The following is a 72,089-nucleotide window of genomic DNA, read 5'->3' on the forward strand; positions in this document are numbered from 1 at the left end:
TCACCTCTGTGACGTCATAGCTAAACAACGAGTTTAAATTACGCGGCACTCCTCGACTAAGTACATTTAACTCACGGTTATCCAGATCAGCCGAGGTCTGCGGAATGAGGAAAAGATAACTCAATTTAGCGCCATATGACGTCAGCCGGCAACAGTCTTGTTTAACAGTCAATTTTAACAGTTCCATGGACCGGTAGGCGGGGAAAATAGTCGAATTGTTGGACTTTTTAAAGTAAGGAATTATACAGAATCTGTTTAGTAGGGGTATAACAAATTTGTATATTGAGATATTTCTATCATAGGTCATCATTCTCTATCCAGAGTTGTCGTTCCCGCTTCTCTCCCACATACACCTCTGTCAACGCTTGTTATATAAGATTTTTGGAAAAATTGTTTTTGATTAAAAGTTGTATTAATAATAGTGTTTAATTATATTTCTTATCGGAAAATATATTTATTTTAATTTGTAACACCTTAAAAGGATCTTTTGATTAAGATTTTAATTTTTACTCTGCAAAATATTCCCTAAAATCTTTGAAAATAAGTCGTTCTGAGTGATTATAGATTTAAGATAAATGATGAATTATCATCTTTATCAATATTTACAATAATTAATTATCATTTAAATTTCTAATCTTCGCTGTTTGAAATTTGTACACGAATCTTGTACAACGAGCGTTGACAGAGGTGTAGTGAGCGTAGCGGAAGACAACTGTGGTTAGAGAATGCATAGGCCATATGGCCACAGAAAACAACAACAACAAAAAAAAAACAATTTAAATTTTCTGATAAACTTTTATTTTCTAGAGAGAAAAAATTGCATTCGTATTCCCAACGCCAGAAAAAATTTCAAGGCTAAAAACAAAATAAATGTTAAGATCACTAAGGCACGGACTTTTTTAACATTGCATAACAGATTAAAGCAGTAAAAGTCAAGCCATAAACAATTCGATCTTCAAGTAAAGGCATTTTTCTCAAATTGCAGAATCGATAACTAGACACCCATCAAATTTAAAATCTTTCAATGATTGTTCTATTACAAACTAAGGTAAAATTTGGTAAATTTTACAAACCCGGAAATTCTGCGCTTGCTTCTGGAAGGTTCTTTTGTGGTATTGATTGTTTGACGTCGATGTGACCGTCGAACTTGGCCTCACATACTCCAATCCATTTATTTCCAATTTTCTCTCCAATACGTCTTTGCCTCGGCTTGATATGTCTGATTTCTATTTTTTCTAATAAGCTTTCGATTTTGTCTCTCCATTTTTCAGCGTGTCGTGTCAAATAAATCAAATCCAACTCAACTTCAGGAACTTCAATACCAACGGGATCTTTAAAATCTAACATGTATTGATATTCATATTCAGTGTATTATTAGTTCCACTAGCAAAGGAAGAAAAAAGACATAATATAGAATATATTCTCTTATTTATTAGTCAAATGTAAATAATCATGATAATATGATAATTATCCTAAATTATATTGAAAAATAAACACAGAATCATCATTTTTATCTATACTCACTCAACTTTGAGAATTTATCTCCCATTTTCAGTCAGCTTCTTCTTTTAAACCACTTCCTTCAAAATCAAATAAGATTAAAATTAAATTTACATAAACAAAAAGGATTGTTCTGTTAAATTTCATCTAGGAATCAATTTCTGTTTCCCACGAAGAAATAGCATTTTTATAGTTAAACGGGTGAAAATGTAAAATTTTTAAAATAAGCAATAAAAAGTAAGATGTCCCTTCCTATATTAAATCAAAGTATTGAAAGAACTGAAAGCCGGGCTTTAATTGCTCGAGTTTATTGTCTGACCCGAAATTTGTACACATTTAATATTTAATTTTTTTTTCCTGTTGGCCATTAAATTTCAACAGGTAGAGTTTGTATGATTATGATTTAAAACAATATCCCATGTTTGTACCAGTAATTAAAATTAACAGTCCAGACCCCAAGATATGTTATGATTTTAAACTTAAGAAGTAATATTTCCAAGAAATTCTCGCATGTTTTCTATTCAATAAGCATTGTTTTTCTCAGTCTTGGAATATTTAAAATAATGCACATGTTTATTATATAGACATTCTTTTAGTTTCAAACAAACAGTACTTTTATCGCCAACTATGTGTAGAAACACTGATACATGTACAATCTCAAGCGACTTCACGCGTATTAATTCTTAAAATTTCAATTCACTATACTATTAATTTGCTAAAAATCAAAACAGAATATAACCACTATCATAACATCGACGAAAACGATATAAAACTTGAAAAACTCTTCCACAATTTCAGCATTTCGAAAAGCCCGCGCTATTGAAAATAGTTCGCTAACAATATGCATTCAGCAGCGTATCTGTACAAATTGTTATAATACGATTATCCCAATAAAGCAAATATCTAATTTCTCTTTCAGTTTAATTCTCAAGCAAAAAATATTGATCATTATTTGTTTGAATATAGTCTCGCAATGGAACTATATATTTAGTTTATCGGAAGCGTCTGCTTTGACGCTGTTTGGTTTTTTGTTTACTGTGCTATTTATATTAAGACAGTCGATCATGATGCCTAGAGCTAGGACTTTGCTTTCAGCAAAGCCCGGCATTAAAAAATTGTATGCAAAAATGTCTTGATGCTTCCATTCTTTGTTATGTTATAGATCCATGACATTTTATCTAATCTGTCTACAATTTTCACAAAACTTTTATATTATAAACCCTTGTAAAACTAGTTTTACTGATTTTTAGAATTCAAGGAGTCCTTTCAAAAAAATTAAAAGGGGATTATCCTCAATGTCTCGTGAAGTAATCTATCGCCAATATGCATTACAGATTTTACGAAAAGCCATAGAATCAAATCCAAAAAATAAAATTTATTCAGGAAGATTATTCTCTAGGTTGAAGAACAGGTTGCAAAGTGTTATATTCAGATAAACAAAAATTGATTGATTTCTTTGAAAATATTCTATTCCCAAATATTGACATAAAAGGCTTGCGCGGTAACCTTGTAACACTGCATGTTGTCAGAAAATGCACAATGGCTGCACAGATTTGATCTTAGTTTTGTTTACAAAGAATACATGTTTCCATGGAGGTCTACGATTAAAGCATTTAATAAACACCTGTATTGTAAGGACTAAACCTTTACATGAATCATATCCAATATTTCGAAAAAAAGCTTATTTTAAATTCTGTGCACACATCGATTTTACTGCAAAAGTCTCAATTATTCATTTGAATGCATTCAGGTCCTTTCAAAATATTCCATAATTTACAAGGAAACAATTACATAACAATGCATAATTTTCGGAATAGCAAAATCAAGACTGAATCATTCACTATTCAGTCATTGAAAAGTTGCCTAAGAACGGTGATTCATGATGACAAAAGCGGACATTCAAACAATTTCAATTCTGAACACAACAAACATCGACATCTAAAAACAATAGTGGTACCAGGAGCAAAAGAAGAATTGGCATCACCTGCCTACGGGTTACAGCCGCCGTTTACTCCTTGTCATGATGGGTGCGTAGAAAAATCCATAGATATTTCTTTGGGAAAATTATGGCCGAACATTTAGTATATTAACTCATGTCCAACTTATAGCTTTAATTCCCTTTTCTAGAAATAATTTCATGATCATATAGCAGTTTTAATCAATTTTAAATTCATGCAAAAAAATGAATTTGATTTGTGATTCCTCTCAAAGAAATTTAGAAAATTTGAGACAAGTTTTCTTTTACGAAATTCAGTAGTATTATATCTATTTTTCAACACATTTAACATTCGTAATAAATTAATAACTATGCTTTTCACGATAACACAGAAACTAGTAACAACGTCATTTGCGTTCTAATCTATTCACAGACGAGTCACAATTTTTTGTTGACTTCTATAATGGCAGCAGACTTGTTTTAAAAGTAAAATGGGAAAGATATGTCGATTGTTGAGCAGGCATAAGTTCTACAAAACTAATTTGCCATTTTTGAAGGTTCCAAGACAGGCCAAAAATACCGTGAAGATAAAACTGATCTGCACGTTATTAACGAGGCCGAGTCTAATTCGAGTGCGCATCACTTTGCTTTTTAATTTCATGTAGTCATTTGTGTGTCAGTACACCTTTGAAAAATATCTTGATTTTAATATAAAATTACCATTATCTGTAACTCCTACTGATCTGATAATGTTATTTTACGACAATAATTGAAAAAAAGAACGTTGAAATGGCTCTAACAACGTCATCATTTTCGGATTTTGTAAGCAATGCATGACGCTGAAGAATGACGCATGACTCGCTTGTATGTTCAAGACGTTCATGGATATTATACTAAAAACTGATGACAGAACTTCCCAAGAAACATACCAGCAATCTAAAAATTGCTTTTTTTTTAACGAAAAAAAATTGCAGGCACCGATAATTCATTTGCAAAGATATGTATTTATACCGTAATTTGGCAATTTTAGAGGTATTGGGCTTCGAAAAAATAAACTTAGTAATTAATACCTAGACTTTTTACATTAACTTTCATCTATTTGAATGAAAAAGAAATCCCTAGGGCAGAAATACAAAAAATATAAATTATGGGAAAAATGTGATAATTTGGCTATTTTCCGACAAATTCTTATAGGGTCCAATAGTAAAATTTGACAACTTTTGAGATGCCCCCTAAGAAATCGGGGTGCTAAACATTCGATTATTTAATCCTAAAACAATAAATATAACAGTAAAAATTAATTATCAAAAAATTATCAAAATCCCTTGGGTAGAAATAATTAGACTCGGCCTCGTTAAACAATCCCAGACAGGTTAAAAATACCGAGATGATAATCTTCATCCTATTGCTACTTATTGCAGGTACTATTGGGGGAATTAATCTTTATGGACAAAAATGCGTGACCTTATAGAGCCCGAATTGTAAACGAGTACATGGAAAGTAAAAAAATACAGCGTATGGACTTATGTCGTTCTACAGACCTGAACCAAACTATACATGCATGATACATTCTTCAGCAACGCATTTCAGCTTGTTCAATACTTCCACAAAATTGACAGCAGCTTTTGACAGCATTATACCTCAGGCTAGCTTTTCACGGCTGATATTCGACATGGGTCGGCGCTGTGTGGCCGTTGTTATCTTTTGGGAAGGACATACAAAATACTGCGAGTCATTTTACTGACATGATTTAACTCTTCTATTCTAAAAATTTCTTATTTCTACGCTCAACACGGCAAATTTAAGAGTGACCCTAAGAATGGAATTCATGAAAATAACGAAAAGTATCCAAGATTAAAAGTCCATTAAAATTTTAAGAGAAAGAAGACACGGACCTCTAAAACATGAGAGGTGGGATCAGGTGCCATGGAGGAGTGAGCATCCATATGTCGACCGGTAACACCCGCTGTAGCAACCTCTAATGATAAAACGCCGCTTAATGATACAAATAGCATTAAGCGTTGCATTTGCAACGCCTAATGCCATAAATTATTGCATTAATAGCTGACATTCTCAACCGCTAATGCTAAATCGCCGCCTAATGATAGAATTATATCATTAAGCCTCAGAAATGCAGAGCAACACCAACGCTTAATGAAACAAACAAATATTGACATATTCGACGCTTAATGATACACACTATTGCATCATTAAGCGTTGCAGATGCAACCTTTAATGATAAAAAAAAAATCACCCCAACCATCAAATCCAGGATCTTGTCATGCATTGTTTTTGTGCGTTTATGTGATTTTTTAAAATTATTATTTTCCCTTTATTTTTCATTTCTAACAGATCTTTACTGGTGCGATAATTTATCACTTTTCCTCCCTGTTCTGATGAAACTGGATACTTTGGACTTAATACATGTCAATTGCAGTGAATTTTCTTGTAATTTTCACCGTTCTTTGGCATATCTAATGCTTTCAAAATAAATTTTACAGTTTAAATACTTCGATGATGCTTTGTATAGTTTTGTAAAGTATAATTATTATAATTTACTGCTTAGAAATGAGTTTGAATTTAAATTAAAAAAATGTACTCTCAAAAAAAGATCGTAAAATGAAAATAATTACAGTGAATCAATACTCTGCATCAAGAATATGTATGTTTAAAGCGCTACAGAAGAATGACTACTGGGATCGATCCTATTAGTGGTGACAGGTCACGGTGCAGTGCTCAGGCGAACAAAAATGTATGCAAAATACTAGTACTTTTTCCTATTTTAATGAACATAAACAATGCACATGGACATATACTTTACAATATGCCTTTTCCAATGATAATGTTTCCCAAGATAAATGAATTAATTAAAATGCTTAGAATAAGTACTATCAGCAAAAAAATAAATGAGTATGAAAACAATAATTTAATACTATGTACTTTTTTAATCTGTGTAAAAAGAGTTAATGAAATATAAAAGAAATAGTTTACAATCATATTTTATAAAGATGTCATGTTCTAAATCTTGAACGTGATACGTGAGAGTAACAACATGACAACAGCTGTCGTTTTTTATATTTTATATTTACCTGTACTCCCAAATTCCTCGGGCCTTTCCGACTAAATGTAGATAAAACAAAATGTACATGTATGTTAATGGGAACACAGCAAAGAAAATCAAAACTAGAAAATCCTAATTTACAACTTTATGCCTCAGACAAAACAATTGAAATGGTTCAAACTGAAAAAATTCTTGGTATACATATTGATGATAAGTTACAGTATGCAAATCATATTGATTCGGTTTGTAAAACCTTAAATTATAAGTTATTTACTCTTCGTAGGATTAAGAAATATCTCCCTCTTCATACCAGGAAACTGTATTACAATGCTTATATTTTACCATCTATTAACTATTGTTTGACTGTTTGGGGTAATGCCCCCAAGCAGGACATGGACAGACTATTTAAATTACAAAAAAGGGCAGCAAGGATTATTCTTGACGCAAGTCCTGATTCTTCTTCTAAGCCACTGTTTGAGAAACTTGGATGGTTAACTATTTATGAGCTAATTGATCTGTACAAATACATATTATTATACAAAATTTTCAGCGGAATGACTCCCGAATATCTTCATAATTTATTTGAATTTCACTCTTCAACTTCTTATAACCTGCGATCTGAAACTAATTATGATCTTAAATTACCTAAATTTCGTACAAAATTATTCAAGACCTCTTTTCAGTACTCAGGTGTACATCTATGGAATAAACTTCCCCAACACATTAGACTCTCTCAATCTCTAAGAGCATTTAAGTGTAATGTAGAAAATTACATCATCAGCTGTCGAACAATTATTTGAACATAATAAGATTTTGATATTGTATCTACAATGTCTGTGATCATCATATGTCTGTACATAGATACTCTATTCCAGATACGTTTGTTATTGTCATTCCCTAAGCTTATTATACTGTTATATATATGATGAATTGTATCTTGTATATTTTTGTAATTGATGAATAGAGGGCCCTGGGGAAGAATAGTGCATGCACTAACCAGGTTACCTTCTTTAAATAAAGTTTTATTATTATTATTATTACTACTACTACTAGCAGAAAAAGCAACCTATAATTAAATAGACGTCATTACAACCCTCAACCCCAATTTTCACAAACTTTTAGATAAATGTTGGAAGACTTCTTACATGTATGTGTGGAGTTTAACTTTATTGAATTAGAAATATTACCTAAAATTTACCACAGAATAAACAGGAAGATGTATAAATTGACATGGTGATGTCAATACATCCGACCTCTGACGGAAAGACCAGAGAAGATTCGAAAGAAATAGCTATAATTGAGCTTAACCCGATGAAAATTAAATGATCCCGACTGGAAATACATTCAACAATTTTAATTTCACAATAAAAAAAGACTATTTGGTTGCAATATGTTTACAAACAATTTTAACTTATTAAGCAAGTTAATTTCTCCTTGTGAACTGCATCAGAATGACAAACTTGCTGTTTCAATTTTAAGTTGATTTTATCGGGTTAATTTCATTCGACATTAGTGCAAACTTTAACATTAGAATTTTTCTCAAATTTCGCAATACAAACATTTGTTTTGTATCTGTAAAAAAAACCTTCATATAATGTTTTCTTTTATGTTATCAAAGAAGAAGGTACAGTTTGGGCTTTATTGGGCCCTAAAAATTTAATGTTCTTAAAAAAGTTATGAAGTTGGCTTTTACCAATTGAGTAGATAAACATGATAAATCATTAAAGAATATGGCATGAAGGAGGACCGTTCTGGAAATATGACGTCAATAATTTGGTGCATATTTAAGTTTAATGCAGAAAAGCCTCAGAATGACTCATTTCTGTGCTTATTTTCCTTTAGGAAATAGTTCCTGCCACCGTCGCCAACTTTAATTTTTGGATATATTATGTACATGTAAAATGCTTTGAAAAATCACATACCTATATCAAAATCTTTGTGGGTGACGGTGGCAGAGTATGTTTTCTGAAAGTAAATATCAATGAAAATTGATGTCTTCTGCAACTTTTTAAGAAAATACGGGATAATGCACAAGTTTATGACGTCAAAATAAGCATTTAGAGGGTCATATGAGAAAAACGATTTGTGTATTCTTACTGCATGGAATTTCTATAAATAAGAAAGAATGAATTTTAATTTCTTATATCACTTTCATACTGAAAAAACAGAGCTTAATTTGTATTGAAACTGAACCTTGTTCTTGGAAGGGAAATAATTTAACCCATTTAGAAAACTATCGAACAGTCATATTCTTTTCGAATGTAGCATGCTTAGATTTGCATGATATACTAGTACAGAGTATATCTTTTTTCGGATAGTAGTAAAGATCAAAACGAGCGAGTTTGTTGCTCTGTAGGAGGTGGATTAAACCAGATTGGTTAAAATAGGTGTAGAATTAGGCAGTGTAAGGTATTTGCTTGACCAATGCTGGAAAGTGGAGACATTCTCCCCAAGCGTGCGCAGAAAATCTTGTGGCGTAAATTGCGCATTATTTTCATAAGAGGATCTGTAGCGTCATGGTTAAAGATTAAATTAAAAAAGCAGAACGCTACAGTTGTGTAGATACCATAAATACTGAAATTTGAATACATGTGCTAAAATGATGCCATAATTTATTATACTCGCCTATAAGTAGGCTTTTTGGGAGTTGAATTTTGAACAAAAGGCGAGTCCTAGAAAATGATTTTTTTTTTCTTAAGGTACTCCGATCCTCAACCAGGAGTATAAGTCTTTAATTCATAATTCAATTCAAAAAGTCTCAAAAGGAAGATGCAACAATTCTCGTTTTATACGTTTCAATGTTCTTCAATGTTCTTTGAACTTCTCAAAAGGTCGTATAAAAAGTCAAATCTCAAATTACTTATTTAAAGAAACTGAGGTTCATTTTAATCTAACCATAGATACCTACGGAAGCCCATTTAGGACCTATCAAAAAATATTTTTGAATTCGTTATAACGATTTTCAGAATTCGTTATGACGAATTTAATTTGTTATAACAGATTTTTAGAATTCGTTATAACGAATTTAATTTGTTAAAACAGATTTATTGAATTCGTTATAATGAATTTAAATTTGTTATAACAGATTCATTGAATTCGTTATAACGAATTTAATTTGTTATTACAGATTTATTGAATTCGTTATAACTAATTTAATGTGTTATTACAGATTTATTGAATTCGTTATAACGAATTTAATCTGTTATTACAGATTTGTTGAATTCGTTATAACCAAATTCTTGAATTGGTTATAACGAATTCAACAAATAGTCAATTCAACAGTCCCAGAAAAAGTGTAATTTTCTTCAATATTTGCATTGTTTCGCAAAAATTTCTCATGCACAACATTATCTCATTGTATAAAAACAGGTTTCCCACGTTAAATTATAAATGATTAGCGTGATTCACAATGACGTCATAAGTAGTTCAACAATAAGCTCAACAAATTCTAAAAGAAACCAAAAATCAATAATCGTTTCATGGGCTAAAAACTATACTTTGCAAATATCTTTTGAAAATCAGTCACAAGTATTCCTATAAGTACCATTTGTACTAAGGTTGAAATCGTCTATTAGAGTTACATTTTAGTCCAAAACTCTGTATCCGACCTCAAAAGGAAAAACAATACGATTGGAGCATGATTATATTTCAACAAGAAGCTCCTCGGCCCAGGCTTTATGAGATTTGATAACATGAAAAACCCATATTCATACGCATAAATTTATATACTAAAATAATCATGCAACAGTATAATGTATTCCAGTAACACTGATCATGAATAAAGGATAAATCATCCATTTTCTCAAAACAATTTATGTTATTCAATGTATTACATTTTATTTTTTATATTATGTATCCTTAAACATAAGTTGTCAATATTGATGTCTCTCTTTCTCGAAATTTGAAGAAATGTAGCAGATTAAAAATACAACAGTGAAAATAATAAATTTATTTGTAGATTTGTTTATCTGGAACATTAACAGTAACATGTTTAAGCTGTATCAATTCTGAAATACCATTTTTCCATAAATTTTTTTTTCAAATATATTATGTATTTTTTAGGTTGACTATTCAAATCGTTGCTTCAAATTAGAAGGAATTTGCTTGTTCCTATATTTTTCAGAAAAAGTGGGTTCCTCGAAAAGGATTTGGATATCTTTTTATTTATCTCTGTCTGTATCTCTTTCTCTAAGCTATCTGACTGTCTGTCTTTTAAACATCCGGTACTTAAAGAAGTTCCCCTGGGTAGCTAGAAAACATAGTAAAACTCCAATAATTACCATTTTATATAGCATAAGGGCATATGTAAATGTTTTGGGAAGTGAAATCTCATTGTTCAGGAAATGTGGATGTGTGTTTCTCTGAGATATTGCAAGCCATTTATAAATTTTATATCATTAAAGGTTGCAACTCAACGCTTAATGATACAATAGTGTGTATCATTAAGCGTCGAATATGTCGATATTTGCTTGTTTCATTAAGCGTCAGTGTTGCTCTGCATTTGTGACGCTTAATGATATAATTATATCATTAAGCGGCGATTTAGCATTAGCGGTTGAGAATGTCAGCTATTAATGCAATAATTTATGGCATTAGGCGTTGCAATTGCAACGCTTAATGCTTTTTGTATCATTTTGCGGCGTTTTATCTTTAGAGGTCGCTACACCCGCCATATGCTCCTTGTGATTGGGAAATAAAGAAAAACCTGCTCTGTCGAAAATTTAATATGTTTTGATAATGGTCTAACAAGTGGTATAAAAATCTTCAGTCAACATTAGATTTAATGATATATTGAATTTGCTAACAAGGTCATTGCTTTGATCATAGAACTTATCAAATGATGACTTAGAACGAGACTGCTGAAAAATCTGGTTTTATCAATTTGTTCGTCAATAACTTATACTGTACTGTACTTTAGAAAATGTTCATTGTACTGAAATTAGAACTACATTTTGTTTCCTTTCATAAATTAAAGTTAATATTAAATACATTTAATCAAACTATCTTTAATATTTTTCTCCAGTATATACTAGTCTAGTTATTAAACATCGAACAAAATATGAAAATTTTATATGAAAATTAAAAAAGGGAAGATGGCCTTGTAGAAATCTAATCTCTTGAAGAAAGATGGTCAAATTCACCTTTTGAAAGGCAAAAATTCACAAAATTTAAGATTTCATGTAAAGTAGACTCCTTATGCAATTGACAACAGCAATATATAAGTATTCATTCATTAACTGTTAATATTTAAAGAGGTTATCCGTTTGGTAAAACTTAGTTAAACACCAATCCCGTCCATTTAAAAAATTAAGAAAACGCCTGCAAAACTGTTACAAAAGATTAACCATTATACTTATAAAGAAAAATTTAAAGGACTATTTGACTGAAGATATATTGATGTATTGAGGATGATACCAAATCAGTCAAAACTCACGATTTTTAATGAGTTTGAATTAAAAATCACTTCTTAATGTACATTGCACCATCCATAGTGTGCTTGAGAAAGGAAATACAGTGGAAAGATCTTTTAATGAAATGTTTATAAGAATTGCAAAAGGTGAAATTTATGATCAGTAAACTATCTCCAGAAATCTACAAACAATCTTTAAACAGGATATTAAACACTGACCCCGTGAAAATTAAAAGTTGTTATCAGGTTTTTAGGATGAATATGCATTATTCAAGTTCATATTCAAATTTGAGCAAAACAAAATCAGGCGGGTAGACGTTACTTTACAGGTCCCAAGATCCGCAAGATCCTCTCGCTCGTTGGACCATGACGTAACATTTGTGTCACTCAACTGATAAGTGCTAGTCTTGCACACTATTCGACTGATTAGGGTTACTCTTGCACCCACCTGAGAGATTAGGGTTAGTCCTTGAACTAGTATTGGGTGCATATACCTTGCACTAACCCTAACCCCAACCCAACCAAAAGGAATAGTAGAAAAGTGAGACTGACATCAATAGTGGGCTCATCTAAGTGAGCAAACTCGAATGTCAAATCATCAGAGGTTGGAACCGGGTGTCATGGTGTCATGGAGGAGTGAGCATCCATTGCCGACCAATCACATCCACCGTCTGCTCCTTGATAAATTTCAATGGAAAAAAAAAACGGAAAACATCCGGAGAAAATTCGGAGTATAAAATGTAACGTAACAATTATTTTGAAAATGTCCGTCAGCATTTGATATAATAATGATAGATTGAATGTGCGTACAATGCCATTGTTTCGACCATAGAATATACCAAATAGTGACTTTAAACGAGATTGTTGCTATTTTTGTTTTTTTTTTCGACTTGTTTGTTAGTAGCTTGCCTCGTTTCCGAAATTGTTCATACACAGAGCATGCTCTTGCGTCTCGAATAAATTGATAGCCCTAAACCCACTTTTCAGGTGATAGAGTAAATTGCTACATATGTTATTCAAATTGAAGATTGTTTTAAAAGTATCTTAAAAGTTTATCTAAGAGTTTTGCTGTTTTCTTGTTTTGCCTTCATCTCATGTTTAAAATCTTAAAATAATTTTGATTCACATAAATACAAAAATAGATCTGCTCATAACGGGCCGCAATTTATACATGTACTACTAGTTATCCTTAATTCTTTTTTTCAACTTAGAGAGCTAGGTTCACCTAATTAATAAAAGTGTCCTGTTCTTATACTTAGTTAAGTGACCAAGATCTAATATTCTCTTTCAAATATCAATTTAAGGTAAATAATTGAAGAATTTCTAACGTATTGAATTGTTATCAAAACCAAGTTTTGTGTAGTGCAATCATCTTGACTTATGCAGAAAACATGTGCTTTAGATCTAAAATAAAAGCCAACCTCTCGATCTATATAGGAAAGTGTCTGAACTTCAGAAGCAGAATTTTTCATTATATGATTGCATATTTTGTACCAGAGGTTGGGTCTCTATGCATGTTATTGAAAACTTCCTAAACCTTTGGCCATTATTGAAGAAATTTTCCGGGTTTTAGGTAATGATACACTTTATGACGTCGAAATACACAAACTAGCGTGCATTTTAATGGATTTACAAGCTTCAAGAGTCGGAGTAATCTATAATCTACTGTTAACTTAAAGTTAGAAATTTTTCTTTTTTTATATAAATATACAAACCAAAGAAAATGTTCTAATTGGATCTTATTCTTTGTTAACAAAGGAATTGATGACAATAATGTAAATAATATTCTTAAACTCATAAAGGTCCAGTCTTGCATGTTAGCATAATTGAAGTTCAATTTTTTTTTTATTCTGACTTTTCAATACAATAAAATCAATACAGTGGTATGTATCAGACATAATCTTCGTTGTGTTCATGTTGTATGCTTTTCTACAATAGTCCTGCTTGACAGTCATTACTTATAAGAAAATGAATTATGGAAATAACAAATTCTTATCATGCTCAAAAGTCCATTGAGACAATGCGGTTTGGAAACAGAGCAACTAGGGATCCATGAAAACGTCAGAGGTGGGATCAGTTAACACAGTGTACTGACACGCTAAAGAAACGCAACACCCTACTTTAGGGGGGAATAATTATGTAAAGTAAAGAATTTTGTATCGTAAAATTATGAAAATCTTCAATTTGGTAAACATCGGTGATTTAACGGTTGAACGATTTCCATACCATAACCGGAAGTCAAGTTTGAGTCTGCTTAACAGAAATCAAAAAATTGCATGTTTCCATTGTTCTAGCTGAAAATTTTCAATGTAAAGGTGATGGAGAGTTGCTGATGCGAAATTTCACTACACTGCGCCTTAACAGGGTCTTACGTATCATATGCATTAAGCACGGCTCTCGTACCTGAAGTCCAAGGGTGGCTACACTGCTCTAAGTTAGAGAAAATTCGACCTAATCATCTGAAAAACGGGCATCTTAAAATGCAAAAGAATATTTCCTTCGCTCAGATCTCGATGTTAATGAATCTATTGTATCGTAGAAATTAAGCTGCAATTGTTGTTTAGGGCAGTCTTGCTCGTTTTACTTGAATGGCTGGGAGGGGTGTTTTAACAGTCATATTTTACTTAGTAAAGTAAACAGGTAAACATTTAACATTTTTATCAAACCTGTGATGTTCTGAAAAGTGAGTTTAGCCTTACTTTATTCGCTTTTGAAAATGATAAGATAAAAATATCAAACATTTGCATATTACTGCTTGTTGCGTTTCTTTTGCGTGTCAGTATATATTAAATGGTTGTTTTTTTAAACATTATTCAGTGTGCTCTTTCTCTTTTTTTTTTGACCATTACATTCTGAATTATTGAAACTCGTTACAATCTCTATTGAAAAGTTGTGTGATAGAATCAATAACTTGACTTTCAATCAATAATTGATGAAAATGCAGTCAAAACAAGGAAGAAATAAAATTCAGCATGCAGTCTTTTCTAAGAAAAAACATCTTATCATTCAAGCGATACCATTAAAACATACATAGTGTTGTTTGTATCATTCATTTATACCTTAAAACTCTTGGAAATAGGTTAGATTTTAAATGAGAAAAAAGCAAATTATATAGAAACTTACCAATGGATAGAAGAAATGATTGTCAATTAATTTTCCAGGGATTCGAGTTTTCGAAATCTTCCACTGGCCTTCACATTGTAAATTATTGCCTTTGTAATAGTAAAGTCCCCAAATATGATAATGCGCATGCGTTTATGACTATGTCATAAGAAAGGTTTCATAGGAGTGGAAGGTGCACATCGAACATTTTGCAAGGTAAAATGAAATATTTCTATTCTAAGTCAGCATGTGAATAAAATAACTGAATAAAGAAATTGATTTATGTCATATCTAACAGATTGCACTTAGATTGCTTCCTTATTAGTAGCTTTACGTTATTAAACTTTCCTATTTATTTTTTAAAAAAATTGAAATTTAGAGTGCTTCTCAAGCTTTCGGTTTTTGTTATACTTTTTGAGAAATAGTATTTAAACATGCTTATATAAATGTTTATGGCTTTGTTTTTCGCTTTAAAGTGTTCTTCCACTTTCTGCATCAAATAATTTAAATATCAAAACATAAAAGATTGTCTAAAGATAAATATTGAAAATAAATATCTTAAGCAAGATAAGCAAGCTCATCTGGATATGTTATATTTGTTATACCTTTAAAAATTTGTTCCTATACAAATCTATACGGAAAAAGTCTAACATTTGTAATGTTTTGGTAAGCGGGCATAAAGGAGATGTTGGACCGCTTACGTCACAGAATGGGCGTAGCTTAATCTCATTTTCATTCGTTGGTGTTCAAAAGTGACGGACCTGATGTTACATCACGAAAGACAGTAAAAAAAATACGAGGGTTGTTAGAAAAGTTTGCGGACACATTATATTACGAAAAATCTATCGTGTACTGTGAAGTATGACCTATGTCTGAATAAATTCCCACATTATTATTAGCATTACTTTATTCGTATGTAAAAATCAGGTCCATTTGCTAAAATCTTGAAAATTTACAAAGATTTTTACTATGATGTCATGGGATTCACGGAGCAATCATTTGACGTAAGGCGACGTGACAACCAGATTTCAACCCATTAAGCTTTATTGCAGTTCTATAAATCTTTCGTTTATTCAGATTGTTCTTATCTTTTTTCTGCTGTAAAATTGAATATCTATATCAAGACATGTTACTTTTCTACTATAATGTATTTTGTACTGATTCAGATTGTATTGATTCGGATATTATTGAGATCTTTAAAAATGTCTATGCAGTTAATCCATCAGGTATGGAAACTATGCAAATCCATATAGGCACAACGTCCATACGATAAGGGGGTATTGAAGTATCGATGGAGTTAATCATTCAAAATGTTAATCCTTCCATTCTTATAAAGATACAACCATTTGAAAACTTTTGTCCTTTATATGTGTAGGAAATTCCCGACAGCATCTTGAACATTTTAATCTCTTTATAGACATTTTCCTGTCTGCACACATAATTTTTACGTAGTGCAGTGCTCCATGACGCTCAATGACGTTCCAATTTTTGGCTTTGTTTCTACGCGTTGATCATTTATAAATGGCTATAAAGCAGTCATATACCCTCCAATTTAACTCAAAGTTTCTCCCAGTGACGTTTCATGAATACTTTAGCGACAAGTAAAACATCATAAATCTCTTTGCGGTACAATTGTGCATTTTTTTTTATTTTAATAAAGAATCTTTGTGATGTAAACGTGCCAAAATTTAGCATGCTCCGTGAAGCAAGTTTTATCAAAATAAAAAAGCTGTATAATTATCACCCTAGAGCACCAAATTTTTGTATATTTATTGGAAAATAGGTTAAGGTAATTATCTGGACAGTTTGACCGGTTTCGTGGAAATAGCGCGCTCAAAATAGAACTTGTCTGCGAACTTTTCTAACACCCCTCGTACATTTATGTAAAAAAAATTAAATGAAAGGTACATAAAAACATTTATTGACTGTGTTTTCGGGCAAAATGCCTCCGGCAGACAGTTTGGTTCTTGGATCCGACAAAACGAACTCAGTCAATAAATGCATAATACTAACCGGAAACTTATTAGTCATAGACAATGCATTTTTTAAATATGACCCGTATTTTTTTTCTAAATAGATACAATTTAATCTTTACTGTACACCTAAGTGAATTACATTAAGAATTAATCATAATATAATGAAATGAATTTGAGCTACCATATATATGTAGGACTCCAAAATGCGATGGGACTTCAAAGTCCGATGATCACGCCAAAGTTCGATGGTCTGCGCCAAACCCCAATGGTTCGACACGCCAAAATCCGATGGTGAGGAAAACAATTAATGTTTATGACGTCATAGTACCACTGCGCAAAACCTCAATGCCCCGCCATGTCAAGGTCTTAAAAATAAGTATAAATAAATGAAAAACTATCCCTTATGTCTCAGATAGGTGCGAGATTAACCCTAAATGCTCAAAAAGTGTATATTAACAATAACCTAAATATCTTGGGTGGGTGCAAGACTAACCCTAATCACTCGACTATAGTGTGCGAGGATTAACCCTAAATCTCTCGGGTTGTGCAATAAAATGACTAAACCTAATCAATCGAGTGTTGTGCTAGGACTAACCCTAATATCCCTGGAAAGTGCGAGCAATAAGCAAAATCAATAAAATTGTATTCGAGGACGAATTCAGAAATGATGGCTTTTGAATGCAGGACAACGGCGTCAAGGATTGACGTCGGATAACTGTGACATCATAAACGTTGATTGTTCATCCGCATATCGGATATTGTTCATATCGGACTTTGGCGTGTCAGACCATCGCACTTAAGCGCAACGTGTCTCATAGGAAACGAGCCATCGGGCTTTGGCGTGACCATCGGACGAGCCATCGGGGTTTGGCGCAGACCATCGGGGTTTGGCGAGACCATCGGACTTTGGTGTCACCATCGCACTTTGGAGTCTTAAATATATATTGAATTCCAAAACTTCATACGAATCCTTACAAACAAAGATACATAGCAGGTTCCGGTAAATGTTCAACCAACCCTCTTTTTTTACTCCTCACTAAAATATTAACATGTAGTGAAGGAGAAACTTCAAGAGTACTGTGCAAAAATATATTCAAGAAGTGATGTAAATCAGATGTGGATACTTAAAAACTCCAGGGAGCTTTTGGACAATTTGAAATCACAAGATTTCACCAAAATAAACAGCATAAAAACTTACGAATTTACAACTGTATACACAACCATTCCCCACGAAAAATTAAAGTCCAGGCTTTTTGATATCATTGACAGCTGCTTTTTCAATAAAATTGGAAGTCGTATATTTACTTACCTTGTCATTTTTCTCTGCAAAATTATTTTGTTAAACAAAAAATCTGATTTAACACACAATTACTCGGAAGTTCACAACAAAAAGATGCTTGCGTTTCTGATTTACAATATCTATGTCGATTTTGGAGACCGGGTCTTCCAACAACCTATTGGAATTCCCATGGGTACCAATTGCGTACCAATCGTCAACATCCCTTACTTCTGCAGCAATATACCCTCATCACCTGCATACGGAGTGCATTCATCTCAGTCGATTCGATACTTAAGAGCATGCTCTACGTATGAACAATTTCTAAAACGAGGTAAATTATTGACAAACAAGTTGATGAAACAAGAATATCAGCAGTCTCGTTTGAAGTCATCGTTTCGTAAGTTCTATGGTCGATACAATGACCTTGTCAGCAAATACAGTGTATCATTGAGTCAAATGCTGACTGATGTTTTTCATACTAATTGTAAGTCCATTATTTATACACTGAATTGACGACGGATTTTTTCGTTATTTCCCGATCATGACAAGGAGTACAAGGCGGATGTGACCGGTCGGCAGGGGATGCTTACTCCTCCATGGCACCTGATCCCACCTCTGATGTTTGCTCTGCTCCTATTTTGTTTTGTTTTATAGACATTTGTTCTTGAATTCTGTTCGTTAACTCCATATGTTTCATGTTAACTTTCATTATAAATTATGATATTATAATGGCTATATCAAGCTTATGAAAATTGAAAGATAACCTTGCGGAAATAAATAGTCTCAAGATGTGTATCATTTGTATTAAAATACCCTATATTTTAATTATTTAGACTTTGACACGCTTTCACTTACTCTTCTACCAGAATGATATCCTGTTTATAATGCAAAGCGTTAATTTATATTAATTGTTGATTTTGTTTTACATAATTTGAATAAAGATGTTTCTACAATCCTGTTAGAAATTGAGATAAATGAACCATAACAGATAGTTGCTTTTTTGGTTGAGTTTTCTGTTGCCCTATATGAATTTTAGTTTATTGTGTAATAAATGAAAAAGGATATGAAACACATCATTAATATCCAAAGACAACTCATCATATTTGCCCCGACAAAAGGTTACCTATAGGCATAATTGTCTTCGCGGAGAGATGACGAACTTGAGATCTTAGATTTGGCATCGTTAACTCGATTATGTTTGTAGTGTTCTTGCTGTGGACAATTACCTAACTATTTAATGAAGTAATTAAAGCCTCAAAGGGATAAATTTTTTTTATAGAACCCGTAATCAATCACATCCATCATGATTGAATCACCACTAATTGATTTTTTATCAAAAAATCTTTGGATCTGTAATGAAATAAATAGGCACACACAGAGTTAATTTTCTCATTTAAGAAGGTATCCAACATGTTGTTGACCTTTTCCCATGGCACTCAGTTAGATTTGTTGCTGTCTTTGGCACCCATTCCCTGGATTTCTTTGTGATGGAAACCAACCCTGATGACTATGAGGCGATCGTGATCTCTTGAAAACGCTGTTAATTAGCAGAGGGTTTTTCAATTATTATAACTGGGGAATAAAAAAACTGATCTACCATAATGAATAGGGTCAGAGTTTAATATCCAAGTAACCTCTTAAATGCTTACTAGTATTGTTTTCAATAATCCTTTATCATTCAAAATGCAATATCTTATCCTTTTTAATGAATACAGTTTGTTGTATGATGCCCACTTTGTGGCGTTTAATAATTGTACCAGACACAAGATACAATTACGAAAAGTATATCAAATTTTGTAAAGGGAATGAAACATATGGAGACAACAGTGACTACATTTAGTATTCAAAATCAAAAGTCCATAAACGATTCAAAATAGGAGCAGAGCAAACACGGGCCTCAAAAACATCAGAAGCGGGATCAGGTGCCATGGAGAAGTGAGCGTGCCCTCACGACCGGTCAGACCCGCCGTGTTTTCCTTGACTGGAAAATAACGGAATAATCCGTCGTCAATTCAGTGTATAAATTCTTTACTCCTCGATTCTAGAGCAGACGCTCTAACCACTGCCCCACCCGGGCTACGAATTCAGTGTGTAAATAATGGACAAACAATTTGTATGAAAATCGTCAGTCAGCGTTTTACTTAATGATAAATTGTATTTGCTGACAGGGTCATTGTATCAACACAGAACTTACGAAATGATGACTTTAAATAAGACTGTTGATAACTGGAATTAATCCAAATGTCATTAAACTTGGGCTTGAGAGGTAAATCCTAAAAATGGGTCTAAAAACGCTTACAAATATAAAATTACAACCAAAAATTTGGCGGAAACGGGGTGAAATGAGGTAAATCACAGAATTTTAAAGATGTCCGTCCTCCAAGTCTGTAGGCGGAAGAAGAAACGGAAATATGTACAGTGCTGTCGGAATTTTATATATTAAAGCAAGGTTCAAAAGTCGGATATTATATATATAAAAGCACACATTATTACATTTGCATTTATAATATTTTCCATATAGTTTAGCATTATAATTTACCGAAATATTTCTTTTGTAGACACAAGTAGGAAATTTTCCAAAATTATCTGTCAATTAATTTTGTTTCTACATTCCTCCTTGGCTATCAAAATTTCCGTCATTTTTCAAGATGGCTACCGCGAAAACAAAATGGCAATTCTACACTAATTTGACTAACAAATGATCAATTTTCTGTAATATTTATCATGCATTGACTATTTTGTGACATATTTTGGTTTTAAATAAATTTTGTTAAAATACATTCTGAACATGAAATTCTACAACAAAAGCTAAATAACAATTCATAATTCAGTCAAATTGCGCATTCCTTTTATATTGTTTCTATAGTGATAGGATTAGATTTTATAATATGGTAGTTTTTATTACTATTATCAAAATGTGCCTTAATAATTGATGACAAAGTTTAAGTATTGATTTTAACTGTATTTACCATTATCTCATGTTCTCGCTTCTGTGTCAACACATTGTACTCATTGTTAAGTCCAGTATTTCACATATAGATCAGTTCAGTTGGTTTTGAACATTCAAAAAGGTTTGAGCCAGCTCGCATCTTTTTATAGAAGGGGAAGATCCCGGTCTCCGTCTCTGTCTCGTTCAAGTGGCCCTATTGTTTCCTTTATTTACACTTCCACTTTTGTATTAAATTCCAGTTCCTTATTTCTATTTTTGGTAAATCGGTTGGGTTATCCATACAAGTACATGTAGTATACTTTTTGTGCATGGGTGGGACACTTCTCTTCGGACTTAGCTTTGGATAGGACGGTTTCTGGATTTTTTTCACATCTGTTAGGAAGGCACTAACTATTGAGGTCCATTAGTAGTATAAGTCATTAGTACATCAGTTTTCTTTGTAAATGTATAAATGTAAATATTTTGTGCTGTTAATAAAATATAATTGTTGCTATAATAAATATTTGTAAATTTGCAAACTCTTGTTATTAAAATTCTTGGTTTGATAAGTCACTTGCGTGACTAACTGAAATACAACAGATTTATTGGTGAGTAAGAACTTGAGGTATTTTCCACCAGTCTGACTTAACAATACAGTCACTGTGGAAAAGTTCCGAAAGTATATCAATCCCGACTATGGTGAAGGCGTAAACTGAAAAATATTAATTAATTTCAATCAAACGGTAAATATTTCCCTGCGAAAGTGCAATATCATTGGTCCTTTGCCTTTGCAGCTTTGCACTTCTGCCTTTGCAACTTCGCACTCTCGCATCTTCGTCCTAAAGAGGAGAGTTTGGCGGTGCAAGTGGCCCCAACGGAACACCATGGATTCGTACCATTTTGTACAATCCATTTATTCTGTAATTAGTCTGTAGTTAGTGTCAACCAGATCTGTAGAGACGTATGTGACTTGAGGCATACGTATTTTTTCTATAGAAAATTAGAAAATGTTCCAAAAAGGATTCAGATATTCGTTTAGAATACAAGCTGAAGCAACAAGCCTAAGCAAATAGGGAAATTTTTGCTTATTGGCGAATATAATTTTTCCTGAAAAATTCGGCAGTAAATATTTGGAGATTACGAACAGTATTCAAGGTAAAAAGTCCATACACAATGCAAATCAGGAGCAGAGCAAACAGGGACCTCTGGAATATCATAGGTGGGATGAGGTGCCATAGAGGAGTGAGCTTCCCTCGTCGACCGTACATATATAACCACCGTGTGATTGTAAGGATCGATTCTTTACTCCTCGATTCTAGAGCAGACGCTCTAACCCCTATCTCAAGCGGGCTACGAGTGCAGTGAGTAAATAATGGCCTAATAATTAGTATGAAAACCTCAACCAGAATTTGACTTTATATTTGACTTTATATTTCGATAAACATTTTTAATCCATTTCCGACACCATTATTTATCGGGTTTGATATGTATCCTTAACTGTTTTTATAAATTTAAATCAAGTGGATTCTTACTTCAAAAGCATCTTGGAACGTTTCACCTGCAAAACACTTAGATTAATAACAAATATACGTCTAATTGTTAAGTATAGACTGAGGATCTCGTGTTAATTGTTTTAGTAGTTTTGTGGAGTTGTTATTGAAATAGAAATTTTTATTACTACATAGATAGATATAATAGAACAAACCTATTAATTTCATAAAATATATATTCTAAACATCATCGCGGTACAACTAATCCTGGAATAATCTATACAATGTAAGACAGCTACATTGTATAAATCTTCATAATTTTAGAACAATGAGTTTTCCGTAAATAAATGTAACTAGCGTTTTATATTTTATTACCAAGGACGTAGAATAGAGATGTGTCCTGGGTCTCCTAATCCTCATGCTTTTTACTCTATCTTTACAATATCTAAAAATATCAAAGCAATTCTAAACTGAACTCAAAATCGACTCCAATTCGAAAGTTATCAAACACTGGCTTTTTTTAATCCTAGGTTTGTGGATAGAAGTTGAGTTTGAAAAAAGAGAAGATGGGAAATGGCCAAGATACACAATCTCTTTCAGAACTTCAGAGAGAAAGAGGTATGGCTAATTACATTTGATGATGAATTATCGTATTATAGATGATTAAAACATTGACAACATTATAAATGCACAACTTCTTTGGACAAAAATACTTTTACAATGCATATACAAATTTATACCATTTTCCCCCATGTAATAACTTACCATCGCAACCATAATTAGCATTAATCTTGCATAATCAATTATTATGAAGAATCTCATCTTTGATAGCTTTCTTAATTTTAATAAAATCAACTTTAAAATAATGCGCATTTATCATTTGAAATTTTGTAATCAAATGAATGATCAGCCATAACTTAAAAATCAATAAAATATTTAAGAATTTTACAACTTTTAATGACAAAATATGTCAATAATAAAAATAATCATTGTGTATCAATTGTGTATCATTGTGTATCATTGTGTATTTTTTTTTAATTGAATTTTTTTAATGGATATCGAATTTGTGAGCATCCGAGACAAATTACATAAAACACTCTAGCCAACAATACAATAAACAATATATAAATATAACCCTTGAGGTCGATCCTTAGATATATCGACTTCACTTGAAAGAATTTCGACCGAGCACATTTGTTATTGTAGTGAAGATTATTTCCCTTTTTTAAACATCATGTCTATATGCTTTTTGGAATCTATAAATATTAACACAAGTCTATTATGCTGTTAAATCTTTGATCATGTGATCAAGTTTGCGTCAATCAGAGAGATAAGAATAATAGATAGAAATGATAAATATAGTTTAATAAAGTTTACCTCAGTTAATTATTACATGTATGTTATCAACTTTTACTAAAGTTAGCTGTAGTAATTTTTCGTTAGGGAATACAAATTTCCCCAAAAAAGTGCAAAAAGGCAACACCATAGAAAACTTAGTCTGTTCAATCGTAACATGGAGATGTCATCTAGTAGAAGAAATGTCAGTAAAGGTCGGATCAAAGCTGAATATATACCTTTTTAAGGACAAACTAGACGTTCCTCAATAATATATATTATTTTTCCAAGACTTTGACATTAATCAAATACTACTTTAACATGATTACTCACAAAAAATTGGGGTACCTTACCATGCATTTGTGCGAGATACCAGATGATGGCATTTCTTATTTAATCCTTTAGGGGAAAAAAATTAAGTTTGCCAAAATCACATTTTTAGTGTTTCAAATTTTTACAATTAGAAACAAGTTTAGAAATCAGAAAGTAATTAAAATTTTGTACATTTTTTATATATTATAAAAATATACAAAACAGAAATTTGGGGAAGTATCGTCTGACCTTAAGTAGAAAAAGTGGTTAAACTTACAATACAATACAGACAAAATTTCACTCGTGTTGAGACATCATTGCCGGTGAAGGACCTAAAATCGGCACTTAAGGCCATTGAGCATTGATGAACAATTTTCTAGTCAGCACCTACTGCGACAAGGGACCTAAAATAATGCGGTCTCATCCATCTGTTATAGTCCTCTACTAAACTCATGGATTCTATCAGACACAACCAGCTACATATCCATGTACATTTTGCAACTAAATGCAAATATTTCTTATGGTTTGCATGTAGACTTTATTATCTAAAATTAGTTATCAGGATTAGATTTAATCAAAAAACCTCAATTTGATTAAGGGTTTACGTTTTATGCTAATTTTTTTCACATAAATGTTTGCTTGAATGTCTGAAGTCTTTTACAGAAAAAAGAGCAGAGCAGGAAAAAGAAATCAAAAGACTTGAAGGTAATTTTCATGTTACGGTTAAAAATAAATGATGAAATTTAATTAACATAGACATGTTAAGAAATTGTTTCCTGAACATTTTTTTGCAAATAATATAAAAACAAAAAAATTAAAATGAGATGCAAAGATGATGGACTTTTTACCATGGTTTTTCTTTGATTGGAATTGACGATAGAAGTAATACCCACTATACTTGCAGATATATACGGCCAATTTTCATGCGAAACACACATGAATATAAAACAATTTTTACTTTCTTTAATAAACACGTTTCTTTTAGAAATCTGCAAAACTACTCCATTTTACTTGGACAGCATAGAGTAGTCATTGAAATATTTTTGACAATGTCAATTAGTGTTTGATTATTTTTGCCTAATGACGTTCTTCATAACTACTATGAAATGTGGCCATTTGAAATTGCTCAAACAACCTGTAGTCATAAACCTTTAACTGGTAAACTGTTCAATGAAGGATATGGAGATAACGAACATTATTCAATATCAAAGTCCATAGAACAATACAAAATAGGAGCAGACACGGACTTCAAAACATCAGAGGTGGGATAAGGTGCCATGGAGGAGTGAGGATTCCCTTCTGACTGGTCTCACCCGCCGTGTGCTCTTTGTCATGATCGGGAAATAACAGAAAAATCCGTTGTCAATTCAGTGTATAAATAATGGACTAACTATTAGTAGGAAAAACATCAGTCAGATTTTGACTCAATGATGAATTGTATTTATCCATAATTGACAATGTTCGAATCCCAACATTCCAAAATAGCATACTTCCATGTATATTCAATTAGTATGCATTTCCTCCGTTCATGTAAATAACCATTCTTAACCTCATGAGCCCTCCATCTTATACATTCATACATGACACAGAAACAATAAGTTATGTTGCACTCTGCCACCACTGTGACTTTAATAATAACCCAAATTTTAGTTACATAAAATGATAAAATGATGTAAATCTCATTCAATGGTTATGTAATCATAACCTAATTAAAATTTGATATACAATTATGAATATTTGATTATTTACCCCAATAAAATTTCAATGAATATTAATTAATAATTCCCATTAATTTTCCCATTAATGATGTAAATGATTAAACATAATTTTAAAGCAACCTATACCTTGTGGTCTGAAACCGCAATACAGAAACAAATAAGATGTGGATTTATTCATTAAAAAAGGAAGGTGGAGGGGTGGAGGTGGATAAAATTCGTAGAAAAATTTCCAGTGAGTTAATTGTCCGGTGTCCTGAAAGAAAGTGGCGACCCACGCTATCTCTAAAGAGACGCACCTTCAGTTTCCCGTGAAACGATTCTATTGGTTCTATCTATCAGAGCTCACATAGCTTACCATATAAGAAGATACTATTTAAATTAAGCTGGAGTGTATCGCAAGAGCGATAACTCCAGCATTTGAGAAAGAAATACATTATCAATATACATAAAGTATTTTAAGGAACCTTAAAATTCTTTTGCTGACAAGTTCATTGTATAGACCAAAGAACTTACGAAATGATGACTTTAAACAAGGCTGCTGATATTCTTGTTTCATCAACTTGTTTGTCAATAATTTATCTCGTTTTAGAAATTGTTCATACGTAAAGCATTCTCTTGCGTATCGAATCAACAGAGATATATAAACTCCATATGCAGGTGATGAAGGTATATTGCTGCATAAGTAAGGGGAGTTAACGACAGAAAAGTTAAAGTCATCACGTTTATCATAGACCTTGGTTGTTAGATTACCATTAATGTCTTTTTCAAGTAAAATATCCAAGCATTAAACAGATGTATCTAATAGCAAAACATAAAATTCTAACAATAAAATTTAACATTGAAATGTTTAATAAACAACAAATACTCGTGAAATCAAGAAGTGAATTTATTTTAAACATGATAAACAACTGTTATTTACACACTTAATTGTTTCTTTAAATATTTTAAATACTTTTATGCAAATAAATATTTTACTCTATTGTGACTTGGCATATGAATATCTGAAGATAGAATCTAATGATTCTCTACTTGTTAACTCTATTTAGATTATGAAATGTATAAAGATCATCTTTTTGGTAACATCAATATATTCTTGGGCTCTATACTAGTAATTTGGCGTTTTGCAGATAAACTCAGGAGAAATTTTTCTATGAAAAATTCTCCTGAGTTTGAACGGTTGTCAGTCTTTTTTTTTCTTTTCAATGGTAAAATAAATCTTAAAACATTGCTGTGATGTCAAGCCTTTGTTCTTGCAGTCTAAAAATTTACCTGTAGCCGTCCGATAATAATGATTACCAGTCTGATAATATATTATCGGACGGCAATGATAATAAAATCGGATGGTATTTAAAAAACAAAAAGAAGAGTGAAATTAAGATTAAATAAGTCCAGAAACCCCCAATAAAAATGATAGGAAAAAAATTCAGGAAAACCAAATGCAAGGAAATTAAGTTAATCACACTACAAAATACCAAATACATGAAAAAAAAATCCGGGTTTAAACCTTCCACAACATTAATTTTCACTCTTTAAAAGAGTTTTTGATTCAGCACTTTGAATAACGAATTTAAATCCATTTCTGAAAACAAAGATTCTGCAATCTCCTTTTAGGATTGTTCCCCGATGGCCACACTTTCAAAAACCTGAGAATTTCCATTATCTAAGCTAAAAATTCAGCAAGGGTAAAAATCTGCATTTTACTTGCCATGGTGATGGTTAAAATATCACCCAAAATTATGTCAGTATCAATGTCAATTTATGCACATCATAAATAAAAATGTTCCCCCCCCAATCTTTCACCACCCCTGTCCTGCTAAATGAAACGACTGCAATTGAATGAATGAAATTAATGAAACAAGAGTTCACTCACTTTTTTACCGTTCAATCATTTCTTTTATCTATTTATCAGACGGGTAGAAAACAATGGATTCCTAAACTCCCATTGTGTTATTATCGGACTTCTCCAGCTAACTTTTGGACATTTAAATGGCAATGTTTTAAGTAAGATATATGCCTCATACTATTCTATATGTAAAATTATCAGACAGTTTTCGGCCCTAACGGGCCTCAAACAGTCTGATAATTTTACATATAGAACAGTATTCGGCATATATCCATTACTTATCTTTAGAGACAAAACTTGAATATTTGTCAGTGATTGATGTATGTTTTATTACTCAAGGTCGAATTTAAGAACTCTTGTAATGCAACACACCAGTTACTTTTACATCATATTCTTATGAATAGCATCTGAAATATTTCCATATAAAACTTCTTTTTGTTTGGAATTAAATAAAAAGGATGTTCTCGAGAATGAGCTTTCCGGTATTTGAGTAAGCTTTATTACATTTCTTTTTAGTAAATCTAAGTACTTCATATATGTCATTCATTAAAATATCGTAACTTTATATCTTTAAAATCTTTTACAGATAACAATGTTATGTATTCTTATTGTATATTAATTTTTTTAATAGAATTAAAGCGCCAACAAATGGAAGAAGGTAATACTGGTTTATTTACTGAATATTATCTGTTTACAATTTCTTTTTGTATATATTGACTTTTAAGAAGAGTGCTTGACAGCTGAAGTTTGATGCTGCAATTATCCATAATTTTTTTATTATACAGATCGTCGGAAACAGACAGGTAAATTTTCACTAGTCTTCTTTTAATTTTGTAATTTTTAATACAGAATTTATCTATTTTCTGTTTATCTCTGTTTATTGAATTAGTATCACAGAAAATCTCTGCCAAGACCAAAAAAATAAATAGAGAATTTCTCAGGCACCGCCGCATCAGGTCAAAAACTGCCGTATTAATAATTTTATGGACATTTTGAAAAGGGAAATAACTCTTTAATAATTTCATTTTTCCAATTCAAAAACATTTGAACATTGTTCTTAGAAATTTTAGGAAATTGAATTCACCTATTGATATGCAACTGCACCTTTTTCACACCATGGTTGTTCTTATTTTGATCTATGGTGCAGAAGTATAAGGTTTTGAAAACTATAGCATTTTAGAATCCTTTCATATGAAAAAAAAACTTTAGTATACAAGTAAAGTCTAGAACTGTTTGTTTCTTTCACATTGTACTCAGTTTTTACAAGTTAATATAAGCTCAAATTGTTTTTACCATTTAAAATGGCACATGGAAATTAATATAGAAATTAATAGTTTACATGAACGTAATTTGGATCGAATGTTGAATGCTTAGCATGTTGATATAGACAATATGTGATATGTGGCTTATCAAATGTATGGTACGAACAAGGTGTCAGTATGAATTATAAATGGATAACTGCTAGTAAAAACAAATATTACAAGATAACTAAATTTAATCAAAAGTGGTCTAGTGACGTAAATAATTCTTCAAAAGGACAGATTTACAAAATATTTAAACAAAATTTTGGATTTGAAAATAATATCGGTAAGATATCTCCTAAATTAAGGACAGATGATACAAACAAACTTTGTCGAAGAATTTGAAAATAACAACTTGGGTCATGTTTAAATGAATAAAATGAATAACTTTCACTGCGCGGTTTTTAATTTTTCATTCAAATTTGGACAATAGTGGAATTTAAAATGAAAATAATTTGTATAGATTAATAAAGATGGTTTCAGAAGGTCAGACTTTTGAACATCACAGAAGGTTTACAGCTTTTTTTGATATTCTAGAAATTTATTTTTTGCATCATTTGCAATGAAATTAGGCCATAAAATATATACCAATCCAGGCATCCATTTTTTGTTTGTATCATCTGTTATGGGCAGCGGAAAGGGCAAAAATTACCATAATGAGAAAACAAACAATTATTTTAATTTCAATGACCATAAAAACTTAACAAATGATATACAATGCATAATCAACAGACTTTTTCGCAGAACAAATATACATTAAAGCAAAACCAACGACCACGTACGTAACAAACATATATGAATGCAAAACCAACGATCATCTTTGCAGAACAAACGTACATAAAGACACGACAAACGAAAAAAAACTTAACAAACGTGCACTCTGTAAATCTAGTCCTCCCGACACCCGGCTCCCAAAGGTTCCGGATTTTTTTTTTTTTTTTTTTTTTTTTTTTGTCGGTGCACAGAAAATCTTCACACTTCTCAGCACATTTTCTTTTTAAATGAATTCAGTGATATGTAAAAACTTAAACGAATTTGCGTATTCACTACTGAATCAGCAGTATCACCTGCCAAAAAGCGGTAAATGTAGTACTCCGTTATAAATATGAAAACAAAAAAGGTACATCGATGCAGAGAGACGTAAGGTGTCGTAGATATTAAAGGTGCATGGACACAGATTTGAAGTTAATATTTTCTGTATAATATTACTTATATCTTTTAATAGCATTTCACACAGAAATATATTAAAAATCTTATTTCAACTTAAAATTATTAAAACTTCAATTTTTTAGACAGGTTTGATTGACACATCCTTGCATACTCTTACAAATTTTAATTTTATTCTTAACACTTAGGAAAAGTGGCAATCTTGTTTCAATAACTTTAAGATGAAATTAAATTAACTTCAAATCTGTGTCCATGTATGTTTAAGATATTAAAAATATTGATATTTAGAAGATATTCCTTTTCAAAAAGATGGAATTAGTATTTCAGTAGAAATCGGTGGTGTTAGTAAAAAAAAAAATGAACATTTGAATTCTATAAAAATTCATAACATCAAAATGATTTGATTTTCAAAATAGATTTTTATCAAAATTTTCATAAAAATAACTAAAACTTACATTGTACTTATGGTAGAACCACGCAAAGGGAAAGTATTGCATTGTTATGCATTGACGTAGCATCGTTTTTGAAAGGAGGGGGCAACCAGCTGAAAAAAGATTTTAAAAACTTGACAATCAAAAACAAAAAGGAAACTAAAATGAAATAGCCTAAACTCGAAAATCCTATTTCGTGTGTGTGAGTGAGGGTGTGTGTGTGTGTGTGTGTTGGGTGGGGGGGGGGGGGGGGGGTTAGGTTCAATTCCTTTCAGTACCAATTTTTTCCTAATATACATGTGCTACATAACCCTCTTTTTTGACCTTACTCTTAAATTTGGGAAATGTTGCTGCGTACCTGTCATATGATATGTCACTGTAATTAAAAACTTATCATAATAGATTCTTGTAATATTTAAAGAATTGGGGAAAACCAGTTTATGTAACAACAACGAAAAAAAATGACGAAACGGCCTTCAGGAGAATGAGATTTTTTTTTCATTTTATGTAAATTCTTTTCTTTCATTTGAAATTTTTAAGATAAATTAACCCCAAAAAAAAGGAAAAAATTAAAGGGGGATCCGAGGTAGAACCACGTCCATGTTGTAGAGCCTGGGAACATAAACATGATGTGGCAAAGAGTTCTATACAAAAAAAAAGTGGAGGGAATGTTTGTGCATACAAATTATCTGACATGTAAATGAGGGTTTTCATTTATCAAAAAGAAAATTACCTCAGTTTGTTGTTTTTAATCGCGATTCTACGAAAACAACGGTATCCTTTTTTCAGTGTTTTTCGCATTTATAGCTGAGTACTACCGCTTTTTGGCAGATGATACTGCTGATTCAGTAAAAAATACGAATTTGTTTAAGTTTTTATACATTAATGAATTTTTTGAACCCAGAAATGTGCCTGAGAAGTTTGAAGAGTTTCTGTGCACCGACAAAAAAGAAATCGCCAAAAGAAAAAAAAAAGACAAAAAAAGAAAAGAAAATCCCGGACCGTCGGGAGCCGGCTGTCGGGAAGACTAGATTTACAGCGTGCACGTTTGTTAAGTTTTTTTCGTTTGTCGTGTTTTTATGTACGTTTGTTCTGCAAAGATGATCGTTGGTTTTGCATTCATATATGTTTGTTACGTACGTGGTCGTTGGTTTTGCTTTAATGTATATTTGTTCTGCGAAAAAGTCTGTTGATTATGCACTGTATATCATTTGTTAAGTTTATGGTCATTGAAATTAAAATAATTGTTTGTTTTCTCATTATGGTAATTTTTGCCCTTTCCGCTGCCCATAATCTGTCCTTAAGAAAAACATTAATGAAATTTCGTACCACAAATCACCATTTACTAATAGAGACTGGAAGATAGTATGGTATATCACTGTTTGACAAGATCTGAACACTTTGTAAAAACACTCAAAGGTTGCATATGAATTCCATTATCTTAGAATGTAAAACTTTAGCTAATATAAGAAAGAATTACATGCGCAATAACATACTATATTATTCTCGCCGACCGAATGTTATTATTATTCATGATAATAATGTCAACCTCAAACGAAAGCATGTTGAGAAAAAACATCGTATGTTTATCAAAAAAAATTATGATGATGTCTGTTCTCCTTCATATATTTTCCCCACTCTTTTCCCACTTTATATTTTGTCTTGTTCTCTTTATTGTATATGTACCTTTGACCAGACTGTAGACTTTGACCATCTAAATGTTCTGGGTTTTTTTTAATTTCAGAGCTTGAACAAAGACTCAGAGGTATATATTTATATCAAAGATGTGTAAGAATATGTTTGTGTGAATTTTTAATTTTATTTCAAAAGGAAATGGAAATACATGTATAAGTATAAGGAAACACTGTCTAGTTATTAGAGTATACCAGTAGGATAATTTATGCATAACGGACTTCCCGTTATGAAAATTAGCCCACGCTTTCAACTATCGTTGATGCCCTGGCATTCCCTAATAACTAACTAACTGACTAGATAGTGATTCCTTAAATATTCAGAAACCAAATAAAGGCCATCTTTAAATAAATTGTTTGGTTGCCTTCTCGACTGACTAAAAATGGCCTGACTCAAAACTTTTATTTCATTCCAGGGCACAAAATTATTTTTCTTTTTATTCCTCTTATCCCGCTAACAAATATGTTAACATTTTCTGTAAGAAATATTTTCCCTGCGACCCAGTAATTTTACCCTGAGTGGGAAGAGAGCAAGTAAACATTATCTCTTAAGATGGCCTAAGTGTACTTTTTATTTTCTATGCATACATTACAATATGTAATTTAAAAACTGATTAAAAATTATAAAGAAACAAGATTTATGGAAACTATTTCATGTGATGAAGGATATTTATTTTTAAAAACTTTAAAAATCTACAAATTTTGTAGATATTGTCAGCCTACAGATATTGTTGCTTATAAAATGTTTTGGTAGTTTTGTGAATGCAGTTTGTGTGAATACTGATTTGTGTCGTATATATATGCTATTTCATACCAACGACATTATATACTTACCCTAACTGCACATATTGTCTTTCATTAGTGTAAATTTACGTTTGCCTGTGTCTTTTCTTAATATGCATTACGATTACAATTTGATTTTATAAACATGCATCTGTTTATGTGATCAGACTTTCGTGCGAGTGGCAAGCAAACTGCACAAGACTTTTGAATTTCTAGACTGGAATTCATATGACGTCGTACATGTTTTTCACAGTGCATTCCCATAACGAAGTCTAAATAATCCATTTTTCTTAGTAACACAAATAAAATGTAAATTTTAAAACTAATATATTGTTTTTACAGTTTCAATTCATACCGGTAATTTCGTTACAAAGTTTTACCTGTGAATTGAACAAAGAGTATACCTGTATGTATATGCAAGTTAGATAATTAGAATTTACAAAAGCCAGAGGAAAATCAAGCTAGAGACGCTGGTAATGGATCCGTCTTTGGTTCTTGCGAAGATTTTGTAAGATTTTTTTTTCTTTCTTCAGTCCTATGGAGGACTGCAATTTTAGACTTATACTCGGTACTCAGGTCTTTGATAGTAATTTAAAAGGATTTCTTTCATGTCAGCACGTACAAAATTGAATGTACACTATAAAATGAAGCATTCACATAAGTATCACCTTTTTCTGACTCAGTAGTTCTTGAGTAGATATTGAAAGAATTTTTTATAACACGTTGATCTCCTATTATATCTCTAGCCTTCGCAATGGGCATATGATCTGATTTAAACTGAATCCACACTTTATAATGAAGCTTTCAAATAAGTTTCAACCTTTTTCTGACGCAAAGGTTCTTGAAAAGATTTTTAATAGTTGCTGCTAAATTTTCACTTATTCCGATATATGTCCCTTGAAAGAGGGAATCATCTTTCATTTGATGAAATTTGAATGTGCTTTATCCACGGATGCTTTGCGACAAGTTTGGTTGAAATTGGCTTTTCATTTATGAAGAAGCTGAAAATGTGAAAAATTTACCGAAGGACGGACAGAGGGACGACAGAAAAAAAAATGTGATCAGAAAAAATCATTTGAGCATTCCGCTCAAGTGAGCTAAAATGTCGATTCCAACACTCATCATATCGGCACATGTATAAGATCCAGAATAACTCAAAAAATGATTTCTAGATAATCTTTACTGCTGAATCAATAATCACTATTAAACACAACTATTGAACAAAAAATCAATTTCAAAATACAATATTTAATTCGTGGGAAAAGAATTCTATTAGGCTTAATAATCAGATAACTCAATAATTATTATCAGTGTATCTTGACATGTCATAGTGATGTACACCCTTTCTGAAAAAAATATTCTGATCAAAAATGTTTTCTCCCTACAATCTCGCGAGATATACAAAGTTATAAATAAGAGACAATTTTTTTTCTTCTTCCATGGTGAAGGGAGAATTATAACTTGGTTCACATGAAATTCCCTAAACTAATATTAAGTTATCACTGTGTTTTTCAAATCCCTGTCAAAGAGATGGGGACAAAGACAAAGTTTGAATATCAAAATTAAAATGTAAAGTTTTAGAACTATAACTTTCATTCTAAAAATGTTTAAATGCAATGCACTTGTTTAGATTAGTGTGGGGATAGTTTTGAACAAAATAAAACATATTTTTCGCTCTCTGTCCATAGAGTTTGTTTTTTGGGGAGGGGATCGATCATGGTTTGTTATATTTTCTTTTTTGATACAATTTAAATGCAATAACATTTATGATTATTTATAATAATTTCATATCTAATTTATTTTTAGTAATCCGGTTTCCATTATTAAGCTATTTTATCTAATATTTAACAGAATCCAAGGCCAAAGAGGAGGAGATCAGAGGTAATGATTTAATATCTATAAATGTAAAAATCACATTTTTAAAATCTGCTTTTTTTTTGCCTTTCATAAATTTAATTATCTAGATATTGGATTAAACGGATTTTGCAACCTTCACATTGTAGAGGCGAGAGAAAGACAAGAGAGAGAACAAAGAGAAAAAGAACGTAAGTTTTGTTTGATACAGTAGGATCTCGTTTATCCGGACGCTTAAGTTCCCAGTCAATCATCCGGATAAGTGAAGCGTCCTGATACCTGAAATCTACTGATTTCTTCTATTAGCACTTGTCTCACTATGCAGCACCGGTCTAAGTGTCTGTTTAATAAACAATTGCCCAATGCAAAAAGTTAATTTGCTCTGACTATATCTTTTGTACCACCATTCATTTGAACGGTTTCAACTTAAAAATGTCCTACTTTTGAAGACCAGGTTGTAATAATTGCATGATTACAAAGTCCTATCTAAAAATCAAATATATAATGTATACAATGTTCTTTTTATGCAGAGAAGCTAGCCAGGGAGTTAGAAGGTAAGGACTTTCAATTACATTTGATTAGTGTTAATATACTATATATAATGTATATATTTATAAAAGATGACAATGCAATGCTATAATGAACTGCTAATCAATTATTAAGACCGATAAAAATGTTCAATATATTGAAATACATATCTATGTGAATTGTTTATTGGTTTTATTTTCAAATGAAAGCGTAATTGCTATTTTATTTTGTTTTTAAGATACAATGTATTAATTTATCTTTATTCCATTCCAATTTCAAAATACAAACAACACAATCGAAACTTTTTGAAATTTCAGAACTGAAGCTTCAGCAGCGAAAGGAGGGTAGGCATAGATAATTACAATTTTATTAATTTTTTTTTCTTTTCTTTTTTTGTTTAGCAATTTGCATGGGAATTCATGAATTTAAATGATTTATTTAATAATATTTTGTAGAAGAAGCAGCGAAAAAAAGAAAACATCAAGGTAAAATTGTAACGTAAACAAAAAACTACGTCATGTATGTATTTATTGGAGTAAAAGGATATTGTATATTTAAGCTATAGGTGCAGTAAATAAATGAGCTATATATGACAAATATTGATTAAAAAGATATACACTGTACAGTTGTACCAGTCCCGTTTTTGTAAAAGGTCATTTTTCATTGTTTAAATTTTTTTATATGTGTATCAAAAGATCTCTTTTAGCATTGAAATTCATGAAATTCAATAATTTTTTATCTAAATTTTTTTTGTAGAAGAAGAAGAGAAAAAAAGAAAGTATCTAGGTAAAATTCGTATTGGAAAAAAATACATGTAATATCTTAGATATTTATTCATGTAAGTGATAAAGATACGGGTGCCATATAGTTATATGCTAAATATTTCAATAAATACTAAAGAAGATACACAATAAAACCGGCCCGTGTGGACTCTACAATATTTTACTATATCTAATTATATTTTTGGTTAATTCAAACATATATACAGCTATTCGTTTGATTAAATCCATGGATTTTAGAACCATTAAAGGAACCTTGGAGAAAAATATCTTCAAAATTTGAAGATCCATGGACTCGGGAGGTAATTCTTATTTACATTATAATTTTATAAAAATTGGTTATACATACATTTAATATTTTAATAAACTATAAACTAAATAATATTGTTGTGGAACATTCATTTATTCTTTTGAAAATGTTTAATATAGTCACGTAAGAACTACCAAACTTTTGTAATCATGCAAATTTAAATAATTATCTTTATCTATATTATATATTTCTCTTATTGAACAATTTCATCACAATTAATTGATTGATTGGTTGTGTGTTGTTTTACATCCCGTTCGAGATTGGTTGATTGTATATAGTTTAACGTTCTATCGAAAAGTTTTCACTTATACTAAGCCATCACCATATTCTGATTAAAGGCTTCAAATTTTGACCTTAACTCGGCACTCGGGGCCATTGAACAGTTAGGGATCTTCAAGGGCCCACAGCTTTCACTTCAAAGTGATGAGTGCATGGCGAAGGAACAGAATCTCCTTATTTTTTTTTTTTATCGAATTAGGTCAGTTGCGGTCGAGATTCTAACTCACGACTTTCCGATCACAAAGATTTGTTGATAAGTTAGATCAGTCAGATCTAGCTGCAATAATGTAGCCCTCTCCCTTTTTGGGGGGGGGGGGGGGGGGGACAAGGGCTACAACTCCTTAGGATCTCCGTAATGGTACAATGCGGTAGCGATTCACTCCCGCTCGGATTTCGGCTCAAATTGTCAGTAAACGGCTATTTTATTAATATGTCTTACCTGGACTTCCAAAATGTAGTTATCCCAGACATAAATCGATCCACATATATACAGAACAATCCATATATTCCGTATTTTTCGTGTATGTCAACATCACAACTTAAATTATCCGCCATGTTTACTGACCTTGACAGATTTTATTTTGGAACAGCAAATGAGATTAAGGATCTATAGGGAGCGGATTTCTTTGGAATTATCTTATTTCAAGCCTTAATATCGCTGTTTACGAAAAAATAACATATGATATGATTTTATTTAATGATGTTTAGGGTAACTATTCATCACAATTATTTATAAACATCGATATTTGCTTTATTGAGTTTTTTAAATTTCAAGCGCAAGTCTCAATACGTCACGCGTGAACTGTCATGGCTGTTGAATAAAGCGAAAGGTAAAAACACATATTTATTTTACATGGTTTTCGAGTTTAACGGGCTATGATGTCGATAGTGAATAAAAATTTCGTCTTATTATAAGTAAGTTGAATGTAAAAACAATCTATTCTGCCTGCAGTCGCCCATATTTAAAAAAAATATTTTTGCACTATGACGGAGATGCTGTGGAATTGTAGCCCTCTCCAGAAAATATCAGATAAAAAATCGGAGAGGGCTACATTATTGTAGCTAAGTCAGATCATGATTCACCAATAACATTCCCTTTAAATTATCCCCCCACAAAAATAACTGTACGAGGACTGTTCAATAAATAATGTCCTCGGTGCTCGGAAAGAAGCAAAAGACGCTTTTCAATGATTTAGTCTTAATGATTTACCTTATTATTCTCTTTTAATTAAAACACATGTTAGTAACATTTTTATCGAATTTCTGACTGTTTTTAGAACTCAATTTTGGGTATGACCCTTAGTATACTGGAAAATAGCAGAACCTATATGATTTCCTGGACTTGTTTCTTCCTTCTGTTTTATTTTTTCAAGTTTGGAAAATGAAAGAAGTCAAAAGGTGAAAGATCTGGTGAATATTGTTACTGTGAAAAAACATTAACTTTCTGGTTATTTTAAAAACTCCTTTACTCTTCAGGGCCTGTGGGTTTGCTGAACGCTGTCATGAGGAAATTTAATGTTGTATATTCCTGATTCTGGTTTCTCTCATAAACCTTTCGATTTTTTTTTTGCAAAAATCTGCTTTCTAGACTCCTCCTGAAATTAAACTGCCTCCCTGAATAGAATTTGACCAACAAGACCACTAATATTTTTAAAAATTGCATATAAATTTGTCTTAAAGTTTGTGCTCATGCAATTCCTTTCACTTCTCAGACCTTTCCTGTTTTTTTTTTCAAAGTACATCTTATTGTTAATTGTGTTTCGAGGGTTTTAAGCAATAGATTCAAGTTTTATTATCTGTTTGAAGTTCAAACAAACGTGGATAACTACAATTACTAATATTTTAACATAATTGTTTAGATATTCCTACACGCTGTTGTTTTTACTCATTTTTCAAAACATAGGGTGATCTTAGAGTACTAAGCTTTTTTATTGTCAAACGTTTCTTTAAATCAATGTGAACTCCTCCCGAAATGATATCTATCAAATTTACATCAATCATACATCATCAAAGATTATTTGTTGAAATTTGGCAAAAATACATTAGTTGTTATAATTTTTTGTTGGCAAGGACGGTACCCAGTTTTGATGCCCATTATATAATTTTTTTTATCATTGAATTCCACCTACTCATTTGTCTATAAGACACACATTGGTTGCCGTGAATTTTACATATTTCAGTGAATATTTCTTTGGGAATCCTAACGAGTTTTACAGCAGCTTTAATGAAGCGTTTAATTCCACTCTAGTTTACTGGTTCTTTGCCATTCATTTTCAATGCAGTGTCTCGAATAGCCCTTGTTTTCTAGCTTTTCACAATGAAACTATGTGATGAAAAGTGGTAACATAAACTGTTATAAATTCTTTAAAGATTCAATAATGAGAGAAAGTCAAGCATAATGGAATATGATATCTGTATTGTATATCATACAGTTCAGGGCATTATTTATTGAATAGCTCTCGTACATTAATAATTTGTTAACTGTAGTACTTCGACCAGCCTCAGACGCCATGTGCTCCATATAATGATTGGGAAAAATTGGGGATGTTTATAAAGAAGTCAGTGTGTAAATAATTGCTTTTACAATGAAAACAGAAACGTCAGCCAGTAATTGATTTAATGACATTAATAACACTAACTGAAAAGTTCAGTGTTTTGTCTACAGAACTTCCAAACCGATGACATTAAACGAGAGTCTCGAATCATTTAATATTCTTTTTCCATCAACTTCTTTGGCAATAGCTTGCCTCGTTTTAGAAATTATTCGTAGGTAGGGCATGCCGTTACATGTCTAATCATTTGGAAAACGTAAACTCCATCTGCAAACGATAAAAGTATATTGCTATATAAGCAAAAGAAGTTGACAATTGATATGGTGAAGTTATTGCGTTTTAATTGAAGTTTTAAAACTTTTTTCTAGTAAAATATTTAAATATGAAACAAATGTCTCAGACTCAGTGTTAGGTTCTGTTGGATTTTAACGAACTATTATTTTGCCATTCGTCTATCAAAACTGTGAAGAATAAGCTCATTTTTCTAGAAATATCAAAAAGGGACGTACATGTACGTAAGCTGTAGGGGATAAACTTTTCCAGTGTTTTTATATATACGAGAAATTTGACGTTGTCTAACAACTTAAATATGAACAATATGTCATCAACTAATAAACTAAATATCCAATGCCACATAGGGCGGTTTTATTTTCATTTCATGTATTAAGATTCAAAATGATAATAAACGCGTTAATGTCTCCCCCGCATTTCCAAACAACCGTTTCTATGGCAACTGCCATGAAGTTACTATTAATGATATTTGAAATGTTTTTTTTTTAATTTAAAATATTCATCAAGTGTCTATATTTTCATTTGTAATTTTCAACCAATTCCATTAAAAAATACAAAAATTATGAAGAAATTCCACGAACTTTTAGATCAACCCTCGTACTTGTATTAGATAATCGTAAAAAATAGGGTCTATCCAGAAACAATTATCTGTGCGTTTATTTGTTTGTTGTTTGATGTGCCTCTCGAGAATTTTTTCACTCATATGGAGACTCCGCAACTTGCCGGTGGAGAGCTACATATTTTGACCTATACATGGCACTTGGGGTAATTAAGCAGGTAGAGATTTTTTTTAATGCAACATAGGTATTCGGTTTATACGATCTCATTCACGTCCAACAGTGGTATTCAAACCCGAGATGTAAGAATCAACTCCTTACTCTGCGACTCTACAGACGACTACAATGAGACTTAAAGAAGCTTACAATAAAGGCGCACTTAAAAACAAACAAAGCTCCTTTGGATGATTTTTGAAAATAACAATTTAGGATATCGAACCTAGGATTTGATTTGACTAATCAACCAAAAATTTAGTAAAATAAAAATAATAAACATATCAATAAGAAAATGGAGTGGCAGATTTACACTAATTTTAATTCTAATGCTTTCCTTTTTCCTAGTTTAAAGAGGAACTTCTGCAGAAAATAAATGCCATAAAACCAGCTGGTGGCATAAAATATTTTAATATTTTACTCCTTGGACAAGCAGCTTCTGGAAAATCGTCATTTTTCAATACCTGTTTAACTGCCATAATAAACGAAGACAGACTAGTGACATCAAGCCTGATCTACCAAAGTAGTAGTAGAAGTGTAACCACAGCTGTAATTTTCTTTTATCATTTCTGTGAAAATCTTTATTTTACATTGATTTCATCATACACACCTAACTTTTTCAAGCAATATTTAGCCTACTTATTTATTTGTGCAGTGAGTCTTTACAATTGCTCAATAGTGCTAAACAATGCTTTGAGGTGTATTTGATTGTTTCTGAAAAGAAAAATCTGTTCTAGCTTAATTTCTTTTGCTATATTCATTACAGTTGGAAGCAATTCCAATGAAAACAAAGGAGGGCAAGATTCTCCCGTTGCGGTTATTTGATTGTAGGGGACTGAATGTTGAATACGGAGTTCCCACAGAGGACATTAGAGCAATCGTTGAAGGACGTGTTAAAAGTGGATACAAGGTTGTTTCTAAGTACTAACATACCCCGGACTTTGCGTGCATATAATTATTATTATACTTTCATGTAAATTAGTTGAATCTGATTTGTCGAGAAACATTTGTTAAAAAACACTATTACCCGCTGAATAATGAAGCCACGCCCTTCAGCATAGCAACAGTCAACAGTGTTTGACGATGGGTGATATTCCAAAAAATAGCGACTGCGCAGAATTTATGTGCGCACGGTTCACTTTTATATGTATTTGTATAAAACATTCAATATAATAAATATTGCATGTAGTTGAGTGTAACATTGAAAATTTTCACCCCTCGAAAATCATTGTCAACCTCGGCTGCGCCTCGGTTGACAATGGTTTTCTTGGGGTGAAAATTTTCAACGTTACACTCAATTACATACAATATTTATAATTATACTAGTTTATCGATTTCTCATGTTATATTACATACATTAAAGATTAATCCAGTGGCTCCTATAGACGAAGATGATCCTTATTATAGAAAGGACCCAGAAACAAAAGACCGCATGCACTGTGTTGTGTATGTTGCCAACGCTGAGAATCCTGCTGAACAACTGACGGATCACAAGACTGAGGAACAATTACGATATGTCAGGGAAAATCTAGCCAGACAGCGTAAGATTTCAGTACTTTCCTTAAAACATATAATATATTCTTCTCTTTTGTTAAATTTCTGAACAAGTATTTATTTTTTTTATCTGAAAATAAATTCGTAAATTATGCAAATGATGCAGATATGTAAAACTATGGCCATTCGTTAGATACATTACAACTTTTTTTCAAAATGGCCAAAATCTTAAAACCCCTCTGAGTTTAAGAGTATCTTCAGGCCGCGGTCTTTGATTTATAAAAGCTGCACTCTCTTACACAGGGACACAATATTTAAGAAATATAAATAAAGAAGTTTTTGCTTTCATAATATGTAGAAAACTGGGGAATTATTTACTGAATATGAAAAAGAGACTAAGAACACGTATGTTTAAATATTATTAAATTGTGAAACTTTTTCTTCTGAATAACACACTGTAAGAACAAGATAGCAAAAAAGTGTATAATTGTCATATAAATGATTGATTGAATATTGTTTAACGCCGAGTCGGCAATTTTTCAGCCATGTTTCGGCGGTTGAATTGTCATATTATATTTGAATAAATAAGACACTAAAGGCTGCATGACCATATTATTTTTCATAAACGTCTGTCGTAGATTTTTTTTTAAAAAATGGTCAGATTACAAATTATAACTGCCCTGATTTCTTTGACTATATGTAAGACATTGAACTAGTTGGGAAATATACACGCAAAAGATTTCCCTAACATTTGTTCCTGCTCAAGCACACAGCTGACCCCGGCCGTTGCAACCATTGTTTTCAAGGTCGTTTGAGGTATTGATTGTGACGTCACAATCCAGTTGAACGTACACTGACCCTCCGATGTATATAGCTTCAAATCCAGTGAATATGTGATGTTATGTACTGTTGACGTTTGTTAATGAATGTTTTTAAGTTTTGTGTGAGTTATTGGTGTGTGAATCACACAGACTTGTCACGTAGGCATATTCCATGTAGCGCTAGCAAGTGTGTGTGATTCACACACCTATAATTCACACTAAACTTAAAAACATTCCTTATATTTACATTTTACATGTTTTGAAGCACCAAAAATAAACTCACTATTTGAATTTCTTGCTGCCCTATATCGTTTTCCTTTTACTGACGTCGCCGTAGCCTCATTGTGACGTCACGTTAGCACACGTTTCTCTGTGTATATTTCTACGCGTGTGTATACACGAAAATGGTATTCAAATCAATTTCACTGTTGGCTTACTAGAAAAACACAGCGAATGTAAATTATTAATTAAACAGGGACTCTTTATTGACTATATGATAATACTGCATGCAAAATGGTCTAATAGGCACACAAATTGACTTGATCTAGAATCTGGTCAACTATGAGATCAGTGATCATACTTTCTTTTCATTTGATACATAAACATAAATATATGTCACCATTACTTACATGTTCTTTCTTTTACTTATGATTAATCATTGCTTCAATCATTGCTCGTACTTCGAGATAAAAAAAATTATTTGATATACTGAAAAGGTTCTCGTTGAAGACAAGGATCTCTCAATGTTTTCAAACATTTCGTTAAAATTTTTATTTCATAAATAAAATACAATGTAATAACAAAAGAAAGAAGTTTTTACTACCTCTCTATAAACATTGTTATTTGATAAAATTCTATTACAATTACATAATAAAAATTTTTCATTTTTTGGATTCCATATTTTTTTGCAGATTTGCCACAGATGGTTCTTTTCAATAAGGTTGATAGGCTTCGCATTTCCAACACACATAACTTGCGGGATATCTTTCGAAGTCAGGATGTTAAGGATACATGTACGAAAGCTGCCGAGTACATGCAGATTCCATTAACGCACGTTTTTCCAATGGCAAACTACCACGAGGAAAATCTTCCTACACTGGAGAAGGACATCCTAGCCCTCTTCTATCTCTTGACCATGATGCAAAGGGCTAATGATTTTATACTTCGTCTTACCAAGGATGATGTACCAGATGATTTTTATGATTAACATTTGTGTAATATGTCTGCCTTATAAGTGAACCTATAATTAAGTTCAATAATTGAGCAATTCAGAACAATTACTAGGAAAAGAAAGTTCGCTTGTTTTAAATATTCAAGTTTACTGGTGAATTTTTTTCATATCTTGAAAATTCACTAGCTGCAGATCTGTAGCGTTATGGTTTTATACATTTGTCTTTGACAAGAAATTGTTTTCGCGCACTTTTGGTGAGAATTTCTCGACTTTCCAGCATCAGTCAATCAGCTACCTTTCACTCCCTAATTCTAGACACATTCTGTAGTCAATATGTATACTTTATCCACCTCGCAACCATTTATAGTTGACTCTACAGGCAATAAACTCGCTTGATATGAATTATCAGCAATCTAACAAATAATTATAATCAAGCGAGTTTATCACTTGTAGAGACGACTATAAAGGGTTGGGAGATGGATAAAATACACAGTTAAGTTAAATAATGTGCCTAGAATTAGGGAGTGAAAGGTAGTTGATTGACCGATGCTGGAAAGTGGTAAAATTCTCCTCAAAAGTGCGCAAAAATATTGCGCCGTAAATTGCACCTTTTTTGCACTACGGGATCTGTAGCGTTATGGTCAAAGACAAATATATAAAACCATAACTCTACAGATCTGCAGCTAGGAAATTCACAAAAGTTTTCAGAAATACTTTCTTTTGCACATTTAGTGGTTTTTCTTAAAGCATAGCAATATTAAAGGGGCATAGACACAGTTTAAGCTAAAAAATTTCAAATTTATTTTTCAAATTTTATCAAATTATTAACTAGTCTTAATAATGATCATCAAAAAGTTGAACTTCTGTTGTCAAGATACAAGACAAATTTAAAGCACCAAACCTTTGTTATGTAAGCATGGTCCGTGTCATGTTTTGTTCACATAATGTTAATATACTAATATATGTTCGTACAAAGCAGATACTTTCAATGAAAAAGTTAATTCTAAAGTCAATTAGTCAGTTTCTAGTGATTTGCGGAATTTCATTTTGTTATAAATATGATATTTTCTATATGTAAACATAAATAAGGCTCGTGCCTTGTTTATGTTTACATTAACTTTAAGTTCTCTATCTCGTTTGTTAATAAACAAATGATGTTCAAATTTTGGCTGATCAGTAGATGATGCCATATCTAGGAATTGTAAAAATTGAAATTCATTTTTAAAAAGATTTAGATGAAACTGTGTCCATGCCCCTTTAAAGATTACTTTGTGTTAAAAGCAAATTTAATCCATCCATTGTAATTATGTACAACCTGTTCCTTTGTATTTGCAAATCACAACAAATAACACTTGTGAGGAATCTTATCATTATGCACATTTTGTTTCAACCATTAATTTAAATGTTTTACTGTAATTTGAATTAGATACATGGTGTACAGTATTAAGTACCTTCACAATGGTAATCATTACATGTATTAACTAAAAAATAAGATTCAAATTTGATTTGAAAATCTAAAAGTCATAAGCTATGTTCATTTAATTTTAATATTAATTCATCTATTACTTTCATATTTGTTTTTCTGGGAAACATGAATTTTCTTTGAAACTAATTTTCTTTAGAACATGTGAAGAGAGCTTGGTTGTTGTTTTTTTAATTAATAAATGTGCCTTTGTGTTAAAATAGTGTATACTACACCGTGTCTTTTTGCTCCGATATCGAAGAAACAAAAGTAATCAAGCTCTAAAGTTTATTTAACAAAAACCAATTGGGAGCAGAGAAAACACAGAACACTTAAACATTAGAGATGTAATCAGGTACATTGGAGGAGCAAACATTCCATGTCGGTCGTTAACATAAGCCGTCATCTCCATGTCATGAGTCTAGAACAAAATATTCAGTATGGACGTATTATGTTTACATATTTAGAACAGCTGTAAAATCATTTTGTATTCATATGATATTTTGGATTAGCTGCAAACTTTTATAAATACAGGCTAACTGGCGGTGCAACAGGGCAAATCATTTATATAACATATAATATATATGTACCTGTTACCACATCATTGGTTCTTCTGATCATGATTTGTCCTTCTGATGTTCAGTAAAGCATTTAAGTATAACAGATTTTACTCACTTGTTGTTGATATACAGTAAAGCATCACCCTATAATTACTCACTCATTATAACATTACTCTATAAATGCTCAGTAGAGCATTATAGCACCACTCTATAAATGCTCAGTGCAGCTTTACAACCTAACTCTATAAATGCTCAGTTTAGCATTAAGACATCACTCTATAGATGCTTAGTATAGCATTATGAAATCACTCCATAAATGCTCAGCATTTAGCAATATAACATCACTACATAAATGCTCAGTATAGCATTATGAAATCACTATATGAATGCTCAGTATAGCATTAAAGGAGACATAAAAGAAGTTAATGGTAATCCAACAACCAAACTTTATGATGAACGTGATGACGTAAACTTTTCTATCGTTAACTTCCCTTACATATGCAGCAAGATACCTTCATCACCTGCATAGGTAGTTTGTGTCTTAGTTGATTCGATTCGCAAGCGCATGCTCTACGTAGGAACAATTTCTAAAACGAGGTAAATGATTGACAGTGAAGTTGATGAAACAAAAATATCAGCAGTCTCGTTTAAAGTCATCATTTCTTACGTTCCATGGTCGACAAAATAACCTTAGAAGCAAATACAATTTATCATTGAAACAAATGCTGACTGACGTTTTTCATCCTAATTGTTAGTCCATTATTTATACAATGCATTGACGGAGAACTTTTCCATTATTTCCCATCATGACAAGAAGCACACGGCGAGTGTGACCGGTCGGCAGAGGATGCTCACTCTTCCATGGCACCTGATCCCACCTGATGTTTTGGAGGTCCGTGTTTGCCCTGCTCTTATTTTGTATTTTTTATGGACTTTTGTCTTGAATTCTGTTCGTTATCTCCATTTGTTTCATTTATCCGTTTTGTTCAGCGATAGAGTCTACGAGATAATTGACAATGCACGGGTAAGCAATACAATGGGCCTTACTTTAAAGTAAATTAAGAACTCTCCCAAAATGTATTGACGATATATTTAATTAATTTGAGAAGCAAGATATTGCGCATTCAATACTTAAAAATAAATTGAGAACTCTCAAAACAATTGTATGGCGATAGATTTGATTTATTAAAGAGTTTGCTGGAGGAAATTTATATTCCTGACTTTTTTGTTTGTCGCATATCATACTGTTACGTTATATATTCTTACTGTATTCCAATACATCAAATTAGCATCGATCCTGTGGCGGTAAAAATGTAATGTGTAGGGGCAGCCACAGAAAATCAGCTCATAAAAAATCTTGCATTTATGGTGATGTAAACATAGGTAATAATGAACAAAGGAAATCATAACTCAAATAATAATGAAAAAAGGAAATCACTCAAAGACTGGACACTTTGTTGTTTTCAAGAAACCATAAAAGTAAGCAGGATTTGCAAACATTCCAGAGGACTGGACAGAACAGAGGTAGTGAGTAATTTGAGTTGTCTCTCTTACACCTTGAAGCTATGTAGGAATAACAATTCAGTTCCTAAACTATACAAGATATCAAGAGACAATGCTCTAGGATAAACATGTCTCAGAAGAGTAACTGTCTGGAAAGCATTCGTCTACATAACTAATTTTGAACAGCAATTCAACAATGTATGTATCATAAAAAAATATTGCGAAAAAATAACAAAATAAGCAAAAATTAAACAAAATTTCCAATATGTTTGTGTGTGAATGTATTTATGTATTTTATGTATTATAATATTTTTTATATTAAAAAATGTATTAACGTTTGTCAGATTTTAGAAGATATTAAGGGACGGTTCTCTAGAAAACACAAGAATTCTAGTCAAATATATAAGATATGGAAGGAATCTGCATTCCTTCTCACGTTTACTACAGATAAGCAAAGCGTGTACATTACATTAATTTTTGCAAAATGTAACAGTTAAATATAGTAATTTTTAAACAGTCATATACAGTGTTTTGATATGAATTGGCTTAGTATTTTCAAGATTTACTCATCATTTTCATTTGAAAATTATTGCCATACCAGTTTCACATTGAAATAAAGATTAGGGAAACTGGTACATACATACATCTAAGAAAGATTTTAAGAAAAATCGTCGTTTATCTTTAAATTCAGTGCATTTGAAGAGAAAATGTATTTCATCCTTTAAATTATTTAAATAACATTTTGAACATAATCGCATGTTTTTTGGTATTACCTAGAACTTTTCAACTTCAAACTGTAAATGACGTGAAGATCTAATTCTACTCATTATCTCCTCTACTCAAAATTCTTAATGATATTTTAAAAGATAATAACCAAACTGATGTAACAGAACCAAACTGATCATTGATCTTGTTAAAATTGACATGAGTACGTATTTAACCACCTTTATAACTGCACAAATAGTTATGCCATAATATTTTATGTAAGTTTTCTTCGGAATTTTGTGATTTGCATACTCACTAGCTTTTTTTTTTATTATATAACTATCTCTTCAATTCTATAATCTTTCTTGAATAATGTGCAGCGACCTGTGCCAAGAGGATCAATTATCAGCATCATGGCTTATACCGGGTATGCCCTATGTACAGCACGTAAAAATTATGTGTTTGAGCTAAAATGTAAGGTCAATTAGATAAAATTAAACAGACATATTAATTTTTCTAATGCATAAGTTTCATATTTTCTAACCAAGTGCTTTTTAAATGATCACACCACATATGCACCTTTCATAATATACCTCGCATGAAAAGTGAATGAGTTTCAAATTAAATTCCTTCGGTGACAATTTTTTCTTCATTTGGTACAGTGGTTCTGGAGAAGAAGTTAAAAATATGATCTGTTAAGATATGACACAAAAAAAAAAATAACAGATGAAAGCAAAACAATATGCTCGGAAGAGCAACCTTGAGGCTTTGGATCAGAGATGAGCAAAAACTAGCTGCACATGTAACCAATTACATTACAACTCCAACTCTAAATATGTTGGATCTTTGGCCAGCTCTTCAAGATGTTTGTCTAATTTTATTTTCTTTTAAGTCACCAACTCCTCCAAAGTCGCCATCATTAAATATTCACATTTTGAAGGTTAGATCAAAACAGTTTTATACAAATCACAAAATGAATAGAACTCCCTTTTATGAGCACAGTAATTAAAATCTAATCAAATATGATCTTCCTCTAACATGTCCTTCATTATGAAATTACTCAAACGACAATGAAACAAAGACATATCATAAGGATGTAAATGTCGGTAAAATTGAAAAATACATTTTTATGTCTTCTTACCTTCGCCCAAATATTGTTTGTATTCCAACGCTATTATAACTATATATTTCGTATATAAAAGATTCTAATATAGCAATATCTTATAAAAATTATGTTTTGCTTCTTTGTATGGTGTTTAACCTCCTTCTCGAGAATTATTCAATCATATGGTGATGCTACCGCTTGCAAGTGGAGAGCTGCAAATTTTGTCCTATGCTCGGCGCTTTGGGCCATTGAGCAGTGAGGGATATTTTTTCGTGTCAGCACTTATTGCGACACATGAACTTTATTTATACGGTCTCATCAGAGGGACCAATCTCCAAGTCCCTCAGTAGAATTCGTAAAAAATTATAAAATGAGAAGGTATCATATTACAAATACCTAGATCAATTCCTGTAGCGGGGATTAGAGTGTTACAGGCAGCTAAACATATCAGGTATAACAATGGTTCATTATCACAAATTTGAAGAAAACTAAACTAGAGGCTCGGTGAACTTACTAAATTATATCCCCGCCTCCTACATGATTATAATTGCAAAGTACATGTTTCATTTTGTTTTAGGAGACCTTAAAATCAGTGTCAAAGTGTCAAATCCAAAATTTTAAGACTTTTGAGCACAATAGCAGTGTGTATTAAAGAATATAGTTTCCTAAAATTTTGTTAATACTAGTACACAAAATATCCGCCTTTGAGCACAATGGCAGAGTGTATCAAAGAATATAGTTTCCTAAAATTTTGTTAATACTAGTACACAAAATTCCCGATTACACCTATTTACTTTAAATATATATAAGAAATCACAGTAGGAATCACCAATGATAGTTGGAAACGTTGTATAATTTGCATAACGCACGAAGCAAAAAATAAATAAGAAGACAAAACGAAAAACATCAGTAAAGCTTTAGGCCTTTTTCTTTATCTTCAGAAGCTTTACAAACGAAACAACATTAGTAAAACAGTAACGTACGTTACACACATTAGACGTCGTGATTGGGAAGTCGAATGTTCTATCCTTATTCATGTTGTTATGTTCCACTATCAGCTGCATATGCTGTTTATGTCTCCGAACATATTCGCTACTCAAGAGCTTACTCAGATCTTTTGATCTTGAATACTGTTCTTCATCTTCCGTTACTTTTGCAGCAATGTACCTTCATCACCTGCATACGGCGATAATATATCAGTTGATTCGATACGCAATCTTCACTTGTATGCTATATGTACGAAAAATTTAGATTACTAGGTAAGTTATTGACAAACAAGTTGATGAAACAAGAATATCAGCTGTCTCGTTTAAAGTCATAATTTCGTAAATTCTTTGGTCGATGTATTAATATTAATTGTTACTCCATTATTAATACACTGAATTGTCGACGGATTATTCCGTTATTTCCCGATCATGACAAGGAGCACATGGCGGGTGTGACCGGTCAGCAGGGGATGCTCACTCCCCCATGGCACCTGATCCCACCTCTGATGTTTAAGAGGTTCGTATATGCTCTGCTCCTATTTTGTATTGTTTTATGGACTTTGATATTGAATACTGTTTGTTATTTCCATATTCTTCATCTCCATATATTTCAGAATACGATAAATTTTTAAGCGATGTATTATACTGGCTGCTAAATTTATGTTACAGGGATTTCAACATCCTCTTTTAAAGTCGTTTTTATTCATTTTTTAGCTGTTGGTTGCATGACTGTTTCATGAATACCAATTGTTAGTTATAGGCCTTTGGTTTTATACTGAATTAAATACGGAAAGTTCCATCTACCTAATTACTACATAGGGCTCTAGTGGGAAAAATGGTCATCAAGTATATATTCTTTGGTATCTTCACCTTTTACAATAAACAAAAAGAGTAATAATTTGAAGGGTATTTTAAGGTCTATCGTTTCCGGACTTTTTAAAGCATATGAATCTATCTAGTGGGAAAAATGCTGTCAGAAATATAATTTTATGGTGTTATATATATATATATATATATATATATATATATATATATATATATATATATATATATTGTGCCATGTGGATTGTGGGTTATTTTGCGTCTTTTTCACTCACGTTGTGGGTACCTTGGATGGTTTATGGGTCATTATATATTGACCCACAAACCATGTGCCTAAAATTTTGTTTATGACAATAAAATAGTAACCATATTCATATTTTACAAAAAAAAAATTTTTGACCCATAATTACACAATCAAAAAATGACCCACAATGCAATCTTATATATACGAAATCTTACCACTGAGTGCATTGGCAGGATTTCGCGCGTGACCCACAATATTTTATATACTTTCTCATAAGTATTTGAGGGATATGGGAAAACGGCTAGATTTTATAGCCTAATTGCAGTAAATCATTCTTAAATTTTAACAATTTTTTTATTTATATATATGAGCTTTTATTTTTAATGTACTACATTGTATAAATCTACAAGAAAAAAAAAGGCTAATTTATTTTAAACTTTTTGTCGTATGATAGTTGTGTTCTTCCTAAAGTTTATATATCTAAATATAAATTCTTATAAAGATGTGAAAGAAAGCTTCAATTACTAATTTTTTGAAAGAAAAAAACGACTAAAATGTTGCTATAAAGATCGCGCGTTAAGAAGTGAATCGCGATGTTTCAATAATAAGAAAATATACGTTAGGTTGAAATCTCAGAAAATCATTTACAACTTTAGGTTTATTCAGAAAAAAATATCACACATTAAGATTTAAGGGAAGTGTATATCAAATCAACAATTATTGAACATTTTATAGATGGAAAAGTTCATGTATATACTCAGTATCCGACGGTGTTCTATATTATTCAATATATTGACCCAGAATAGTTGCCTGTATTTGGATCCCGCAATTTCTCTATCTTTGGGGACGTCAACATTACGCTACATTGCGAAAAATTTCAATTCATTTACGCTACATTTCTTTGAAATTAAATTTCGGGTGATCAATACAGCTATATTTTATCATTAGACAAGACACAAGACTTTATTCTCATGAACTGTACAAAACAGTATAGAGAGGATATTACATTAAATATTTACAATGAACAATTAAGTATGCGTGAGACAAAGAAAAAGAAAAAAAACATTGAAAAAAAAATGACAATAAGACTATTGCCGATTAAAACTCATTACCGATACATATCGAATCAGCCAGCAATGGAACAGAATTATACTTGTATACTGACCCACAACTCGCTTCTGTACATTGATCCCGCAACATTATATATACAACTAATTAATGACCTACAATTATATCATACATACATATATAAATCTTAAATAATATTAAGTTAATTTAAAAAATACATCATTTATGACAGAAAATGGAAAATGACTCTTACCAAATGAAAGTTGGATTATAAGTACAGTGTAGTATATGCTTGCTTTTACGTGTAAAGAGTAAACACACTTTCTGTTGCATCTGACCAAATATTTGTTTTATAAGACATAAACACATCGCTTCTTGATCATGCATAAATAAGAAAAAGATGTCGTACTCGGTCTTCTTTGGTTTATGCTTAGACAGATATACGTTGCTTAAATTTAAGTCAATGGGGCTGGGTTCCAGGATTGTGTAATTTTTGTATTGTGTGATTAAATTCACTAATTCTATTGAAAAACTGAAATCACTGAAATCCATAGTTTTTTTTTTAAATCACATTTCCAAGAAAGGGTGACACTTGACCTCATGAATACCAGGGAGTGTCTCGGTCCACACTATATACATAGGTGTTGCAGCCGTGGTGCTAGAGAGGGCTTATCCCCTCCCCAACCCCAGCCCACGTCTGAAAAGATAAACATAAAAAAGGGATTGAGAATTGTGGCTTACCTTTTTTGGTTTAACCCCCCCCCCCCCCCCCCACCAATTTTAATTTGCTTCCGACGCCAAGATGCTAATGATTTTATTCACTGTATACACTTTTCCTACCAGAGTCGGTGAGATTTAATTTCCGAAATGATTGGATAATTCTCGTCCATTACCTGCCTATTGTCGAAATATAAGCTTTATAAAACACGTAGTAAATCAAATAGTCCTGGATGTACCCTGCACTGAAATGGAAAGCAACGGAAGCAAATTAAAATGTCTCAATAAAATTGAAGAGGACACCTGGAATTGGCTACAAAGAATAAAAGCCACGCCAAACCTGTTCTTTTTTACTTTTCTGCAATTTCGGAACACCTTTTTTCCGTCAATGTGGTGATTTTTAATTTTCTTATAATGTGTACAACTGTACATATAGACAGACAAAGAGAAACACAATTAACAAAAATATCCTATGTGACGCAGTGGTTAGAACGTCTGTTCTACAGTAGCGAAGTAAAGAGTTGATGATTATGTCGATATCAGGAAAATTATGACTTTCTAGTATATTGACGAAAAAACTGCATGTAAACGACGTCCCTGAGTGGGAATACCCCCTCTCCCCTTCTCCAAATCGTCTTAGTATAATGACCAATTTATTTCCGACTCGGAATTAAATATCACACACAGTTTAAAGTCAATTAACCATAGAAACGTCGGTATATTTAGGTTCAAAATCGATGAAAATAACATATATCAAGTAAATCTACACCGAATCTACACCGAATTTTTTTTAAGCTCAGATATTCGATGTATGGCTTTATCAAAAGGACATGTAATCATAGCCTATCCTACCTATATTTCGGTGATTGATATCATGTTCCGTTTTTGTAAAGATTTATAATCAAAGATTGTCTCTAAACAATATAATTTTCAAAATACTTAGAGGAAAAGAAGATAATCTTTTAAACAAACAGGGTGCTACGCTTCGAAGGAGGATTTCAACGTGAATACAACGTAAGCAATAAAATTAATGCAAGACTCAGATCAGGGAAATGTTGTTTTACAAGCCTATAACATATACATCAACACCGGTCAAAATTATTTTTCTGTCCTAATTTTGAGGTTTTTTGATTTAAAACTGTTTTCCTTTTACTGGCACCGGGACCCAAGGCCAAAATAAAAAATACCTTTGTTTCCCCTAACGCGACCGACCCAATTAAATCGCACCGACTGAAAAGATTTTTTAAATAAGAAGATTCAATTATTTTTTTTTATTGTTAACTAAGTTTCATAAAATACAATTTCATCAAAATCAGATTTTCAGAACACCGACAATGTTCTACTGTGATTTGTTGAAGAAAATGGCGCCAAAATGTGTACAATTACTGAGAAAAAAATTAACGTCTCAATCTTATGCCTTTAGCTAAAAATTCTTGAAAAATTTGATAATAAAATTTAGCAACTAATTGAGTGTTAGAGGAAAAGGGAATAAATTTTCGAAAGGGACGTTCAACAACAAACAAACTGCATTTTATTTAATTTGAGTTTTGATCTAATAACCAGTTCATATATGTTCCTATGTTAACTATATGCTATTAAGGAACCATTGGCGTTGTAAATATGTCTGCATATTCATCCTGATAAATATAATTCAGATTTTCTTTCTTTAATGCCTTTATTCATTTTATATGTTAAACTTCGTGACTATGACATTGTATATACATGTAGCATTTTTAACATTTGTAGAATTGGTTTGGTTCAATTAAATATTGTTTAAATACTCTTTACAAATAGTTTTTAAATCATGATTCAGCTTCCTGAGACGCCCAGCGTATTTTTCTTTAATTACGCCCTCGAAGATTGATTGTTTCTTTGCTTTTAATTTGAGATTTGTTTGGACGGGACATTTACATTGCTCCAAATTTAGAAGCACTTTTTTAATTAAAATAACAATCTTTTTAAGTTTTTATGGGAAAATGTTGTTCCTTACAAGCCTTGAAATTAACATTACTTCTTAACTCTAAAGCAAAATGCTCTAGAAACACTGCAAATCTGATGGCCCTCAAAAAGTACACACTATAAGCACTGGGGGCTGATGGAAGTTTTAAAAAAAATATAGTCTGTTTGCGTATTTGAGAATCTTGTCTTTATCTATTCGATCTACATTAATGTACTCTGGCGTGAGATCATTTCACAAGTTCAACTAACTAACAGTTGTAAATTAATTAATCATGAATTTTCCTGTAACATGTTTAAACAGCATATGTTTGATACCTAGCATTTTGTTCACAAATCGCTTTCTTTTGCATTTTTCTTACTTAAAAAGTTTTTTCTATTAAATTTTTCGTATTTTCAAAGCTGCTGTCATAAAATAAAATTGCACCGGATGATTTCCGGCCCAATCATGAGGTTATGATTTTACGTTGTGCTACACATCCAAGGAGTTCATATTAGCTATCTCTGGATTTAAACAAAGTGACAGTGAAAGGAAAATAGGTAAATAAACGCTAACCATTCCTCAGGTATACCTGTGGACCATGATAATATAGTCTGTCCCACCGTACCAACTTGACAATTTCTTTTACATATCAAAATCCATTTTACATGTAAGTGTACCTGGACTTTTAAAAATTCAAACTATATCAAACTGAACTTTTCAATAGATTGTTCTTTTTTCCAACATTATTCCTTGATAGGAACCCTCCATTTTCATTAGTATATATACATGCATATGTAGATTGAAAAGGCAACGAATTCAATCTCTTCGGAGATAAGCCGCATCTTCTCGGGCCTTTCCGACTAGCGGAAAAACAACTTGGAATGTATTACTTAAATAATAATTGAAAAACCTCTTATACTAGTATGTGGATTATGGAGTTTAACTTTGATATTACCTAAAATATACTATAGAAGGGGCTTTTAAGTCCGTATATTCATTCTCTCCGACGGGTATATTCTGTTTTTGAATAAACTGGAAAGATGAAAAATTTTTTAGCATCCGGTTATGTTAATACATTTGAGGCACTCAAAGATAGCACACTAGCCTGATCACCTGGCTCATCCTTGCCAAGGAGTACAGGGACAGGGAACCAGCCGACTCGCACACTAACCTCAGACGTCAAAGGGGTTCTACCATCTTGCTGATTCAGTCATGTGATCATATTTGAATTTCATTCAAATGTTAAACTTCTGAAGTCCGAGTTACTTTGAATTTTGGTACGCACAACACTAAGTTTTTGCTTTCAAAGACTATTAACAAATGGCTGTAATTAAAAGCATTTTTTACATCGAAGAATTAGACAAATTAAAAAACATTTTTGATGAACTTTATGCATAGCGAAAAATAAAATGAGTAACTAGGCAGTTTCCGGCGGAGAAAAATATATCGACCTGGGGCTCGTAACATAAAGGTTGCTAAGTTTTTGACTTAAGTAGGGTGGTAAGTACGGTTTAGGTATAATCTTAGGACCTATTCCTCCACCTATCACACCCGAGGTTTGAGTGGACGAAGCGGAGTCAGCCGAGGATTGTCGATGTTTTTCCGACCTCTGACGGAAAGAGCCGAGATGACGCGATTGCTCTCCGATCAGCGGATCGTTCAACAACATTGAAATAAATGTTGGGTGGATTCTGATTTGTAGATTCTTGTCCATACCTTAAAGAATGTAAATTAAATATTACGCAAAATTTGCAAAGGAGGGGATAATCAACTGAATACGAAGCGACTCTATTTTGCATAAAATTTTAACAACTGCTGCTTTTAATACATTTGAGGTGTTTTTTTCCGAGCTATACAAAGACAACAGATGGACTAATGGGCACTTATGAAACTCGTAATATTCACACGTACGAATAGGAGACTTGTTCGAAAAATTCGTGGACGATGTCGATCTTCATTAAACTGCTTTCAAGAAATTTAAAATAAGCTCAACATCATGACTTTGTACAAATATCTGTTTTGTTGATTTGTGAAGTTTACTTCCATGGGCGTCGACGGAAGCAAATTGAAAGTGGGTGGGGTGGGGGGGGGCTAACCGAAAGGGGGGGGGGGGCTTAACCAACAAAAAAAAAGATAAATCCCAATTTTCAATGCCTAATATATAATAGTTCTTTTTGTAAAAAGGGGGGGGGTTAATCCTCCCTAACCCCCCCCCCCTGTTTCGACTCTTATGCGTTCCGATTTAATAGAAATCAATTTATTTCATTTTAAGATTAACATGTTTTGTGACCAGGGGCATATATTTTAATTCCTTTAACATTTTAAGAGTATATTCCGGATTTTTCCCGAGTATAAGATAAAGATTCTTTGCATCGTTATCTGCTGCTCTGTGACGTTCTACAACATCATCTTTTTTTGCCGTTTTCAATGAAGAACTACATGTACCTCTTTCTAAAATGGATTTATTTTCAACGAAGCAAAATATCGAGGCATAACTTGGAATATGAATCAATGTAACACTTCTCAATTTAAAAGTCTAGGATTTTTTTTTTTCGATTTCGCTCCATTTAGGAATTTTGACCTGCGCCACGAACCGATTTTTGCAGTTTTTATATCTGGATATGTTTGAAATAAATAGTGATACTTTTAAAAAGATTAATAAAAATCATTGGAATTTTTGTTAAAATATTTCTACCAAATTTGGATAAAATATGAAAACGGAAAAGATATGACAGAAATCCACGAACTTTCATGTGATCGACTCGATCACACGCAAAGTTAACATTTCTTTTTATCTTAATAAAAGCAACTTTTTCTAAATACCATATAGGTATTGTGTATTTATTTAATTTGCAGTTTTAAGTTTAAGCTCGGAAACTTAATTAGTGAAAAAAAAACTAATTGTAGCTTTGTAAATTGTATGAAGTATATAAGAAATGTATAATATATTCGCCAATTTAAACATAGAATATCTATGATACAAATAACTTAAATATGGAGAATGAAGTGTTGGGTGGGAAGGTGCTGATTCATTAATTTTTGACCTTGTATATGAAGTTCACATCCACTGCGATATGTAAATATTAACCATCCCTTTATTCCGAGTTCACTAATCAAGATGTGTAGATCATAAGACTGAACTTTTGTCCCCCACTTTTACTGAAATTGGGGAATATTACTTTCGGTCCGTCCGTCTGTATAGCTGTCTAGCTGTTTTTCTATCTGTCTGTAAAACTTTCTTTTTTGCGCGATATCTCGAGAAGCTTTTTTTTTTACAATGAAATTTACATAACAACTTCCCCTGGTGTAATTATAAGAATCCTTTAAATTTTGAGGTTAAAAGTTCATAAAGGTCAAGGTCGCAAAATCATAAATTCTGTCTATTTTAAAACTTTCGTTTGGGCGCGATATCTTGAGAAGAAGTTAGGCTTTTCCTGTAAAATTTTATGCCACAACTCACTAAAGTTATTGCCTAAGAAATACCCCCTTTTATTTTAGGGTCAAAAGGGTAAAGTTGTAATTTAATATATTCTGTGTGTTTATAAAACTTTAATTTCCGGGCCATATCTCAGGTAGCTTTTAAAATTTTTGCAATCTTTTCTTATATCTTAACTCCCCATGGCCCCGCCCATCCCCCCTCGTTAAAGTGTCCCCCCTCGGTACCCCCATCCACCTCCACCCCATGCCATCATCACATTAGCTTGTGCTGATTCAGTCTTTACCATAACAGCATTTATTCAACATCAATAAAACATTAGCTTAACTGCTTTGATACAATTCAATGAAAAGGGAGAACAAATCAAAATTCAACATACAGCATTTGAACATCAATAAACTTTACATTAGCTTAACATTTTTTACAAATCTTTAAACTTTGATACAATTCAATGAAAAGGGAGAACACAATCAAAATTCAACATACACATGATACAGTCAATTTATTCTATCACTTTACATGGTCAATTTGGTGTACGTACTTTGAATTTAAATTTGAATTCAAAATGTTTACCAGTATATTGTGTTCGAGCACATTATGCCGTGTGTACTGTGAACATTTGACATTTTGTCATATATGTGTGTGTGAGAGAGAGAGAGAGAGAGAGAGAGAGAGAGAGAGAGAGAGAGAGAGAGAGAGAGAGAGAGAGAGAGAGGGAGGGATTAACACAAACTTACACATAAGGATTGACAAAGTGTAAGGCAGATAGATAAGTAAACAAGCTGTAATTATCCAGCATAACTCGCAATTATGTAGGGAAAAAGGTTTGGTCAGAACATTTGTCCAGGATTTATTTTTTATCACTTCAGTCCTTTGGCTGGTTTCGAATTTTGACCAGTTCCGAATAATTATTAATTTAAGAGCTGATAATTAATACATTAAAAGGTGTAAAAATAAACTGATAACTATGGTAAGAAGGCATACTTATTAGTGCTTGAATTATGCGAAGTTTTGATTTTTTCCCGTCAAAATTTGGAACTGACCAAACAACTGTAAATCGCAGATGCCTGAAATTTTAGCACATTATTTGTTGAGCATGCCATGGTGATATTCATTTTTGTTCACTACAGATGTCAGCTTCCTGTTAATCCGTGCGTCTGTCCGTGTCAAACATATCAATAATTTTTGTCGCAGTTTTCTCAGCAACTTCTTATTACAGATGCTTGAAATGTTAGCACATACTTTGTTGAGGCATGCCATACGGTGAATTTCTTTAATATAATCAACTTTCTATTGATGCATCTACCTGTATTAACTGAACTTAATAGTAAATATTAATATGATAGTGTATCCATATGTAAATATATAATTATATATTTACATCAGAGCGGGGATATATCTAGTGAGCATTGGGTCACAGACTTATGTTGGTGTTTGGGTTAACATTTTTTGCTCGACTGGTCACATTTTGTCTGTCATCCTTCTAGAAATTTTTCACATTTTCAGCTTCTTCTTCTTATATCAATCAAACTTGCCACAAATCATCAGTGGATTAAGGGCATCAAGATTGTTTAAATGAAGAGCCGTGCCTTCTTTCTAGGAAAGTAGTTATGAATTACTGAATATTTAGTGACATCTTTTAAACATTTTTTGTCTCATGGGTTAGAGGATGGGGCTACAATAGGTGATCAAAGTTTTTCATAGAATATATAAGAATTCTTTCAAAATCTATTGCAATTCTGAAATACACATGTTTTCTTGTATCTAATAACTTATTGCCCGACTATTAAATTGCACATTCACAGATGTCATGACCCACAATCATATACATGTAGTGCTGTATATAATTCTGCTGTCGACTGCTAGTGAGTGTGAATCGTGCATGCTGATTCGAAGGAAGAAATTCTGTGATTAGACTGAACTGAGTCAAAGTGCAATCAGCGCTAATCTTTATATTACCCATGGGAGTGGTGCTAGGCAACTATTAATTATGTCCGCAATTTTGAGGAAAGGGTGTAAAACTGTTTCAAATTACAAATTAAATCTTTAAAATTTTATTCTCAGAGAACAATTTGAGGACTTAATTAAATATTTTCAACATTGTGTGTGTGTGTGGGGGGGGGGGGGGGTCAATATCCTATACGTGCTCAATAATATTGATGAGTAAAACTATAAAATGGACATATAGCAGGGAATAAACAAGTAAACAATAAATAAATTATGAATAATGTTTAAGGTGATAACACAAAGTCTGCACAGCAAACCTCTGCATAGTTTAAAAAAAATAATTAAAGAATGTTTTACTGGTGTCGGAGAAAGTGCTAGATTCTTTGACTATTTTAAGAATCCATATCTCTTTATTAAACATCCTCTTTGGAACAGCCCGATTACACGCTATAATTAAATTTCAATATAGCATTTTATTGCAGCTGCTTCCATGGAGTTAATAAATGCCAAAATGATATGCTTGAAAAAAATTATTTGTCCATGTGTTTAGTGAACATGCAATCTCATGAAATCTATATACTAGTATTTGTTTCTCGATTTTCATGGGTACTCACACGTATGATTGATATACACAGAGAAATTTGAATTAATGAACTTACAGTAACGTATACACAGTAGCTCTACGTATACACAGTAGATAATTAAACTTATTAAATATGCCTACTTAACAAGTTGATATATAACTGCACGTTAATAATATAAACGTTTCTCTAATATTTTATAGTGTGTAAATGTTTGAAAGACTGTGTGTATTTCAAGTTAAAACATTATCCAAGAGAATTATTGTTGAACACACCTGATTCCATATCAGATGTAGCTAGGTAATTTCGGGAGGGTTCGGGCTTCATCAAGAAGCTTCAATGGATCAATTCCCTCTCTGGGAGTATAATCTTTTGATGTGAACTCTGAAGCGACATTTCATATCAACAAGAAGCCCTATAGAGCATGCAGATAACCTAAAAGTTTCTGAAGATATTTTTAGGTTTGGAAATCGGATGCACAAACACTATGTACATATTACATGTCAAGATGACAATTTTCTGAAGGTTGAAAATATAAAATACATTCAGTTGTTAATAAAACGAATCTTTAGATTTGAGAAATTCAGAATGTTTGACTGCTTTTGAACCCAATGATTTGTAGAGGGATATCATTTATATTGATTTTATACGATATATTATATAAGATTTATATCCCCACGGTTAAGCAATTCTTTTTATCATATTTTTTTAAAATAACAATCAATATTTTACACTGTGTTTTATATTATGAATCCACACTATTTACTTCATCATTTTCATGCAACCCCCCCCCCCTTCCATTCAACCTCGAATGTTGTTGGACTTTTTTTCCACAAATTATATTTATTACACTTATTCATAATGTGTACCATAGGCAATAATCGTGAAAAAACACAAAATTTTCGTTCCACACACACAGACACTCCATCCATCACCCTAAAAGACCCAATTATAGTTTCCCATAAAATGTGTAGTGGGGTATTTATTTGTGGGTGAAAGTTTATTTTGGATTTTTCACAATATTTTTCCTAAGATACACATGATGAATAAGTTTAATAAATATAATTAGTGAAAAAAAATATCCAGCAAGCCCTGGGGTTGAATATCGAAGGGGGAGGGGTCCTGTCCACATGTACATGTACCTGTGGGATAAAGGGGTAAACATGTGATAAAGATTTTTGCCATTTCATAAACAGGTATCCTTAAGAATTAAAATATACACAATCGTTGCACTGTAAACGTGTTTAAAATGTGATTTGACATATCCAGTACCAAGTGGATTTAACGTACCCTTCTTAACCGCAAAACAAGGCAATTGCTGGCAAAATGTGTTTCATAAAAAGAAAACCAAACCGCATTATGCAGTATTGGATTTTTTAAAATCTTCAGGCATGATGTGGCGAGGGGTGTGTGTTAGATTTCTCTGATTCTCTGACCTATCTGCAGAACTGTAGCTCTCCGAAAAAATATATTGGCATACCGGAGAGCTACAATGCCACCCGTTGAAAAAACTATATTTATTGCGCACAAAAAATAATAATCATTGCATATTTTTATCATGAATAATAAAAGCATTCACTCACTGAGTCTTTCACCATAGTTTTTTTGCAAACAACCATAAATTTGAACAATTAAGCCACCCATTTCAGTATCACCTATATATGTAATATACAAAAAAAAATTTCAATATACACACAAATATATATGTGTGTATATATATTACATTATGTTTACTATCACTATAAGAAAAAAAAAAAAAAAGTAAAAAATTACAATGTTTCTTTATGAATGTTATAAAGCTGATTATTATTCAAATAGATTGTCTAACAATAGCCATCTCTTTTTGAACTGGGTGTGTTCCAAATATTTAATGCAAAAAAGTATTTTTCAAAACTATAGCATTTACATGATATATTTTTAACTTCGTTGAATATGAATGGTTTACAATTTCTATTAAATTCTGGTATACATGCTGTTTTACAAGCAAGATAATAACATTTAAAGATGTGTTTTCTTTGCCAGAAATACCTTACATAACAGAAATTGGGTCTAAGTTAATATCTTTTCCAGTTTTTTTTGTAAAATCCATTCTTCTAAACAATTCCGTATTCCCTTAACAGAAAGACCGTGAGTAATAAAAAAGATGCTTAAAAATTTCCTGCTCTAGATTACAGACAGAACACAGTGGCTTATCTTTAATTTTAGATAAAAACAATAAGGTACAAGTTCCATGAATCCTATGTATGATTTTACAATTGAACCTTTTGAGATTTGAATCTTAACTTAAGTATTTTAAGTTTGAAAAAGGTTTTTTTCAGTTAAAGTAATTCTGCAAACCTAAATCTCTTGTCCATTTTGAAACTCATACAGGTTGGAAAGAAATTTATTGTATTATGATTTACAGCCGGAATCATCACGACAAAGAACCTGAATATTTGTGGGAATGTATATTCCAATTATTTAACTGAAGTTCTGCATTGTTTAACTTCGGCCCATTTTTTTTCAGTAAAGTCTAAGCCCTTCATAATTAGTAAATGGGATTAAAACATCATAATTAATGGAAATACAATTAAAGGATAACAAATTACCTTCGGTATCAAATAGATCAGACACAATATGAAAACCATTTGCTTGTAATTGTTCGTAAAAACAGATTTACTTTGTACTATGATACCACTGTTAAACAATAAATTTTTTTTTCACGATCTGAAGAATATTTTCAGGTTTAAATAAATTGATAAATTCTTTATAATTAGGAAGAATTTATTTCCAAAACATATTATTTGTTGTTTTACAAAAAATAAGCCATATTCTGATCCAAACTGTAATTTTTTTTTATATTATTACAGCCTGTAGTTCCATATATGTTGTAGGTAGAGACCGTATTTTTCAACCTCCTGATCCAAGTGAGCTTAAGTGACTTAATAAATGTTGGCAAATGTGGCATTCTAAAGCCACCATCATCATAATTTAAAACCATTATATTTCGAGCTATTTTATCATTTTTATTGTGCCATACTAACTTTAAAAAACTTCTCATGGTTTTTCATTGTTTCATTACATGGTTTTTCGCAAAGTTAACAATGAATGTGTAATTTTTGAAAGAAAAAGAGATTTTGTAAAGGTATTTTTACCCAGAGGTGTTATATGTATTTTCCTCAGTGACTCATTTCTTTGTTTATATCAATAATTCTGTTAATAAAATTTATCTCTTCAATATTGTCAAGACTGGCATTAAATGTTATTCCCAATATTGTAAGGTTCTCAGATGTCTACTCTAAATTATATTCATTGCACAATTTTTCATTACAATTACTTTTTGAACCAATCCATATGGCTTTTGTCTTACAAAGTAAGGCTTTAAACCTGAAAATTTAGCAAACTGGAAAAGAAGATCTAGTGCACTCTTAAAACTTCTTTTCAGACCCATCCAAAAATATCACTGTATTATCTGCATATTGCAATAAGCAGACTGTTTCTATACAAATTTTTATACCCTTTATATTTTTATTTGGTCTAATAAGGTGGCCCATTATCTCGACACAAAGATTGAAAATGTATGGTGAGACAGGGTCTCATTGACGACACTCTCTACCTATGCAAAAGAATCTGGGGAAAATACCATTCTGCAAAACACATAATGTGGCATTTTTATATAAAACTTAAATCCATCTAATAATCACAGCCAAATTTAAGATATTCTTGAGTCTTGTACAATACATTTTCATATTTTTCAATGCAAGTGATGCTTCTTCCCTGGTTAACAGACCCTCTAATTTGGAAGCTGACTCCACTGAATGTTGTCCTTGATTTGTAAATTATTTAAATTTATATCTAGTGAAGTGTTATCAAAGGAGGAGTGTAGATTAAGATTAAAATTTTCAATTTCTTAAAGAAATTCTTGTTGCCAGTTTATTTTTAAACCGTTTCCATAGATAAATATTGTTACTGTTTTATCGATGTAATTTCTCTAGATCTTTTCTAGACTCAAGAAAAATATTTTAGGTTTCTCACCATATTCTACCCATTTAGCTTTTGTTCCTACAAACAGACCATTTATATGTTTTCTAACTTCTTCAAATTTAGATTTTGCAGTATAAAGTTTTTCATCAGTTTCGTGAGAATCACTGAAACTTCTGATGATTTCTAATTCTTGTATTTCTTCTTCTAAAAGATTTTCTTCTCATTTTCTTTCCTATTTCTTTCTAGATTGATACTTTAGAGTGTTAACTCTTTACAACTTACAGAATTGCTAGAGTCAATTATAAAATATTACTTTAATTCTTTTATATCAAGAATGTAGCATTTCTATTGAAGGAACTTTTTAATTGGTCATCGTTAGAAATAGGAAATGGTATATGCGTTAAAATGCGTGACTGCGAGGAGTGTAATTCTTATCTCAAGAAGTAGCATTTCTAGGGAATAATTGGTCAGTTATCCCTATATAATGCATATACGCACAAGGTTTTATTTAAATAAATTGTTGGTTACTGAATATATGTATGCATGTATAAAATTATTTTCTGTGTTTTCTATGTCCTTAAACATTACACAATTATATGGTGTAACTGCATACTGAAGTTTAATCCTATTATTGTGTCTTTAACTAAACTTATATAGCTTTTATCGTTTAACAGAGAGATATTAAACTTCCAGAACCCTTTACCCATCTTAAACTCTGAAAATAAAATATGAAGTTCAATAATAGAGTGATCAGTTTTGTACCCAGACTTTATATCAACATTTTATCATATCTTTGCATGTTGTTAGATAACCATTATTAGTCCCCTACCGGTGAAATCGGAGGGGACTATAGGTTTCCTCTGCGTCTGTCTGTCCGTCCCCGTCAGTCTGTCCTACTTGGTTTTCCGCACTTTTTTTTTTTCTAAACGCTTGCAGATATTGAGCTGAATTTTAGTATGTGAGTGTATCTTGATGACTTACAGATGAAGTTAAAATGTTGTTTCGCTTCATTGATTTTTGACAGACTTATGGCATATTTAATTTTTCAATGTATATATGCATTATAAAGAATTTTGGAATAATATAACTGTGATTAAATGTTTATAATAATGGTTTATGATCGGGTTTGTGCTGCGCTGTATTCCGATGGTCAACATGGTAAATACATGTATATGAAGCGAGAAAAAGACGTTGAAAAAATGAGTCAAAGTTTTGACTCTGTTTGGATTATTTTATTAGATAATATAATAATTCAATATTAAATAAAGTGAGTTTACATACATACCACTCTGAGATTCACTATATTTAAATGCGCATACCGTAAAAACCTATTGTTTTTTGGTCACTATATATATGCATATACTGAAATATGGGATATATATATATTGCACAAGGTTTTATTTAAATAAATTGTTGGTCACTGAATATATGTATGCATGTATAATAAATTGTTTTATAAATATACTTCATGTGATTTAAAGTGATTGCGGGCCACTGTATAATTATGCATATGAAGAATTGAAAGGGGGGGTTGATGTAGTGATTGTACCTGAGCTTGTGGGTCCCTCTATATATATGTATATAATGGCTGTGGGATAAATATATTGCACGTGATTTTCACTGATTGTTGGTCACTGTATATATGCATTTTATGAAGTTTGGAATAATATATTGCACGTGATTAAAACTGATTGTGAGTTACTGTTTATAAATATAAAATGTATTGTGGGGTATATTATAGCACGTGATTATAACTGACTGAGGGTCAATGTTTACATAATATAAAGAATTGTTGGATAAATAAGTACGTAAATTGTTTATTGTATCGGCATGTGTTATCATACAATATAATCATATCAGAAACATTTAATACAAATATTCAAACACTCGGCCCTTCGGACCTAGATGTCACTTAAAAAAAAAAAAATAAAGGAAATATATATACCGCTACACAATAATATTTTGCATAGCGGTTTTCTGTACAACAAAGCTTGCATTTGCATGTATGATTAATATAGATATTTTGAGGTGTGCCTTGGAAAATGCATTAAAAGGAAAATAAAAGTATTTAGATCCGAAATAGAAGAAGTTGGGTTGTAATAAACGCTAGTTAATAAATCTGATCTGTACATTTCAAGTATTCTGTAAAATTCAATAAAAGTGGCACTCGTTCTCTACTCTATCTTTAGAAAAAAATATATATATATACTGCACCTGATTATTACTGATTGTGGGTCACTGTTTGTATGTATATATAATAAATGGGGTGGGTGGTGGGGGTTGGGGATGAGCGAGGGGGGGGGGGGGGTGTTGATGTAGTGATTATACCAGTTTGTGGGTCACTGTATACAAGTTTATAACGGATTGTGCGATAAATATATTGTGAGAGAGAATATTCCTAGAATATATAGTCAAGATTCTTATGAATAATGTATCGCAGTGAATCATTATTTGATATGATCCGAAAGTAATTATAAAGTAATACTGAAAATTTTGTGGAATAAATATATTGCACGTGATTAAAACTGATTGTGAGTTACTGTTTATAAATAATAAATGTATTGTTGTGTATGTTATCGCACGTGATTATAACTGACTAAGGGTCAATGTTTAAATAATATAAAGAATTGTTGGATAAATAAGTACGTAAATTGTTTATTATAGCGGCATGTGTTATCATACAATATAATCATATCAGAAACATTTAATACAAATACAAATATTCAAACACTCGGCCCTTCGGACCTAGATGTCACTTTAAAAAAAAATAAAGGAAATATATATACCGCTACACAATAATATTTTGCATAGCGGTTTTCTGTACAACAAAGCTTGCATTTGCATGTATGATTAATATAGATATTTTGAGGTGTGCCTAGGAAAATGCATTAAAAGGAAAATTAAAGTATTTAGATCCGAAATAGAAGAAGTTGAGTTGTAATAAACGCTAGTTAATAAATCTTACCTGTACATTTCAAGTATTCTGTAAAATTCAATAAAAGTGGCACTCGTTCTCTACTCTATCTTTAGAAAAAAATACATATATATACTGCACGTGATTATTACTGATTGTGGGTCACTGTTTGTATGTATATATAATAAATGGGGGGATGGGGGTGGGGGGGATGGGGGGTTGATGTAGTGATTATACCAGTTTGTGGGTCACTGTATACAAGTTTATAACGGATTGTGCGATAAATATATTATGAGAGAGAATATCCCTAGAATATATAGTCAAGATTCTTATAAATAATGTTTCGCAATGAATCATTATTTGATATGATCCGAAAGTAATTATAAAGTAATACTGAAAATTTGGTGGAATAAATATATTGCACGTGATTAAAACTGATTGTGAGTTACTGTTTATGAATATAAAATGAATTGTGGAGTATATTATCGCACGTAATTATAACTGACTGAGGGTCAATGTTTACATAAAATAAAGAATTGTTGGATAAATAAGTACGTAAATTGTTTATTATAGTGACATGTGTTATCATACAATAAATCATATCAGAAACATTTAATACAAATATTCAAACACTCGGCCCTTTGGACCTAGATGTCACTTTTAAAAAAATTAAAAGAAATATATATACCGCTACACAATAATATTTTGCATAGCGGTTTTCTGTACAACAAAGCTTGCACTTGCATGTTTGATTAATATAGATATTTTGAGGTGTGCCTTGGAAAATGCATTAAAAGGAAAATAAAAGTATTTATATCCGAAATAGAAGAAGTTGGGCTGCAAAAAACGCTAGTTAATAAATCTTATCTGTACATTTCAAGTATTCTGTAAAATTCAATAAAAGTTGCAATCATTCTCTACTCTATCTTTAGGGAAAAATACATAAATATACTGCACGCGATTATTACTGATTGTGGATCACTGTTTGTATGTATATATAATAAATGGGGGGGATGAGGGGGGGGGGTGGTTGATGTAGTGATTATATCAGTTTTTGTGTCACTGTATACAAGATTATAACGGATTGTGCGATAAATATATTGTGAGAAAGAATATCCCTAGAATATATACCGGTAGTCAAGATTCTTATGAATAATGTATTGCAGTGAATCATTATTTGATATGATCCGAAAGTAATTATAAAGTAATACTGAAAATCTTGTGGAATAAATATATTGCATGTGATTAAAACTGATTGTGAGTTACTGTTTATAAATATAAAATGAATTGTGGGGTATACTATAGCACGTGATTATAACTGACTGAGGGTCAATGTTTACATAATATAAAGAATTGTTGGATAAATAAGTACGTAAATTGTTTATTATTGTGCCATGTGTTATCATACAATAAATCATATCAGAAACATTTAATACAAATATTCAAACACTCGGCCCTTCGGACCTAGATGTCACTTTTAAAAAAAATTAAAGGAAATATATAAAATATTTTGCATAGCGGTTTTCTGTACAACAAAGCTTGCATTTGCATGTATGGTTAATAGAGATATTTTGAGGTGTGCCTAGGAAAATGCATTAAAAGGAAAATAAAAGTATTTTGATCCGAAATAGAAGAGGTTGGGATACAATAAACGCTAGTTAATAAATCTGATCTGTACATTTCAAGTATTCTGTACAATTCAATAAAAGTGGCACTCGTTCTCTACTCTATCTTTAGAAAAAAAATACATAAATATACTGCACGTGATTATTACTGATTGTGGGTCACTGTTTGTATGTATATATAATAAATGGGAGGGGGGTGGGGGGTGGGGGGTTGATGTAGTGATTATACTAGTTTGTGGGTCACTGTATACAAGTTTATAACGGATTTTGCGATAAATATATTGTGAGAGAGAATATCCCTAGAATATATAGTCAAGATTCTTATGAATGATGTATCGCAGTGAATCATTATTTGATATGATCCGAAAGTAATTATAAAGTAATACTGAAAATCTTGTGGAATAAATATTGCACGTGATTAAAACTGATTGTGAGTTACTGTTTATAAATATAAAATGAATTGTGGGGTATATTACCGCACGTGATTATAATTGACTGAGGGTCAATGTTTACATAATATAAAGAATTGTTGGATAAATGAGTACGTAAATTGTTTATTATCGCGGCATGTGTTATCATACAATAAATCATATCAGAAACATTTAATACAAATATTCAAACACTCGGCCCTTAGGACCTATATGTCTCTTTTAACAAAAAATAAAGGAAATATATATACCTCTACACAATAATATTTTGCATAGCGGTTTTCTGTACAATAAAGCTTGCATTTGTATGTATGATTAATATAAATATTTTGAGGTGTACCTAAGAAAATGCGTTAAAAGGAAAATAAAAGTATTTAGATCCAACATAGAGGAAGTTGTGTTGCAATAAACGCTAGATAACAAATCTGATCTGACTTTCGAGTTTTCTGTACAATTTAATAAAAAGTGGCACTCGTACTCTACTTTATATTTTGAACAAAAATAAATAAATATATTACTGATTATTGGTCACTGTATGTATGTATATAGAAAATTGGGGGGGGGGGGCAGGGGTAATGTATTATGATTGTACCAGTTTGTGTGTCACTGTAGATATGTATATAACGGATACATTGCACTTGATTAAAACTTATTGTGGGTCCCTGTATATTCATTGTATGTTAATAATCAATTGTTGGATCAATATATTGCAGGTAGTTAAAACTGTGGGTCACTGTTTATATGTATATAATGAATTGTGGGATGAATATACCGCATGTGATTATACATGATTGTGGGACACTCTATGTATAGTAAATATAGTGATCATCGCTGTTTGTGGGTCACAATACATATATAACATTGTTGGGCAGTTGATTGTATGAATTACATTGCGACAGAGAATATCCATAGAATATCTTGTTTAGATTCTTATAGATAATTTATCGCAGTAAATCATTATTTAATGTGAAATTTTATATTGAAATCAGCGAAACTGTTCTTATTGGTTTATTCTACTATGTACATAAGTAAATATACATACATGAATATATTTATTGATATTTTATCAAACATTAATTCTTATGTCTTTTCATTGTGAATTACAGCAAATAATATTATATATAGCATAAAATAATATTGCGGGTCATAGAATTAATAAGTGAAGAGCATTGTGCGATGTATATAGTTTATCCCACAATGCTCTATATATATGAATGTTTTGACCCACAATTATATAAAATATTTATAATATTAACTCAAAAATTATATTATATATTACATAAGGACCATATATAACGCCTAAATCATGAATACGGCATATCTATGCAATGTAGAAATGCGAGATCCCACAAACCAGCTTAGAAGCTCGGTGCCCACAAACAACCTCATATACCTATATATATATATATATATATATATATATATATATATATATATATATATTGACCAGCCCCATCTATCCATATAATTACGGAAGAAATTTGGCATCAAGAAACTTACACTCTTTTGAATAAATTTTAGGTCTCAGTTTAAAAAAGTTGACCTACCCTTACAAAAAATCCCCAGTTAATTAATTTTTTAGAACTTTCTTTTTCAGAGAAAAATGAACAATGAACGAATGAAATCACCCAAGATATCGTTTACTAGATTTTTTGGATTTCAGAAAGATAGGACACAATCGTTTAAGTGCTGAAATAATTATACATATCGAAATATTTTCAATAGTTTTCACATTTTTTTAGGTCACCTGAGTAAACTCAGGTGACCTATTGCTATCTGTTTTCGTCCGTCGTCGTTCGTCGTGCGTCGTTCGTCGTTCGTCGTGCGTTAACATTTGAACATTTTCAGCTTCTTCTCTGCAACCACTGAACCAATTTCAACTAAATTTGGTACAAAGCATCTATGGGTGAAGGGGAACAAAAATTGTGAATTTCATGATCCCTGCCCCCCTGGGGTCTGAGGGGTGGGGCC

The 72,089-nt window shown here is 31.7% G+C and overlaps 2 protein-coding genes and 1 long non-coding RNA gene across 3 annotated transcripts in view; 2 read left to right on the forward strand and 1 right to left on the reverse strand.

Annotated features, from left to right (window-relative positions):
* LOC134275057 (uncharacterized) overlaps nucleotides 1-1,565 on the reverse strand; it is an 8,239-nt gene extending 6,674 nt beyond the window's left edge. The window contains exons 1-2 of the mRNA XM_062757298.1: nucleotides 1,525-1,565; nucleotides 1,074-1,331 (exon numbers count right to left, since the gene is read on the reverse strand). Of these exons, the coding sequence (XP_062613282.1) occupies nucleotides 1,074-1,331; nucleotides 1,525-1,549 (283 nt within the window). The 5' untranslated portion in view covers nucleotides 1,550-1,565. The remainder of the gene's footprint in view (nucleotides 1-1,073; nucleotides 1,332-1,524) is intronic.
* A 13,595-nt stretch (nucleotides 1,566-15,160) lies between these two features.
* Nucleotides 15,161-25,035, forward strand: LOC134275036 (uncharacterized). The gene is made up of 3 exons (XR_009993758.1): nucleotides 15,161-15,225; nucleotides 23,214-23,301; nucleotides 24,994-25,035. It is a non-coding gene; the product is annotated as an uncharacterized LOC134275036 (long non-coding RNA).
* A 1,175-nt stretch (nucleotides 25,036-26,210) lies between these two features.
* Nucleotides 26,211-44,168, forward strand: LOC134275046 (interferon-induced protein 44-like). Its single transcript, XM_062757286.1, has 11 exons — nucleotides 26,211-26,280; nucleotides 28,523-28,549; nucleotides 28,677-28,694; nucleotides 35,116-35,145; nucleotides 35,229-35,309; nucleotides 35,649-35,672; nucleotides 36,666-36,727; nucleotides 40,976-41,176; nucleotides 41,394-41,537; nucleotides 41,991-42,168; nucleotides 43,854-44,168. Exons 1-11 carry the CDS (start codon nucleotides 26,211-26,213, stop codon nucleotides 44,147-44,149), a joined length of 1,131 nt encoding a protein of 376 aa, XP_062613270.1. The 3' UTR covers nucleotides 44,150-44,168.
* Nucleotides 44,169-72,089: the final 27,921 nt, after the last annotated feature.

Source organism: Saccostrea cucullata, unplaced genomic scaffold, assembly GCF_032062105.1.
Source record: "Saccostrea cucullata isolate Sc308-1 unplaced genomic scaffold, CSIRO_AGI_Scuc_v1 ctg659, whole genome shotgun sequence".
In the NCBI taxonomy this organism is placed as follows: domain Eukaryota; kingdom Metazoa; phylum Mollusca; class Bivalvia; order Ostreida; family Ostreidae; genus Saccostrea; species Saccostrea cuccullata.

Excerpts from the sequence above, each read along its gene's own strand:
- LOC134275046 (XM_062757286.1), top strand. The coding sequence starts at position 26,211 with ATGTGGATTTATTCATTAAAAAAGGAAGGTGGAGGGGTGGAGGTGGAT. Across the intron at positions 35,310-35,648 it reads AGAACAAAGAGAAAAAGAAC|AGAAGCTAGCCAGGGAGTTA; the intron begins GTAAGTTTTGTT and ends CTTTTTATGCAG. Across the intron at positions 42,169-43,853 it reads GGAAAATCTAGCCAGACAGC|ATTTGCCACAGATGGTTCTT; the intron begins GTAAGATTTCAG and ends ATTTTTTTGCAG.